Source organism: Nicotiana tabacum, chromosome 20 (genome assembly GCF_000715075.1).
Source record: "Nicotiana tabacum cultivar K326 chromosome 20, ASM71507v2, whole genome shotgun sequence".
NCBI lineage: Eukaryota > Viridiplantae > Streptophyta > Magnoliopsida > Solanales > Solanaceae > Nicotiana > Nicotiana tabacum.
In genome coordinates, this window is record NC_134099.1 from 96,724,494 (window position 1) to 96,796,582 (window position 72,089).

General features: G+C 38.3%; 4 protein-coding genes across 4 annotated transcripts; 3 read left to right on the plus strand and 1 right to left on the minus strand.

Moving 5' to 3' along the window:
* The first annotated feature begins 2,339 nt into the window (after window positions 1-2,339).
* LOC107790830 (protein JINGUBANG-like) lies at window positions 2,340-4,698 on the plus strand. Its single transcript, XM_016612793.2, has 2 exons — window positions 2,340-3,088; window positions 3,734-4,698. Exons 1-2 carry the CDS (start codon window positions 2,684-2,686, stop codon window positions 4,556-4,558), a joined length of 1,230 nt encoding a protein of 409 aa, XP_016468279.2. The 5' UTR covers window positions 2,340-2,683; the 3' UTR covers window positions 4,559-4,698.
* Window positions 4,699-4,975: 277 nt separating this feature from the next.
* LOC107790829 (xanthotoxin 5-hydroxylase CYP82C4-like) lies at window positions 4,976-8,063 on the minus strand. The gene is made up of 3 exons (XM_016612792.2): window positions 7,726-8,063; window positions 6,525-6,963; window positions 4,976-5,751 (listed from the first exon to the last, which is right to left on the minus strand). The coding sequence occupies exons 1-3, from the start codon at window positions 8,061-8,063 to the stop codon at window positions 5,122-5,124; spliced, it is 1,407 nt and encodes a 468-aa protein (XP_016468278.2). The 3' UTR covers window positions 4,976-5,121.
* A 47,525-nt stretch (window positions 8,064-55,588) lies between these two features.
* LOC107817254 (uncharacterized) lies at window positions 55,589-62,425 on the plus strand. The gene is made up of 7 exons (XM_075240894.1): window positions 55,589-55,745; window positions 56,982-57,051; window positions 57,304-57,363; window positions 58,370-58,484; window positions 60,190-60,305; window positions 60,571-60,695; window positions 61,894-62,425. Exons 1-7 carry the CDS (start codon window positions 55,669-55,671, stop codon window positions 62,015-62,017), a joined length of 687 nt encoding a protein of 228 aa, XP_075096995.1. The 5' UTR covers window positions 55,589-55,668; the 3' UTR covers window positions 62,018-62,425.
* A 517-nt stretch (window positions 62,426-62,942) lies between these two features.
* On the plus strand, window positions 62,943-64,992 carry LOC107825677 (pollen-specific leucine-rich repeat extensin-like protein 1). The gene has a single exon (XM_016652561.2). It carries the CDS (start codon window positions 63,243-63,245, stop codon window positions 64,791-64,793), a length of 1,551 nt encoding a protein of 516 aa, XP_016508047.1. The 5' UTR covers window positions 62,943-63,242; the 3' UTR covers window positions 64,794-64,992.
* Window positions 64,993-72,089: the final 7,097 nt, after the last annotated feature.

Sequence of the window (72,089 nt, forward strand, 5' to 3'; positions counted from 1 at the left end):
TGATACTTACATATTAAGTTGGGATTCCTCTGAGAAGGGTCGGTCTGTATGGGCTTGGGCCATCTAGTATCTCTAACTTTGTCAATGGCTGAGACGATACCCGAGGCATTGACGTTGAAGTTGTATTCTGACAATTTGGGTGCCTCCATCGGTCCCGAGTGCCTGTCGAACCCGGTTTTGCTCACGAGCCCTTGGGTATTTTGGCCTCGATTTACTCTTCGATCATTCCGAGGTGTATTATTCCTTGAAATGTTCCTTCTATTTTCAACGTACGGTTGATATCTTTTCTTGTTGAATCTTGATCCCTGGTCTGTGTCCCTCGAAGGCTTGGCTGCAAATCTGTTAGGATGAACTGAGCCCGAGGGGGCTCCCAACTGGTCGTCCTCGACCCTAATTTTTGATTGGTAACGATTGTGCACATCTGACCATGTCACAACAGGATATTCAATCAAGTTCTGCTTCAGCTGTCGAGATGCAATCGAGCTTCTTTCATTCAAACCTTGCATAAAGTCCTAAACTGCCCAGTCATCGGAGACCGGTGGTAATTCCATCCTTTCCATTTGAAACCGGGACACGAACTCCCTTAGCATCTTTTCATCCCTTTGTTTTATTTTGAAAACGTCCGATTTTCTTGTGGCCACCTTTATAGCCCTGGCATGTGCTTTCACGAAGGCGTCCGCCAACATAGCAAATGAATCTATTGAGTTAGGAGCTAGGTTATGATACCATGTCATAGCTCCTTTTGATAGTGTTTTCCCAAACTTTTTCAATAATACTGACTCGATTTCATCGTCATTCAAGTCATTTATTTGATTCCACAAGTATATGAAGTAATATGTTCGTTAAGGTCAGTTGTTTCGTTGTATTTTTGTATATCGGGCATGCAAAATTTCTTGGTAATGGGCATCAGAGCCGCACTTGGGGGGAAAGGTTTTTGTATGAATTTCTTGGTATCTAGACCTTTCAAAACTGGAGGTGCTCTCGGCATTTGGTCTACCCGGGAGTTATAAGTTTTCACCTTTTTATCGTTGTCTTCTATCTTCTTTTCTCCTGACTTGATTCTTTTAGTCAGTTCCTCGAGCATTTTCATGATTGTGGGGTCAGTCCCCGAGACACTTTCGTCGGGCCTTCTTAGTGCTGGCTCGTGCCGGGCTTTTACTGGTTTGGCGGTGTTAGGAGTTCTGTTTTGACTCTAAAGCTAAGCGATGACGACTTGCTGAGCTTGCAGTATCTCGAATATCACTTGGAGGGTGACTCCTCCTTCTTCCATCCCTCGTGTTTCCTGGCCTCCTGCTCGGGCTTCCCTGTGTGCGTTCCTTGCAGGGTCTGTGCCTGCGTCCGTATTTAGAGCGTTGTGCGAGCTAATATCAACTGGCTCCACGTTTGGCACTCCCTCAAGGTTTATGGGTGGTACACCGACTCCTATACCGCTGTTTTCTCCAAGACCTTCGTCCTCGTGAATAGGTGCATTCTATGTGCTAGACATGATTAAGCCTGAAATTAAAGAATCTTTGACAAGAAAAAGTGTGAAGAATAACGTGTGTTATCAGAAAACTAACACTAAAACAATCACCGTTATCTTTAGCCCCACAGTGGGCGCCAAACTGTTTACCTCGAAAAATAGGGGTAACAATTAAATGTAATTTGTGGTTTTAAAGATATGTGATTTATTCTAATACTAGTGAATATACCAGTAATATTAAGTTTAAATAAGAAGAATTGATGAACCAAATCAGTGTTGCTATAACAATGAGGACCTCGAGCTTGACTTTCTTGGGGGCCTCGAGGTCAGCTAAGAACAATGGAGTATGAATAATAAAGTAAAAGCAATAAAGCTGAAGAACACTTGTTGAGCATGTTAAACAAGAAAAGCAGAGTAGAATATTCTATTGCAGTGAATAATGTGAGATGCTGCTTACAAAATGATTAGGGTCCCCTTTATATAGGAGGAGAAAACCCCAATATAATACATTCCTAATTGAAATAAGAATTCTATTAGTACAAGTGTATAATAACCTAGTACGGATCTGTACCATTTCGTACAAATCTTATCCTTTAATTTATGTCATGATCCACGTGTCCTTGAGAAATTTTCGCTCTTCTTGAGTACCCTCGAGAATGTACTGCCCTCGATGTAGGTTGTGTCAGGCCCTCGATCTGCTTCCTCGAGGTGTGTATCCTTCAGCCGGGTTCGACCTCCACTTCGAGTCGCCCGAACTCAGACTCATAGCCCAATTTAAGACTTCAAAATCGAGCTCCTTGGTTTTGACCATACACAATAGCATTGTTTGTGAATTTTTATTTTTTATAGTATGGCATTATCTGTCCCTTCTTTACCATTCCGATATTATACAAGTGAAAACCATTCTCTCCTCTCCCGCCTCCCACCGTTTCACACTCCCTACAAAAACTCCCTTCCATTCTCTCCATTGCTTCATTTGCTTTCGATCATTTTCGTTTCTTCTCCGCTTTGCTCGATCATCTTCCCTTCTTTCCTTCTTTCTTCTCATTTTAACTTGAAAATTTTATTCCTTTTTCTTTATGGTGGAAGAACTAGAATGATATACTAGCTACAACCAAAAAAGGCCATCCACCATAATTATATTCTCTAATAATTAAGACTAGACTTTTGCTTTTTAAATTCGACAAAAAAAAAAAAAAAAAAAAAAAGTTTGATCCTAACATGTTTTCTGCTATAAATGATGAAGATTTCAGCGTACGGAAAAAGAGGTTCTCTGCTTATGATCGTCTCAGTTGTGAAGGTTCTCCTATGAAAATGTCCCCTTGGAACCAAAGTTGTCATATTAACAATCCCAATTTGGACAAATTTGACGAGGATGTTTCCCACAATTATAACTCCAAAATTTGCCTCATTGGTTCACTTGTTCGAGAAGAGGGCCATATATATTCTTTGGCTACTAAAAATGATCTTCTTTACACGGGTTCCGACAGCAAAAATATACGTGTATGGAAGAATATGAAGGAATTCTCGGCTTTCAAATCCAATAGTGGTCTTGTTAAAGCCATTATTATTTCAGGAGATAAGATTTTCACTGGTCATCAAGATGGAAAAGTTCGAGTTTGGAAGGTAAATTGTTGAATTGTGGGACCATCTTCTATAAAAGCTTTAGCTATATGTTAGAGAGAATAATTTTTTATCTGTATTAGTATAATTAACACATCCTTTTTATGCGGGCCTGATTATTTTAATGGGCCAAGCATGTAATTTTTTCTTTTGATCATGGGTGGGTGAAGTTGAGAATTGAACATGAATTTGACCAGTCTAAAAGCTTAAATAGTTGAACTGGACACATTTTTGTCTATTAAAGGAGTTTAATTTCTATATGTTAACATTGTCAGGACCATTTAAAAGATAACTTCAACTAATCGTTTATAATAAGTGCAACAAAAAAAAGGGCAGCCCGGTGCACTAAGCTTTCGCGATGTGCGGGGTCCGGGGAGGGGTCGTACCACAAGGGTCTATTGTACGCAGCCTTACCCTGCATTTCTGCAAAAGGCTGTTTTCACGGTTCGAACTCGTGACCTCCTGGTCACATAGCTGTAATTTTACAAATTACGCCAAGGCACCCCTTCCATAACAAGTGAAATTAGTAACCTAGATAATGAGACAGATTATCTTATAATAAGTTAAAATACACATATAGTATGTAAGTTTTGACCACTATGAGTGTATAAGTTACATCCTTTACTTAATTGTGTTACATCTCAACAGGTACAACCTAATAATCGTAGCAGTTACAAACCTGCTGGAACTTTGCCAACATTCTTTGACATTTTCAAGGCTTCAATTAGGCCAAGCAACTACTTCATGTCAGCCAAACATAACAGAGCTTCCATTTGGATAAAGCATTGGGATGCCATTTCTTGTTTAAGCATGGACCATAACCATGGCCTTCTTTACTCTGCTTCATGGGACAGAACATTTAAGGTTTGGAAAGCTGACAATTCAAAATGTCTTGAATCTGTCAAAGCACATGAAGATGCAGTGAATTCTGTAGTTGCTAGTGTTGATGGCATAGTTTACACAGGGTCAGCTGATGGAACTGTCAAAGTTTGGCAAAGGGAATTTTCAGGAAAAATTATGAGACATGTTTTGGTACATACCCTTTTGAATCAAGAATGTGCAGTGACTGCATTAACAGTTAACAAGTCTGGTTCAGTTGTATACTGTGGATCATCAGATGGGGTTGTGAATTTTTGGGACAAAGAGAAAAATTTGACACATGGGGGTGTACTCAAGGGTCATAAGTTGGCTGTTTTGTGTCTTGAATCAGCAGCAAATCTTGTTTTTAGTGGATCAGCAGATAAAACAATATTTGTTTGGAGAAAAGAAGGGTCAGTTCATACATGTTTGTCTGTGTTGACAGGTCATAATGGACCAGTGAAATGTTTGGCAGTGGAAGAGGATAAAGAGTCAACAAGAAATGACCAAAAATGGGTGCTTTATAGTGGGAGTCTTGATAAATCTGTTAAGGTTTGGAGTGTTTCAGAAATGGCACCTATTATGCAGAATGGGCATGAGGATCATGTCCAATAGGATTTAATTCCTACTTTTTTTAAGTGTTGAAATGTTTTCTGTTACACTCCTTGCAAAGAGAGAAGAATACTAAAGAAGGGGTTATTATGTAATGGTAAGAGATATATAATTAAATGGTTTGTAAATTTGTTGGCCATTGATTTCTATATAAAATTAATTTTGGTAAATAATGGATGAATAAAGCGATTACTTTTCCTTTTCATATGTTGCACACTAATTAGTTAAACTCTGTTTGCCAGTCTCAAGTTCGGATTAAGGAAGAGAGTTGCACTAGTTTGACAGCAAACATATTTTAATGACAAATTGTCTAAATGATCCTGAATAAAGTTGAACAAATAAAGAAATTGCAAACATTATCCAAGAGTCCTAGCCCATAGGCTACAACAATGTTGAGAAATGACATCTCCAATATTTTATTCATGTAAAAAGAAGCACAAAGTTGTATTTTATTAAGTGAAAAGGATGGACTAATCAGCCAACTTGAACAGATCCATAACCTGCTTCTATCTGTTCTTAATGAAGGAAATTAGGCAAATACGATCGAATTGACAATACGAAATGCATCAACAGCCATAAAGATTGGCACTGAGGCGCGGAGTAATGAGAACATCCAATGGTGTTGCTTTAGGTATAGTTAAACCAGGGCTCTCTGTCAAGTCAATAAGTTGATCATCTACAGGCTTAGAAAACTCGAAAGCTTGAAGAAAACGTGCCAATGTCAAATGAAGAACTTGTAGCGCCAAAGATGCACCAGGACAAGATCGTCTACCAGAACCAAACGGAATGAGCTCAAAATCTTGACCTTTTACATCAACATTTGAATTACTCATAAAAAATCTGTCTGGTTTAAAAGAATCAGGATCTTCCCAAATTCTTGGATCTCTTTGTATTTTCCATACATTTACAATTAAACGAGTTCCAGGGGTAATTTTATAACCACCAACTTCACATTCATCCATGGCTTCTCTAGGTCCTAATAGAGGACCAGCAGGGTATAAACGTAATGTTTCTTTAATAATGGCTTGAATATAGGCTAAGTTTTGTATGTCGGATTCGTCAACTTGTCTGTCTTTACCAACATGAAGATCTATTTCTTTTTGTGCTTTTCGCAATATTTGAGGATTGTTTAGGAGTAATGAAATTGCCCATGTTAGTGTTCCTGCTGTTGTGTCGCTGCCTCCAAGAATAAGCGCCTACACCAAAAAGAATGTTAAGTACAACAAATTGTAAATGCTTTGACTTTTATACAAGTGTTGAAAAAAATATTTATAATATAAGATCACATCATATTTCAAAATTAATTAAGGGTAACTGCCTGTATCAGTAAAACCAATAACTTGAAAAATCAATAAGTCAACAAATTTTCTGTGGTGGTACTGATATTGTTTTCTTTTGTTTTCTTGAGCCGAGAATCTTTCGGAAACAGCTTTTTTACTCCTTCGGAGTAGGGGTAAGGTCGGCGTACACACTATCCTCCCAAACCCCACTAATGAGATTTTACTGGGTCGTTGTTGTTGTTATGCAAAAATTCATTTATTAATATAAAGATTTAAAAAAGTTCATATTTGACACTCTATGTATTTCAATTCATGTGTTTTATTTTCTTTTTTAGTTTGTTTCATAAAAGAATGTTATCTTTGTATATTTAAAGTAAGTTTTTAATTCAACATTCTCATTTTACCCTTAATGACACTCTCCCTTATATAATTGTCATTGCATGTTTGAGATGCACAAGATTCAAAAAGTAATTTTTGATATGCTTAAATACTTGTAGTTTAAGACAAGATTCAAAATTAGTTTTCTTTATATTCTTAAATTTCATGTGTAACCAATTAAGAAGCATAAAATAAAATGGAGAAAGTATAATCTAAACCTTCAGATGAGATGGTTACAGTATAACCGCTTCTTGAAGAATCGACTTTAAGCAAGCGCAAACAAAAATAACATTGAAAATTTAAGAGCATACCAGACAAGTGGACTTGATACTTGTATCAGCATCATATTGAAAATTAGAGAGTCTCCCTTCTTGTTGAAGAGATAACATAACATCAATGAAATCTTGTGCACCTTCATTCTTAGCCTCATGACTAAATCTTGTCTTCTCACGGTGACGGTGTTCTTGTAGCCAGCCTTCAAGTATAGAATCAAGCTCTTTAGCTGTTCTTTTCATAGCCTTTTCATGCCCTTGTATATCAAACCACCCAAGAATTGGAAAAGCATCAGATGGTACAAAAATTCCAATTAAATGAAAGAATTGATTTATTGCCTTTTGACAACGTCTAGCTTCGTCATCATCACAAGTTGCTCCTGCACCAAAATAACGTTTACCAGCAACCATTCTAACAATCACGTTCAAAGTTAAATCCTCAAACCACCCTTTAAGTTCCACAAGCACCGGCCTGCAGCTGGAGGTCATGTCAATTAGCTCATATATTTTAATAACATAAGTGTTAAGTGTAAAGTTGAATTAGAGGAAATTATCCTAGGAGCAATTGAATAGAAGAAAATTGTATACAAACATTTTTTTATGTTTATTTACTAATTTCCTGTATTATTTTTATCAGTTTACGTCAAAAAGGCTATATAACGCAAAGAATATTGTGTCAATAAAATTGATTTCTACGTTGAATTGTGAATAAAATATTTGATGGATAAATAATCCAAAATGACCCATCTAAATCTTTGGTCTATATTTTAACCAAAATAAATAAATAAATAAACTCCCTCTATAATTGCATTCGTTCCTCTTTATAAAGAAAAGAACAGTTATCTTTAGTTTGAACTGGTAGTTAATGTTGGGATTTTTTAAAGGGTGTGAATGGGTAATGAATGATATATCTTTTAAATTGCACCTTTTCATTTCTCTCTCATCGCCTATAAATACAAAGGTATTGTTTCAGACTTTTCACACAAAAATTCCATAAGTTTTTGCATATTTCTAAAATCAAATATAGTCTACATAGTGCGATTTCTATAATTTAACGTGAGCAGTGAGGAAATTAGATTCTTTAAGGACACACAAAAAATTTATAGGCACGGAATATTGTTCTCCTATTCTAACTTTTGATGTACTGATTTTTCTATTCTAAAAAACAAATTAAGCTTAGAAATGTTTATAGTTGGATGAGTTGAGTTGATGTTTAGATTAGAATATTGACAAATTTTACCTGTGGCCAGAGTTGTTGTTGACCCACAATTTGTACAGCTCTTGGATCCCCATCTCCACTTCTGATACTTGAACATGCTTGAGAGTATCAAGTCTCCGATTCGAAAGAAGTTCATACATAGCAATTTTCCTCATCTCACGCCAGAAAGTGCTATAAGGTGCAAACCCAAAAACTGCATAACCATAACCCATGTGTTTAGCCGCAACAGTTGTAGGACGGCTAGCCAAAGCTTTGTCATTTAAAGTAAAACATTCTTTTGCCATTTCCCAACTGCTCACCACAAATGCTCCACGACTGCCTAATCTTAGATTAAATGCTGGACCGTAATTGTCAGCCATGGCTCCGAGTGTTCGATACAGAAGTTGTTCTGCACCGCCTAGTAAGTGAAGGTGGCCTATAATTGGCCATGCACCAGCTGGTTCAGGAGCATGATTTTTACAAGTAGCGTTTTTATCTTTGTAAACAAAATACAAGAAAATTAATACTCCAAGGAGTGGTAACAAGAAATAGATGTCCATGTATTGATATCTTTGTGAAAGACTATTTGGGGAATGAAAGAAAGGATGTTAATTAAGTTGTGAGGGAACTTTCAAATGAATTTATAGGTTTGTTTCAACAACTTTGGATGAGTTATATTGCATGAAGCATTCTCTAAACATTAACGGCATGGTACATGCATGTTTGTCCGCTACATTGACTTCAGCTTCATTGACTTTCTATAGAATTATGGAGTATATATAAATGCACACCAGGTGTAGAACTACATTGGACCGTTTAAGTGATGTATATTGCTAGCATACTACAGTAAAAATGGAAACTAAACTGTACTTGGTCGAATGAAGGAAAAGAGCTGCTATAGCAAAGCTAATATACTTTGGTATGTTGTCCTTGGACAAGGCTACGTCTTATGGACCTGTTTATGGGAAGAAAGAGTTTCACATTCAATATTGTATGCTTTTTGTGCTACATCATAATTTGACCACACTAAAGAAAATTGAGATATAAACTTTTAGAGCGCGTTTTTTTTTTTTTGGAAATGGATAAGGGCGGGAAAGGCAGTAGGTTAAGGTCTAGAGGTAGAGGTGGGGCTGACAGCGGCGAGGGTAGGGGTGGCGGTTGGGGGTGGGGGTCGGGGTTGGTGTGGGGAGGTGGAGGGTGGGGTGGGGAATAAGATGGGAAGGCCAAAAACAGTTTGAAAAATATTTTCCTTCTTTTTGGTTGGGAAGTCATTTTCATCCATTTGGAGGAAAAAGAGTTCACGAGAAAGAAAAAAAAAAGGTTCATGAGAAACATATTTTTCAAAATATTTAAGTCAATCAAACATGAAAAAATTAAAAAATATTTTTCAAAAAATATTTTCCGTCGCACCAAAAAACACCCTTAAACAACTAACTTTTGGTGCAAATTTACATATAGGGGTGTGCATTCAATTTATCGATTCGATTTTGACCCTTATCGATTATTGATTACATATGCTTATCGTTATCGTTTCAATAAGGTTTCGAATTTTTCGATTTCGATTTATCGATTTTTGGGGCTTATCGATTCGGTTATCGATTACACCAATAAGAAAATTTGCGGGATTCCACGGAAAGTATATTGCTATAAACACGCCTAACTAATATGGACAAAAATAAGCTAAAATAAGACGAACACCGTTTATAACATAAAAATTGTGTCAACAAGCACATGCAACGAAACTAAAGTAAGGGATCAAATGTATGCCACCAACACTCTAGCGGTATAAAAAAATAAAAATACATCATCACGGCTAATTCCATTTTTCATTAATTTGAACTTCATTCCCTTGAGCTTTAAATATGATCATTTCTTAAATGTGGTAGATGAAATAATAAGGTTAGGAACTTAGGGTAAAGGAAAGGGTATCATAGAATAAGGGTAAAAAAAATAGTATATCTTATCAGTTTATCGATAAACCGATAACCGAAGAGGACAAAATCGAAATCGAAATCGATAACTCGATAAGGAAAATTCCGAATCGAAATCGATAAACCGATAACAAATAATCGATTCGATTTATCGATAAACCGATTCGAATGCACACCCCTATTTACGTACTCCTAAAAGAAGAGAAAATGATAAAAAATAGTCCCTTATGTTTGGTGTAGGTTCAAAATAATCTCTTAAATATATTAGTGAGTAGTTTTGATTCTTTAAATATCAAAAGTGAGTACTGAATACTGTTTGTTTATCTGTGTTAAATATTTAATAAACTATTAGTCTGTTTGATCGAGGTTTTAAAATAAATTTATTTTTAACATTTACTTTTCTCAAAAGTGCTCAAGTGTAATTTTGTCTTAATTGTTAAGACATATTTGCCTAGCTGTTGTAAATTAGTTTGGCTAACGGGACGTAATATCATAAAGTACTGGGTGTAAGCACTTCTTTCTAGACAGCTGTCACGCTCTGATTTTTCACTGTCGGGATCGTGATTGCGCCTACTCGTGAAAACTAGGCAAGTCAATAATTATGGTTTTAACACATTAACAATTAACCCAAACAAAAATAAATAATAACTAAAGTTGAACCGATATAAGATGCGGAAGTGTTATAATAATTCAAAATACTTCAATACATGTCTACCCCAACGATCTGGTGTTACAATTCACAAATGTCTAAGAAGTTCTACAAATACTGGTTTAAAAGAATTACAATTGTTCTCGAAATGGAAAGAGACAGATAATCCAAAAATAGGGAAAAGGGGGACTCCAGGGTCTGCGGACGCCGGCAGATCTACCTTGGGTCTCCCGTGGACAGAAGGCAACAACCTCCACACTACTCACGTGGTCCAGCACCGAAATCTGCACAGAAAATACAGTATCAGTACAACCGACATCATGTACTGGTAAGTGTCGAGCCTAACCTCGGCGAAGTAGTGACGAGACTAGGACAAGACAACCATATAAACCTATACAGTTAAATCATATACGAGAAACAGTAATAATATAATTGAACAGATAAGGACGGGAAAGGGAAACATGCTAAGGAGAATATCAAATTCTGACAGTAATAAAGTAGAGAAGCAAGGTAAATATCAACTTTGAACCAACAGAAAGGATAACACAGTAACAACTGCACAGCATCATCCTTCGTGCTTTTACTCTCGTCCTTACCATAGAAACCATCAAAAATGGCACGGCATCACCCTTCGTGCTTTTACTCTCTCATAATCATGGCACGGCATTACCCTTCCTGCATTAACACTCACAGAAATATGGCACGGCATCACCCTTCGTGCATTAACACTCACTGAATATGGCATGACATCATCCTTCGTGCATTAACACTCTCTCACAATATCGTGCACAGCATGTCACGCCCCAAACCTGGGGAGGCGTGGTTGGCACCCGGTGCCGCACTGGCCCGAGCGAACCACTCTGTGACTCATGATCATTCATCCGAAACTAGAAGATACATAGGTCGAGTTAGCTGAACTCATTCTATTCATAACTACCATGGGTCCACGTAGCCACAACTCATAATGTACAACTATAAGTGGGAAAACACTGTATCGCTGAATTATTATTTTTCTTAAAACATGAATACATATGGGTCGTCAAGGCCTCTGACATACATACAAAATGAATCTCCGTCTACAAAACTTCTAAGATTATTTGACATTAAATGGGACAGGGTATCGGCCTACCCATAAGTCTGTAGCAAACCCCTGACACGATGACTCATAGACTCGGTTGCACTCCGAATAAGGTGGAGTCTTACCGATCCTTTGCTGAATGCCAATCTCGTCTACTATGAGGGCTCGTCAAACTGATTATTTATACCTGCAGGCATGAATGCAGTGTCCCCAACAAAAGGACATCAGTACGAATAATGTCCTGAGTGTGTAAGACATGCAAATCAGTATATAAAGAATATGGAAGAAATATGGATAAAGGACTCAACCTGTAAGTCTGGATAGTTCTGTAAATCATGAAATATTTATAATATCATGCATATACGTATAAATGTCATGTAATGCATAGGTCTGTACATACATAACATCATAAAGCCTCTGAGAGCATCCCATCATATCATCTCAGCCACTATGTGCAAAATCATCAGCGTATATCAGCTGATCAGGTGGTGGTGCGTATATAACGCCATAACTTTTCTCATATCACATATACATATATACATACATAACATCATAAAGCCTCCGAGGGCATCCCATCATATCATCTCAGTCACTATGTGCAAAATCATCAACGTATACCCACTGATCAGGTGGTGGCGCGTATATAACGCCATAACTTTTCCCATATATATAACGCATCTGGTCATGGGTCAATGTGCATGTATAAATGCATGAAATGCATATGAAATGCGTTAATAAAATCTCTCGGTACGTCATAAGACCATTATGCCTCTGATTAATACCATGAAATAAACTTTATCAACTTACGTATTTTCTGAAACCCATGAACAGACGATAGAATAATCAGACATATGGAAATTCAAGAACATAGGCACCTCTAATACTTTTATGAGTAGAGTCATTTATGGAAGTTATGCATTTACTTTTTTCTTCTGTATAATTTGAATCATGCCAAAAGAAAGGAGGGATGACCTTAACATACCTGAGCAAAAAGTACAAGAGGCTGGTCCTCATAGACCTGGGTGCACACCATGAATGGATCACCTCAGTTTCTTCTCCCATTTTTCCAAGAATTACCCAACTTCTTTATTTTTTTTGGTTAGTAAGAATTACCCAACTTGCTTCTCATGATACAGCTCTATTGACTGAACCAACGACTCAGCCGATTTACACATCAAGTTTGAGCCCTTAACAGACGAGGCTGTTGTTCTCATTGTCCTTCAAGAAGGTACTCGATCCACTTATAATCTTTATCCTATTTATTATTTTTTTGAGTTATCACTTTTTGTCACCTTCTTATCATGCATTTGCCATAAATTTATTTACTCTCCCAGTACCTGAGACTAGGGATGATAAAATGGTTCAAAGAAAACAGTTAACCACCCATATTATTTGTTAAAAAATGGGTTGGATAATGAACTTTTTAAAAACGGATCAAATATGGATAAGAATCATATTATCTATTTAGAAAATGGATACAATGAGTAACCAATAGATTACCAATGTTTCTAACTTTTACATTTGCAAAGTCTCAAATTGGGGGTTCCTCAAGTTAGGAAGACTAAGAATTCTCCCAAAAGTGATTATATATAGGAAACCATGGATAATATGGGTAACCCATATTATCCGTCGGTTAACCCGTTTTTTATCCGTATTAAATATGGGTCGGATCAGATAATTGATCCGTTTTTTCATTACCCGTTTTTACCCGAACCATATTCGAGCTGATCCGCCCGTTTGCCACTCCTACCTGAGACTGCAGTAAAAGCAATGGCTTATCTCAGTTAGCATCACACTATGAGTAAAGAGACGGCTACTTCACATGATAATGATATCAAGAGATTGCTCCTTTGATAAAACAACAGAAGGATGTCCTGGAATAGTTTACAGTCGAGATGAACCAAGATAGGAAAGCTGATTGTCTTAAAACTCAACTTGCTGTCAAAGGATACACGTAACTGTATGACCTTAATTACAGTCATACTTTTTATTTCGGTTGTTAAGTGTACTACTCTGTGACTGTAAAATTGTGTCCACGTCCACCTACTAAATGGTGATTAGTCATCCTAGCTTCTTACACGTGGATTAATGTCCTCACAATTAAAAATCGGAAAAGGATCATATTTATTCCTGTACTCTTTAAAAAGGGTTGTATTTGTCCTTCGTTATACATTTTTGATATATTTATCCTTACCGTTATACTTTAGGATCATATTTATCCCTGTACTTTTCAAAGAGGGTTACATTTTTCTTTCGTCATACTTTTTGACATATTTATCCTTACACTTATACTTTAGGATCATATTTGTCCCTCATCCATTAAATCCTCATGTCCCACCTTTGTTTTCCTACATGGTGCCTATGTGAATTTCTTTTTCCTCCAATTTAAATATGGTCACCTATTTAAGATAATTTAATCCGCCCACCCAATTTAAATATGGTCACCTATTTAAGATAAAGTTCTTTTTCAACTCCATATTTTTCGGATAGCAGCGACAACATATTGGCAAACAAGAACTTTGAACTCAAAATCACTAATCTGATACAGCTTACAATTATTGCAGTAACCAAATTAAATTACGAGAAATTGCACAACAATGGACTTAATGACAAAGGTCTATGCTTAAAATAGAGCACTACCAGAAGCCTAATATTGTCTAGGATGGTTTCCTCAAACATATTTTTTCTCGAAAAGAAAATATTGCTCCCTCTTCTCATTTTATATGAAAGAATTCGATTACAAGGGTCAAAACATCTAGTTTTTTTTTTGTGATTTGGGTATATAATTTTCATGTTTTTCAAAAATAAAATAAAATTACATATTTAAGAAAGTATATCTAAATAATTCAACTTTTTGGATGGCAGAGTCATGATTTTAAGTTTATGGGTTCTGATCTTGCTCATAGCTCATTTTAGTTATTAAGTTCGTAATTAAATATTTATACATATTTAATGTATTTCCTAATAGAACACAAATCTAAACAAAAGCTATAGAGTTCATTCAAACCATACCTAATACTCTAGCTCCACCCCTTATCTTCGACCTGGTTTAACATAAACCTACAATGACGAATAATATTAGAGTAATGTGAATTATCAGAATGAAGCCACTATATTTTATATATTGGCTGCCCAAAGACACAAATAAGTGCAGATAACCAAATTATGGTTTATGGTTAAACTAAATTATCTTAAATAGTTGACCGTATTTAAATTTGAGGAAAAAGAAATCCACATAGGCACCATGTAGGAAAAGAAAGGTGGGACATGAGGATTTAATGGATGAGGGGCAAATATGATCCTAAAGTATAAGTGTAACGATAAATATGTCAAAAAGTATGACGAAGGACAAATGTAACCCTCTTTGAAGAGTACAGGGACAAATATGATCCTAAAGTATAACGGTAAGGATAAATATATCAAAAAAGTATAACGAAGGACAAATATAACCATTTTTAAAGAGTACAGGGATAAATATGACCCTTTTCCGATTAAAAATTATTCCAAATTACTTAAAATACTACTAACTTTTAATACATATTATATACTTCACTATCATGGTCATGTGGTACCATATAAAATAAATACATACACTATTGTTTCAGTAAAACGTCCATGTTAAAAAAATACATATTTTCTTAACTTCTAATTTTCCTAATCTCATATAAAGAGTATAAATTTCGTACATTTAACCTTTAAAATGGTAAAAAGATAACCTTTTTTTCATGTGAGAAAATAATTTCTATCTTTATAATAAAGAAAATCTCATAAATAAAAATTACGTTAGAAGGGTACGTAAATTTCACAAATTAATATCAAATGGAGGAACAAAAAAAAACTCCCAATATTCTATTTTTATATGATACTTTTATTCTTTCTAGTCTTTAAAAAATGGTACTATCATATATGTGAAAGATTTTTAACTTGAAAGAATTTTATTTCACCTTTATATTAAATATACTTAAAATCATAAAGATATTATGACACGTTTAAAATTACAAATTCTAAGTGGAAATGTTATGATATATTTAAAATTATAAATTCTAAGTGGAGTAATACTTTTGATACATGCGAAAATATTTTTAACATCTAGTTCAATCAACTAAATTAATAAGTACTATGGAGTATCATAAAATGTAACAAAAGGTATTAGAAAAAACAATATTGATGTTACAAAACTTACGGGGTGTAACACGGCATCACCCTTCGTGCTTTACACTCTTCCTCACCCAAACAATAGAAACAATAATATTCCAGCAAGGGAATCAGCTATAACCAATCTCATTTCAATAGTTAACTTCATAAAATAAGTCTTAACTTGAGTCAATACTCAACAATGATCAAATACCAAGAAAATATCATAGGACTTGTTCAACATGGATAATCCTCAATTTAAATATGAACAGTACATGATAAGGGTCACAACAGTCACAGTATAAAACTCACTTGTATGCTCGACACCAACGTATAGATACTCGTCACCATACCTATACGTCGTACTCAACACTAACACATAGCAAATAAGGCACAACACTTATTCCTTCAAGATAAGATTAGACCAAACACTTAACTCGATTCCACGCCCAAAATCAAGCTTCAATTACCGCTTTTCCTTTGATTTTCACTTCCAAACCGCCCGAATCTATGCATAATTAACTAATTAACGCTAAATAAATGCATGAGTATAGATTTTCCAATGTTTTCCCCAAAAAGTCAAAAATCGACCCCGGGTCCGCTTGGTCAAAACTCGAAGTGCGAACCAAAACCCGATTATCCATTCACCCACGAACCCAAATATGTAATTGGTTTTGAAATCCGACCTCAATTTGAGGTCTAAATCCCAAATTTCGAAATTTCTAAATTCTACCCAAAAATACCCAATTTCCCATGAAAAACCCTAGATTTTGTGATGAAATCTTGTAAAAAGATGAAATAGATTGAAAAAAATGAGTTAGAAATCGTTTACCTATGATTTGGGGAAGAACTCTCCTTTGGAAAATCGTCTATGGGAGCTTAGAATTTGAAAATTTGATAAATGAGTTCAAAATCCCGTCCAAGTGATGTTTTGATAAGTTGCAGATGTCGCATTTGCGATAGGAGCTTCACAATTGCGAAGCTTGCAAATGCGAGACAGGCTTCGCAAATGTGAACCTGCTGCATGTCTGCTTCTGTCGCAATTGCGAACAATTTTTCACATTGGCGAAGGTTGACCCTCCCTGTTGACTTCGCAAATGCGAAGGAATGTTCGCAAATGTGAACTATTCTGGCCCAGGGCTTCTGCGCAGTTGCGATAAAGCTTTCACAATTGCCAAGCCTATGAGGCTCGTAATTGCGAAGTCTGATCTCGCAATTGCGAGATCAGAGCCTGCAACAAATACCAGATGCAACAACAATTTTTCTAAATTCAAACTCACTCTGTGGCCTATCCAAAACTCACCCGAGCCCTCGGGGCTTCAAGCCAAACATGCACACAAGTCTAAAAATATCTTACGGACTTGCTCGTGCGATCAAATCGCTAAAATAACATTTTAAACAATGAATTTAACACCAAAACTCATGAAATTCATAAGATAGTTCAAAATTTCTATTTTTTCAACCAAAGGTACGAATCACGTCATATAAATTCCGTTTCTCACCAAATTTTACAGACATGGCTTAAATACTATATCAAACCTGTATCGGATTTCGGAACTAAAATACGGGCCCAATAACAATGAGATCACAAACTATTCAATTTCTAAAAATCCTTATATTTTCCAGCAAATAATTTTCTTTAAAATTCATTTCTCGGGTTAGGGACCTTGGAATTCGATTTGGGGCATACGCCCAAGTCCCATATTTTACTACGGACCCTGCAGGACCGTAAAATCACGAGTCCAGGTCCATTTACCAAAACCATTGACTGAAGTAAACTTAATTAATTTTAAAGGCATAATTCAATATTCTTCTTAAATTTCACATAAAAGCTTACCGGAAACGTGCTTGGACTACGCACATAAATCGAGGGGGAAGAAAATAAGGTTTTCAAAGCCTCAGAACCCTGATTCGGGCTCTAAAATAGAAGATGACCCTTTGGGTCATCACATTCTCTACCTCTAAAACAACCGTTCATCCTCGAACGGACATAGAAAAGTACCTGAGTCGGAGAAAAGATGGGAATATCGGCTCCGCATATCGAACTCGGACTCCCAGGTAGCTGCCTCAGTAGGCTGACCTCTCCACTGCACACAAACTGACGGATAACTCTTCGATCTCAACTGACGAATCTGTCGGTCTAAGATAGCTACCGGCTCCTCCTCATAGGTCAAATCTCCGTCCAACTGGACAGTGCTAAAGTCTAACACATGGGATGGATCGCCATGATACTTTCGAAACATGGACACATGAAACACTAGATGCACAGCTAATAAACCCGGTGACAACGCAAGTTTGTAAGCCACCTCTCCCACTCAATCGAGGATCTCAAAAGGCCCGATAAACTTAGGGCTTAGCTTGCCCTTCTTCCCAAATCTCATCATGCCCGTCATAGGCGACACCCGAAGTAACACTCGCTCTCTGACCATGAATGCCATATCACGAACCTTACGGTCGACATAACTTTTTTTCCTAGACTAAGATGTACGAAGTCTATCCTGAATAATCTTAGCTTAATATAAGGCATCCTGTACAAATCTATACCCAACAACTGAGCCTCTCTCGGCTCAAACCATCCAACCGGCGACCAACACCGTCTACCATATAATGCCTCATAGGGAGCCATATGGATGCGCGACTAATAACTGTTGTTGTAGGCAAACTCCGCTAACGGCAAGAACTGATCCCACAAACCTCCAAAGTCAATAACACATACTCGGAGCATATCCTCCAAAATCTGAATAGTATACTTGGACTGCCCGTCCGTTTGAGGATGAATGGTGTGCTCAACTCGACCCGCGTACCCAACTTATGTTGTACTGCCCTCCAGAAATGCGAGGTAAACTACGTATCTCGGTCAGAAATGATATACACGGGCACACCATAAAGACGAACGATCTCATCGATATAAATCTCTGCCAACCGCTCAGAAGAATAGGAAACTACCACAGAAATGAATGACTTGGTCAGCCTATCCACAATGACCCATACTGCGTTGAACTTCCTTTGAGTCCGTGGGAGTCCAATAACAAAGTCCATAGTGATACGCTCCCACTTCCACTGAGGGATCTCAATCTTCTGAAGTAAACCACCATGTCTCTAATGCTCTTACTTTACCTGCTGACAATTCAAACACCGGGCTACATATGCAACAATATCCTTCTTCATTGTCTTCCACCAATAATGTTGCCGCAGGTCCTGATACATCTTGGCGGCGCCCGGATGAATAGAATACTGGGAACTATGGGCCTCCTCTAGAATCAACTCACAAAGTCTATCCACACTAGGCACACAAACATGACCCTGCATTCTCAAAACTCCATCATCTCCAACTGTAACCTACTAGGAACCACCGTGCCACACTGTTTCCTTAAGGACAAGTAAATGAGGATCATCATACTGCTGATCTCTGATACAAATCAAATAATGAAGACCGAGTGGCTGTGCAGGTAGAACACAATTGGGTTCAGAAATATCCAACCTCACGAACTAATTAGCTAAAGCCTGAACGTCCAAAGCAAGCGGTCTCTCACCGACTGGAATATACGCAAGGCTGCCCAAACTAGTTGACTTCCTATGCAAAGCATCGGCCACTACATTGTCAGGATGATACAAGATGGTGATATCATAGTCTTTCAATAGCTCCAATCACCTCCTCTGCCTCAAATTTAGCTCCTTCTGCTTGAACAGGTATTGTAAATTCTTGTGATCCGTGAACACCTCACACAACGCGCCAAGTAATGCCTCCAAAACTTCAGCGCGTGAACAATGGTTGCTAGCTCCAAATCATGAACTGGATAATTATTCTCGTGAATATTCAACTGTCGCAAAGCATATGAAATAACCTTGCCATTCTGCATCAACATCGCACCAAGTCCAATACGATATGTGTCACAATATACTAAATATGGCCCTGAACCTGTGGGCAATACCAACACAGGTGCCATAGTCAAAGCTATCTTGAGCTTCTGAAAGCTCGCCTCACACTCGTCCGACCACCTGAACTAGGTACCTTTCTAGGTTAATCTAGTCATCGGGGCTGCTATGGATGAGAACTCCTCCACAAACCGACAATAGTAGCCTGCTAAACCCAAGAAACTTCAGATCTCTGTAGCTGATGTGGGTCTAGGACAGTCCTTGACTTCCTTAATCTTCTTAGGATCCACTTGGATACCCTCTGCTGATATGACGAGATCCAGGAATGCTACTGAACTCAACCAAAACTCATATTTCGAAAACTTAGCATACAACTGGTTGTCTCTCAGTGTCTGAAGGATGAGTCGATGGTGCTGCTCATGTTCCTCTCGGCTGCGGGAGTAGATCAAGATATCATCAATAAAAACAATCACAAAGGAATCCAGATAGGGCTTGAACACTCGGTTCATCAAATCCATAAATTCTGCTCGGGCATTTGTCAACCCAAATGGCATCACTAGGAACTCATAATGTCCGTACTAAGTGCGAAAAGGTGTCTTAAGGACATCAGATGCCCTAATTCTCAACTGATGGTAGCCAGATCTCAAGTCAATCTTCGAAAATACTTTGGCACCCTAAAGCTGATCAAATAAATCATCAATCCTCGGTAATGGATACTTGTTCTTGATGGTAACTTTGTTCAACTGCCGGTAGTCTATACACATCCTCATCGACCCATCCTTCTTCTTAACAAACAACACTGGCGCACCCCAGGGCGAGATACTAGGTCTAATAAAGCCCTTATGAAGCAAGTCTTGCAACTGTTCCTTCAATTCTTTCAACTCTGGCGGGGCCATCCGATATGGCAAAATAGAAATGGGTTGAGTGCCCGGAGCCAAATCAATGCAAAAGTCAATATCCCTATCGGGTGGCATCCCCGGCAGGTTTGCAGGAAATACCTTTGGAAACTCACGAACAACTGGTATGGAATCTATGGAAGGAACCTCTGCATTGGAATCACGAACATAAGCCAAATAAGCCAAAAACCGCTTCTCGATAATACGTCGAGCCTTCATATAAGAAATGACCCTACTAGTAGAATGACCAGGAGTCCCTCTCCACTCCAATCGAGGTAACCCTGACAAAGCTAAGGTCATAGTCTTGGCGTGACAGTCAAATATGACATGATAAGGTGGCAGCCAATCCATCTCCAAGATAACATCAAAATTGACCATATCTAGAAGTAGGAGGTCTACACGAGTCTTAAGACCCCCAATAATAACCACACATGAGCGATAGACATGATCTACGATAATAGAATCACCCACCGCGTGGACACATATACAGGAGCACTCAAAGAATCACGAGGCACAATCAAATACGTAGCAAAATAAGATGACACATAGGAGTATGTAGACCCTGGATCAAATAGAACTGAAGCATCTCTACTACAAACTGAAATCGTACCTGTGATAATTGTCACATCTCCTTTTTACCCGAAAAGGGTATAAGGGAGTTTTTTCAATTAAAGTGACATTAATCAAAATGGGATTATTTTATTTATTTAGAGTCACCACTTGGGATATTTATTGTGTTATCCCAAGTCACCGGTTTATTTTAAATCTCAAATAGAGGAAAATTGACTTCATTTAAAAGTCTGCAAAACCAGAAAAATTAGGTAAGAAATTCTGTTAACCCAGGAGAAGGTGTTAGGCATTCCCGGGTTCTGTGGTTCTACCACGATCTCTTAACTATTAATAATTAGCCTAATTACACGATTTATTATATATTTAAAGCCTATTGTGTATTTTTAACCTTTTAACCGCTTTTAATTATTTTAATCATTTTTTAGGATTTATGGAATTATTTCTTGAACAAGTTATGATTGTCATACACTTGCCGTTTTGGAACACATTGCAAACCACGCTACATGAAATGCACCCGCGATTTGCGACATGTTTATTTTATTATTGTTCAAGGTTGTTATGATCGGGTCATATGAAATGCACACCCGAATTTGGGATTATGTACCATGACTATGCCACGAGAACCGTACCCATAGTCACGATAGTTAATTAATCGCGCCTAAAGCATGCTACGAATACTCGGATTTTTATAAACTAATCTTGATGGTTGTAAGCATCTAAAAGTGTCTAATGATAGAATTACCAACTAATTTTAAGTAAAGGTGTGGGTTTAATGGTTACAAGCCCAATATATAAGAGGAAACAGCCTAATTGGGCTGAACAGTGAAAGTTGTCCCAGTCGCCACTCTTAAATGACTGGGCCTATTACGAGTTATGTTCAATAAAAATCGCCCGAAACACACATTTCTCCAAGGGTAGAATTCAGTTTCTTCTAAAAAATCAGAATACAATTTGAGTTTTAATATTGATTATATATGATTTCCAATACATAAAAATGAGTTGCAATTCGAAAAGGGTAAACCCATAGCTGGGATAAGGCTGTTGGGCTTAATGCTCATACCCAATAGCCTGGGCTCAGACTCGTTTGAGGTCATTTCCCCAACTAGGCCAATCCACGAGTCTGGCCCAACTAAATCACAGAAGCAAAAGCCTAATTTTGACATTCAGCCCATGGCCTGAACTACTTCAACATTATAAATTACAATAACAAAGAGAAGTACTACTCGTTCTAACAATGATGATACTAATCACAACACCTGAATTCAAAAGAAAACCTATTTAACTATAATAAATAATGCAAAGGCTTTGGACAATCAGAAAACTACAATGTAATCCATTAATACATAAACTACTATATTAATAACTAATCTATTACATTAGAATATTATTTTTTGGAAAAGAATACATCAACTAATTCTATTACCATATCTGGAAAATTGATGGCCTAGTGAACTCTTGTCCTTTTTTTGGATATAACTGATCCAACCAAAGCTCAGTTCACCACATGGAGCCAGCAGTTTCAGCATAATAGCAATAGCCAAATTCCAGCTTTTGGCTTGGAAAACATGTTGATTTGGCCAACTAGTGACCAAATCCACAAGTTATAGCCCATAGGTAACATGACCTCAAGTAAAACACCATGTTATTCATCATATACGCAGAAGAAGAAAAGAAAACTACAGAAGCTATATATGCAGAATCAGTTTTTGATACTGTGAGATTTTAACTAAAAGAAACAACTTCAAACAAACCACTAAAGTCAACACTTCCCATTTTTAATAGAAAAGCTACAAGTATTAATGTACTAACCAAACTACTTACACTACATCAATTCAAACTTAAATTCATATAACAAAGATTAATCAGATCCATATCAATGTAATCAATAACTACATGAAAAGATACTCATTTATCACATGTAATTTGCAGCTTTTGGTCTTATAACATTCAAACAAGCAGTACATGAAGAAAGTTGAAATCAGTACCTTGAAAAATAGCAAAAACTAGCAACAAAACAAGTGAAATGCTGGCTGAAACTTAAAGATGGAGCAGCAACCAGAATCCAAATAGTAGCAGTAGGAAATCAACCCAGAAACCAAAGGATCATCACTTAGACTTCTCAAAAATCAGAGTATTAGAGAAAACCGGGTTAGAAATCTAACTAGAAAATTGATGTTTTAGCAATTAAGTTTCAGGAATTTTTTCTCTTTTTGCATTCTGAAATTTTAGGTGACTATAGGCTAATGAATTCTGTCCAGAATGAGGGAGTAACTTTTCTTTTATAGGGTATGCCAAAATCAGCATCAAAATGACATATTATACCCTAAATTCCCTAAGTGTCAGATAGTATAGCATAATTGGACAGTTATCTGTCCTTTTTTCCACCTAATTTCAGCATTTACATGCTAAGAATGGGGCAGTTGTCCCATATAACATTCTGATATTTTAACCTTTGTAAAAATCCAATTTTACCCCTCCAATTACTGATTGTTTCAATTATATCCTAAATCCTAATTTGATTTCAAAGACCTTTTTAGGACCTTCCAGAACCAACTAGGTGATCCTACATTAGCGTTCCTAGACTTGTTTCAATTGTCCTTTTATTCTGAAATGAGTTTATGCTTAAGAGTATCTAGGGCTTAATTCAAACAATTTAAACATAACTAGTAAATTAACAAGTTAAACTTAAATAAGAACACTGAATTTAAAACCTATATCTAAAACAGTAACAAACAAAACAGAATGATGATGCCAAGAAAACCTAGAGATTAACCTAATATATTTGCAAATTAATCAACTAAGCTAATAAATATTGAATATAAAACAAACAAACACAAGATAGAAATAACCAGAAGATGAAGAAAAATAGAATAGTCATGTAATTTATCAAAATCTAAAAATTAACCCTAATTAACCTAAACTTATGCAATCGAAATTAAGATTCAAGTAGTGATGAAATTCCGCATGTTTCAACTAACCTAAACAACGAATACAAACAGACAAGAAATGACCTAACGTTTACCTAAATCACGCAGGCTAAACAAGAGACTAAATCATGAAAGAAAACAAAAGATAAAAATAAACAAAAAAAAAGAAAAAGAATTACCTAAGGCTCATTTTGGGATGGACCATTCAAGAAGGCGACCAATTTTAACGGGGTAAACTGAACTTAGACGACCATTAATTAACTGTTCTTAACAAGAACAGTCGATTAATGGAAGTCTTGGGGTCAAACGACCCCAAAACTGACCAAGAATCATAAAGGAAAAAATTAGGGTTTTGGGGAGTTTAGATCTAAGATTCGAGAAATTCCAGGCTTATTTGAAAGAAGCTGTGGTGATAGACGGAAAGAGGAAGAGAAGGTGATTGTCTGGTGTTAATTTGGAAGGGTTTGGAATGTCGCCGCCGCCGTGAGGCGATTTTCGGTGAGCAGCGGACGGTGGGGATTTGAGAGATGATAGAGATGAGATATGGGGATAAATGGGGTCTGTCTCTAGGGTTTGAGGGGCTAGTCAGGACAGTTTTAATGGATTAGGTTGATTAGTTGTGAGTCGTTGGATCAAAATAATCCAACGGCTGGGATTATAGGGGGTTAAACGGTGCCATTTTGGTAATTGGGGAACCAGACCGGGTGGCCTTCAATTGGGCTGAGGCGGAATTAAGTAAAAAATAATATTTGGGCCATTGCATTTTGCTCTTTGGGGTGGCCCAATATCAGAAAACCCAAGTTGTTTATCCCCATTTCCTTTTCTTTGTTTTCTTTTTCTTTTATTTAATTTAAAAATCTTAATTAAATTAATTAAGTCCTAAATTAAATTCTAAATTAATATCACCTATAAAATTAAACTAATTATCTATTTATAATAATTACAAAATTAGTTAATCCTAAATTAATGAAGAGAAAATTACTAATTTAATATTAAAAACTAAAATATAAAAATGAACAATATTTTTTTGTGATTTTCATTTTAATAAACCTAATATGCAATGCATGAAACATTTGACATTTTTGGGGTATTTTTCATGATTTTAACAAAATTAAATGTGCACAAAAATGCAAACAATTAATAAAATCTTATAAAATTGAAAATAATTTGGAAAAAATCTATTTCTTTAATTTTGTATGAGCTTTTTTAGTAGAGCAAAAATCGCATGCTCACAGCTGCCCCTCTTTGCTCTGAAACATAAAGAGTTTTCGGGAAAAGATAAAATGAGCAATTACGAGCGATTTTTGCCCATCTGGATACTCCTTGGGAAGCATTTTTTGGGAAAAAGTCTGACCGAACCTTGTTTCGGAGGTTGCCTACATATCCTTGGCTATAAAAGAATTAGGTCAGTGTAGTTTTGGAAGTTTTGGCAGCTGGGACTACCGAGGAACTGTGATTTCACTGTTGTTGTTGTTGTTTCTGCTTGCTGAGCTCCTTATTACACTAAAATGAAAAATAAAAAACTAACTAACTAAGCCTATCAACTAAGAATTACAAGATTCCTATCTATAAACCTTCTGAAGCTTAATCTCGAGTCTTGGTTGGTTCTTCCTGCAGACTCTGATCTGAATCTTGATGCTCGTTAGCTGCGAAAGCTGGTTTATTTTTCTTTAGCTTTTCGGATCAAGGAGGGACATGCAAAGCTTGTGACTTCAATCATATCTTGAGCAGTCCACATCTTTTCTCCGCTTCTACACTTAGAGTTCACTTCTTTTCTTGTTCTTTTTTTATTTTATTTGTATTGAGACTTCTTCTTTTGATCATCTCAAACCTCGTGCCTCACGGTAAAAACCTTTTCAGCAAAACAAACAAACGAACGAAATTTTTTTGCCCCAATTTTCACTAGGAAAATTTCGTGAGTTATTGTAACAAAAATCTAACCTACTTCTTTATTGAAAGCAATAAAAATCAGGATAGTGTATCCTTGGGAAAAGAGATCAGGGAGTAGAGACCTTATATCTAAAACAAGATCAGCTAGGGGTTGGAAAACCTAAGTTGGAAAGATTACCAGGTTATACTGTCATCAACTAGGAAGTGGGACCCTATGTTGGAAAAGTCATCGGGTTATGCCGGCATCAACTAGGGAGTAGTACCCTACGTTAGAAAAGTCATCGGGTTATGCCGACATCAACTAGGGAGTGGGACAATATATTGGAAAAGTCATCGGATTATGCCGGCATCAACTAGGGAGAGGGACCCTATGTTGGAAAAGTCATCGGGTTATGCCGGCATCAACTAGGGAGTGAGATCCTATGTTGGAAAAATCATTGGGTTATGTTGGCATCAACTAGGGAGTAAGACCCTATATTGAAAAATTCATCAGGTTATGCCAGCATCAACTAGGGAGTGGGACTCTATGTTAGAAAAGTCATTGGGTTATGTCGGCATCAACTAGGGAGTGAGATTCTATGTTGGAAAAGTCGTCGGGTTATGCCGGCGGTATCAACTAGGGAGTGGGACCCTATGTTGGAAAAGTCATTGGTTTATGCCAGCATCAACTAGGGAGTGGGACCCTATATTGGAAAATCATCGGGTTATACCGGTATCAACTAGGGAGTGGGACCCTATATTGGAAAAGTCATCGCTGGAGACCCTATTTTAAGAAAATGAGTAAAAATGCAGGAAAGAATTTGGAGGAGACTTCCCTTTTGGATTGATTATTGTTGCATAGCTGTTTTCAGCCCTTGTGCAGTTTCTTTTTTGTTGTGTCTGCTTCTTGAAAGGTTGCTTTGGATTGCACTTGTTTCCTGTTTTTCAAACAAAGAATAATTTATCAGTTTGAAATGGTGGTTGGTTTTGTGGCCTTGATTGTTTCAATCATTTGATCTTGGCCCCGCCCTTTCAATAAAAATCCCCATTGTTCGCTGGCTTTCTGGAAATTTGTTTCATTTCTAAACCTGGGGATCTTGACTTTTCCCTAATTCCACATGATGATTAACCCGTGTGGGGCTTGACCTTTTTCCATATTATTTTGCCTTTATGGGCACTTAACTTTGATTTCCTTTATGGGCAAGGAAAGAAGGACATATCTGGAGTGCACGCAGACTTCAATAGACATGGCATGCTTCTTGGAATGGGTACCCGATCTGTGCAAACCATCCAACTCTCATAAACCCATCACAACCCATTCCTCAAAACCGAGAAACCTTGCTAGGACTCTATCAGTACCAATGGTTGTAAGGGATCCCATTTTCGTTCAGTGGCGTCCTTTGCGGGTTTTCACCAACTAACCTCTCTCATTTCTCTTCTCACCATCGTCTTATAGTGCTCTTTGCGAGTTTTCACTAACAAAACTCTCTCATTTTCAATTTCTCTACTTACCATCGCCCTATGGTGCCCATGTGGGTTTTCACCAATAAGACTCTCTCATTTTATTTCTCTCATTTGATTGTATCAGATCCAAGTAACCACATCCTCTAATTTTGAGCATCTTTACTGATTGATCAGAAGGACTTGAACAGGATTTGAACCATTGCCGAATCATTATAACTTCTGCCTCAGTTTCAACTTTTGGGGAAATGTGGATTTTTGTTTTGGTGTGACTGAACTCCAGAGAAAGTCTGCCTACATATCCTTTCAGAATCAAGTCAAACGTAGTTCAGGAAAATTTGTTTTTGATTTTTTTTTCAACAACATTTTCGGGTTCCAAAGAGGGTAGTCAAAGAAAGGTAACTGGCTCAAAGGGTTTGCAAAGGGTTGATAGTGTTTGGGTAGCTAGAATGAAAGCCTTTGTCATCCCAATCGGAGAATATTTGCACCGTAGAAGGGTTAAAAAGTAATACATTTTGATCGCGACCACATTGACTGTTGTTTCGAGGTCATTTCCTTCAGCGTCTCCCAAGTACAATGCCCCTTTTGGCAACAATTTTCTTATAATGTACAGACACTTCCAGTTTGGAGCGAATATTCCTTTTGCTTCCTTATGATGTGGGAGAATATGTCTCAAAATGAGTTGCCCTACTTCAAAGTTTCTAGGCCGCACTTTCTTATTGTAGGCACGGGCCATTCTTTGTTGATACAACTGCTCGTGGCAAACTGCGGCCATCCATTTTTCATCAATCATGGTTAACTATTCTAAGCGGGTATTGACCCATTCATTGTCCTCAATCTCAGCTTCAACGATGATTCAAAGAGATGGAATTTCCACTTCTGCGGGTATTACGGCTTCAGTGCCATAAGCCAATAGATAGGGTGTTGCCCCAACTGATGTGCACACGGTTGTACGATATCCCGACAATGCAAAAGGCAACTTTTCATGCCATTGTCTAGAACTTTGGATCATCTTCCTGAGGATCTTCTTGATTTTTTTGTTCATCGCTTCAACAAACCATTAGCTTTGGGCTGATAAGGGGTAGAATTCTGATGCGTGATCTTAAATTGTTCGCATACCTCCCTCATCAAATGACTGTTCAAATTTGCAGTATTGTCCATAATGATAGTCTTAGGAATACCAAAACGACAAATAATGTTAGAATGCACGAAGTCCACCACTTCTTTCTTTGTGAAGGCTTTGAGAGTGACTCTTTCAATCCACTTTGTGAAATAGTCAATGGCAATTAAGATGAACCTGTGCCCATTTGAAGTTTTTGGCTCGATTGGCCCAATACATCCATACCCCAAGCAATGAACGGCCATGGTGCTGACAAAGGATGCAATTCTGAAGGCGGTGCATGAATCAGGTCACCGTGTATCTGACACTGATGACACTTTCGGACAAAACTGAAGCAATCATTTTCCATGGTCATCTAGTAATAACCTGCCTGAAGAATTTTCTTTGCAAGGACGTATATGTTCATATAAGGTCCACACACTCCCACATGCAATTCATTCATGATTTTTCCATCCTCTTGGGCATCCACACATCTCAAAAGGTTCAGATCTGGAGTTCTTTTGTACAAGACCTCCCTGCTTAAGAAGAAACTACAGGCGAGCCTTCTAATGGTTCTCTTTTGGTCTCCACTGGCTTGCTCGGGATATTCCTTTATTTTCAAGAATCTTTTGATATCATGATACCATGGCTGAACATCCAGTTCTACTTCAACTGCATTGCAGTAACCATGTCTTTCTCGGATTTGGATTTCCAGTGGGTCAATATGGACATTGCCTGGATACGGCAGCATTGAGGCCAAAGTAGCTAACGCGTCAGCTAACTCATCGTGGAATCGAAGGATGTACCTGAACTCAACATACTTGAATCGTTTGCTATGATCTTCCATATGTTGCCTGTATAGGATAAGCTTGATGTCCTGATTTCCTATTAACCTTGAACTTGCTGAATAATCAAGTCAAAATCTCCCATGATTAATAATTCTTCCACATCCATGTCGACTGATATATTCATACCCATAATGCAAGCTTTATACTCGGAAGTATTGTTCGTACAGAAAAATCGAAGCAGAGCTGTGGACGGATAGTGCTAACAAGTGGGCGAGATCAAAATTGCCCCAATCTCAATACCTTTTGCATTCACAGCTCTGTTGAAGAACATTTTCCAAGCATTGGTGTCTTCTAGAATTACCTCAACTGAATTTACCTCCTTGTCCGAAAAGTAAGTACTCAAGGGTTGATATTTATCATCAACAGGATTCTCAGCTAGGTGATCCACCAAGGCTTGAGCTTTCATTATTGTGCGGGTGACATAGACTATGTCAAACTTGGTAAGCAGGATTTGCCATTTTGCTAACTTCCCGGTGGGCATTGGCTTTTGGAATATATATTTCAAAGGATCCAGCCTGGTGATGAGATAGGTGGTATAAGACAACAAGTAATGCCTAAGATTCTGGGCGACCCAAGTTACGGCGCAACAAGATCTTTCCAACAAAGTGTACTTGGCTTCATAACTAGTGAACTTCTTGCTCAAATAGTATATGGCTTGTTCTCTCTTCCCGGTCACATCATGTTGCCCTAAAACACAGCCGGAAGAATTTTCCAGGACCGTAAGGTACAAAAACAAAGGTCTCCCAGTAACACTAGTGGATTCGACAGATATTCTTTGATCTTGTCGAAAGCTTCTTGACACGCATCCGTCCACCTGATTGCCGCATCTTTCTTCAATAGCTTAAATATGGGCTCACACGTGGAAATCAATTAATCCATGAATCTACTGATGTAATTCAACCTGCCCAGCAAACTCATAACCTCTTTCTTAGTTCTCGGAGGGGGAAAATCCCGAATAGACTTTATCTTTGTTGGATCTAGCTCGATGACCCTCCGACTGACTATAAACCCCAAAAGATTCCTAGATGGAACTCCGAATGCACATTTAGCTGTATTTAACTTCAAATCATACTTACGTAGATGCTCAAAGAACTTTATCAGATCCTACACATAGTCGTCCTGCGTTTTGGATTTAATGATCACATCATCCACATACACCTCAATTTCCTGGTGCATCATGTCGTGGAAGATGACAGTCATAGCTCTCATGTAAGTTGCCCCGGCGTTCTTTAAACCAAATGGCATGATCCTGTAACAGTAAGTACCCCAAGGCGTGGTGAAAGCCGTCTTTTTCGCGTCTTCTTCATCCATCAGAACCTGATAATACCCAGTATAACAATCCACGAAAGACTGTATCTCATGTTTGGCATAGTTGTCAACAAGGATGTGGATGTTTGGTAATAGAAAGTTGTCCTTGGGGATTGCTTTATTCAAATCCTGATAATCAACACATCACTCGAGTTTTCCCATCTTTCTTCGGCACTAGGACCATATTAGCCAACCATGTTGTGTATCGGATCAGACCCGCTTTTAACTGTTTGGTGACTTCTTCTTTGATCTTGTCATTGATGTCTGTTTTAAAGTTTCTCTATTTTGGTTGGACAGGGGGATAACTGGGGTAAGTTGGCAATTTGTGCACCACTAAATCAACACTCAGTCCTGGCATATCATCATAGGACCAGGTAAACACGTCTTTGAATTCGAACAAAAGTTGGATCAATGCATCCCTAGTTCTTTCATCAGCTTGAATGCTTATCATGGTTTCCTGGACCTCTTCCGAACTACCTAAATTAACTGGCTCAGTTTTGTTTAAGTTTGGCTTAGGCTTCTTCTCAAATTGTTTCAGTTCTCGGTTTATTTCCTTAAAAGCCTCATCTTCATCATATTCTGGTTCTTGACTAATTATTTCACAGTTAGACAACGTATTAAGATTTGAGCATGAAGTCCGCAAGCAAGTCATGTTATTTAAGTCCGCATTATTAGAACTGAAAATAGAGATAAGAAAAAATAACAAAAATCAGAAAGAATAAAGAAAGAGATTCATAGACGATGAAATATTGATTTCATTTCATTGAGTTTGAAGATAGAAGGGTTTACATCGGAATTTAAAAGACAATAAACTAAAAACATTCGAGTTACACCCTGAAATAACTCGGAATGTAGAAAAGATGGCAAGACTGAACTACCGAGATTCCTGCCTGAGTGGGAATAGAGTAGCCTTCCAATTTTGAAGTTTGGCATTTGGCACCATATATTACACCTCAGCAGTGCTTGAGCCTTCACCCGGCTGGACCATGTGAGCCTCATATAATATTTGCCTCATTTCCCTACAGATGTCCTCAATTTCTTCGGCCGTCAATGCCTCTTATTCTTATTCTATGTACCTTGGTTTAACAAATGTTCTGGAAAGATGCGGGACTGGCTGAGGCAGAACCCACCCATTGTTCTTACGTTTATTAGCCCATTTTACGTCGGCTTCTGTAGCTTGGAAACCGACGACAAAGAATTTCTTATTGGCAGTCAAAGTGTTGGGCTGTGTAATGCCTTGCAAAGATGCCTCGAGCCCTTTCCCGAGCTTGTAGCCATGTTTGATCATTTCACTGGCGACCATGATTGACGTGTTTGACAAGAAGGGCTGAGGACATGGGGCTTCCTCCTCATACTGGTCCACGACCACGATCTCAAAAGCTTGGTAGACTATGTGCTCGCTACCTTCCTTAGCCTCCAGACATGGGACTGACGGGTCCCTATAGATTGATTGCTCATCTTTTCCGTGGACCACGATTTCTTATTTTTCGTGTTCAAACTTAACCGTTTGGTAAAGAGTAGAGGGTACGACTCCTGCAGCATGGATCTGAGGCCTTCCTAGGAGAAAATTGTAGGAGGTGTCCATGTGCAAAACCTGAAATGTTACTTCAAAATCCACATGGCCGATGGATAGGATCAAATCAATCTCTCCTATCGTATCCCTCTTGATGCCGTCAAAAGCACGTACACAAAAATTGTTGGGTTTAATCTTTTCATCCCAATTTCCATTCTTTGTAAGGTCGAGAGAAGGCAGATGTCAACCCAGATCCGCCATCCACCATAACTCTTTTCACGTAGTATCCTTCACATTTAACGGTCAAATAAAGAGCTTTGTTATGGGCATCCCCTTTCGGAGGCAAGTCATTTCGACTGAATGAGATCCGGTTGACTTTAAAAAATCGTTCTGCCATTCTTTCCAATTGCTCAACCGTGGTCTCGACCGGAACATATGCCTCATTAAGCATCTTCAATAGCACTTTCTTATGCTCATTCGAGCTTATCAGTAGGGACAAAAGTGAGATCTGAGAGGTGGACTTTTTGAGTTGATCAATCACGGTGTAGTTCGAGGTTTTCATCTTTCGAAATAATTCCTCTGCCTTTTCAGCACTGATTGGCTTTTTAAGCGGAAAACGCTTTTGTTTGGTTTAGTTCAATTCTTCTAAGTTGAGGTACTTCCCAGATGAGTTCGTTTCATTCACCTCTCCCATGATTTCCTTTCCTTTGTACTTCACCACTGCTTTCTTGTAGTTCCAGGGGATGACAGTGGGGTCCTTCATAGGATTCTGTAGTGCGCGGCTGATAACCACGGGCTCAGTCAGCCTAGGTGAAATTATCGGCCCCCGCGCCACATAAGTCCCCTTTGGTATGTACATCTTTGGTACCTTCAGTGTAAGCTTGTTTTGCTCAAACCTTTTGGGGGGACTCAACACAAACTGTTCGTTTCTGGGGGCCCTGGGAAGATAGATAACAGTATCTTTAGGAGGTGTTGTCCCTGTCTTGGTTTCCATAACCTTTTCTATGCTTTAAGGAGTGGAGTTGATTTTCTTTTCGTCCTTAGCTTGCTTTGCTGCCGCTTTGTGTTTCTTTTTTATGTCAGCAATAACAATGATAACTTTCAAAGTTGGGTCGAACTCTTTGTCCTCATAGATCATCCCAATGACTGGCCCGTTGTTGTGAGCCGGCAATGGGTTATTAGTTACATTGGGAACTTCCTCATCCCTCAACACTACCCGCTTCTGTTCTATCAAATTTTTGACCGCCCTCTTATGGGTCCAGCAATCCTCAGTGTCGTGCCCTTATGCCCCTGAATGATAAGCACATCGGGTACCGGGTCGGTAGAAAGGTGACCTGGGTTTTGCCTGTTTGGAGGTACGGGTTGTAACAAACCTATTTGGACCAATTTTGGGAAGAGGCTGGAATATGATTCACCGATGGGTGTGAAGGTAGTTTTTTTGGGTGGCTCACGGGGATGGGCGTTATATGGATAATTATTCTGTGGAGGATGTGGATTATACGAGGTTTGGTGAGGAGGGTTGTTTCTTGGAGGTGGAGCTTGATTCTGGTTATAATATTGTTGCGGCCAAGCGTATGGCTGGGTGTTCATTACTGCATAAGGCTGAGGAGTCATAGCATAGGATGCATCTTGGTGAGGGTAGTAATGTTGCGGGGTGCTGGAAGAGGAACCAAAGTAACTTTCGGGTTGACGGGGGTTTCTTAGACTTGAGGCCATCATTGCTACTTCTTCTTTCTTTTTCCGGTTTGCTGCACCCCCCAACCTGCTCTGGATTGCTTGAGAAGTGGCTCTTATAGCCGACTGGCTCAGGATGCGACCTATTTTCAAACCATTTTCCACCATTTCCGCAATCTTTATGGCTTCTGCAAATGGCTTGCCCATAGCGGACATCATGTTCTGGAAATAATCAGTCTCTTGGGCTTGCAAGAAGACACGGACCATCTCGGTCTCATCCATTGGGGGTTTTACCTGGGCAGCTTGTTCATGCCACTTGATAGCATACTCTCGGAAGCTTTTTGAAGACTTCTTTTTGAAATTGGACAAAGAGTTTCTATCTGGAGCTATGTCCACATTGTACTGGAACTGTCTGACAAAGTCTCGGGCCAAGTCATCCCATATGTACCAGTAGGAGATGTCTTGGTCTATATACCATTCAGATGCAATTCCAGCTAAACTGTCCCCGAAGTAAGCCATCAAGAGTTCTTCTTTTCTGCCCGCCCCTCTTAACTGATTGCAATACCTTTTCAGGTAGGCTGTGAGGTCTCCATGTCTATCATATTTTTCAAATTTGGGAGTCTTGAAACCGATGGGCATATGAACATGAGGGAACATGCACAAGTTAGTGTAGGAGACACTCTTCTGACCACTCAGGCCTTGCATGTTCTTGAGACTTTGTTCTATGCTTTTCATTTTCCAAGTGATCTCTTATTTCTCAGGGTTCTTCACAGTTCTCTCTTGTTCCATGGTATATTCATACCGAGGGTGATGAGGTAGGAGTTTGGGGTAACATGAGCCGTGTCTAGTTGAAATGATGGTATTTGGAAAGTAAAAGGCTGATGGCTTGAAACCTGGCCTAGGAACTGTTGGTTGTGCCGTAGTAGAGGCTAGCGGTGCGGTGAATATGTTGGAAGACACTCCCGAAAATAATGCCTGGGGGGAACCTCAGAAGGCGTTCTGGTGAAATGGGTTGACATAGTGGGGTAGCCGAACGGGGTGGCTGGGTAAGTTATAGGGATGTTGGAGGTTCCACTTGTTCTGGGAATCAGTTCGGGAAAAATCGGGATTGCACTGGGCGATTCTCTACTGTTAGACTAAGCATCCCATATCTCCAACATGCGGAAGCGCAATATCCTGTTCTCTTCAGCAGTTGCTGACTCTGACGTCGGGATAACTGACATCAGGCTATCCTCTGAGGGGTTAAAGATTGGTAGGTGACTCTTCGATGTCATCTCAACACTCCCTTTAGATCTTGTAAAGTAAGGGTGCGAAGCCAGGTTACCACAAAACCAACTACCTAAAAATAGAACCTGGTCTCAACAGCATACACAACAAACCAGTTAGTTTGAGACATTTAACACATGGAATCGCACGTTGGAGGAATGCAATGCACCTAGATAGTAAAATGTTTTTCTACGTGTTTGCAATGGTTGCGTGTCTCATCCCGGCTTTTATTATCTCCCAGATCTTGAATCTTTTTCTTTTCATTTGCACTTTTTCATTATTTTCTCTCTTTTCTTTGCGCTTTCGCTTTTGAATTATTTCCTCTCTTTTTCTTGTGCCCTTTTTTTTCAATAATTTTCTCTCTTATTCGAATTATCTATATCTATGATCGGATCCGATGGGGATTGCCTACGTATTATGACACCGCGTGAATCAGATCACGACGTAGTTCAGGGGATAAATACGAAATAAAAGAAAGAAACATTTTTTGGGTTTTCAAATTTTCATTAAATAAAAACTTCTGATTTTCCTATATCACAAAGACTCCGACATACAGACTTAAGAACTGAAAAACTAAAACAGACTCAAAGTAGACTAAATAGACTCTAAAAGAAACTGAAATATAGATTCGAAAAGAAAATCAGGAATACATAAGTGCCTCCACTACTACTCTAGCGGCCTGCGGGACATTAGTCGGTCTCGTTGTGGGCTTGCGTGCCATATCTTCTTGGAGGCAATATAAATTGTCCATTATCTGACGAACAAAAATCATCACAGCAGCGAAGAACATGGATCTGGTCATATCCTCTCACTTATGGCATTTTATGACGACATAATCAGCAATTCCTCTAATCCTTTCTCTAATGATGCCCTTTTCTTGGAGTAGGCGTCCAATCTGCTGAGACCTGACCTCTAAAACTTGAGTGGCCGTATGGATTTGCTCTTGTAACTGTTGAATGTCTTCTTCTAATTGAGACATCAATGCATAACAATGCTCTCTTTCCGCTTTAAAGTTATTTGTTTGCTGAGCCATTTCATTCTCAGGAGTGGTTAGCTTTTTCTTTAAACTTGTTACTTCTTTGTCATACTTTCTTTTTAGCTTCTGAACAAACTTTGCCCGTTCTTCTGCATTCTTTGCCAATTTTGCCCAGGTTCTTGCCAATTCATCTTCGACTTTTTCCAAATCGCACATTTTCTGCCTAAGACCATTTATAAGTTTTTCATCTGTTCTGCTCCTCTTCGGGTTTTCAGCAGCTATCTTCATCCTTTGAATCTGGGCTCGGAGGGCTTCGTTTTCTCGAGCCAACTTTTTCTTCTTTCCTTCATCTGCAACGACTTGTAAACCGCTATCAAATTTAAGGTCTCTGATTTGCCCTTCTAATTTGCTTATTGTAGCCTTGTAGCTTTTCTCCTTTGCTAACCAATTCCATTGTTCTTGTGCCCCATCAGTGAACTGTTGTATGTGGGGTCTTTTGGTAGGTCGTTCAGGCTCTTGATGGACTCGGACCCTTTTTCCATACCAGGCTGTATAGGTAGGCTCTACCTCACCTATGGACAAATCCCGTACTCGAGTCTGTGGCTTCAGAAACCTACATTGATACCAAAACTGGCGAACCATTTCTTTTGTGAATGTAGCTTTTTGACGTAGTTCAATGACTTGTCGACTCAAATCTTCATAATGAGGGACATTTGGTACCTGACCAGTTGGCGCAGAACCCTGTGTAGAGCATATGACTGAATACTCTGAAGACCCATTAATAAAAAAAACACTCTGGCCGACATATAGATAACTTTGTTGATCGGGAGCCAACCAAATATTCACTCAATTTTTCTTGCAGTCAAAGAACTCAAATGTGTGAACCATGCCTCTGTACCTTTTGGAAACTCATGACCATCCACCCGTTTTTCATCTTCTTCAATGCAGTTAAGACCAGTCAGACCATAGTTCATGTACCTCGGACGATGGCAAAGATGTTCTTCCATCCAAAGTTGTAAAAGCATTTGCAACCCTCAAAAAACTTTCCCCCAGCTCGACAAACAGTTAAAGCTCGGTAAATTTCTGCTAGGATCATTGATATAATAGTGCCATTTGCCTTTTTTATCATGAAGTCAACCACTCCTCTGAGCCCCAACTCTATATGTACATCACTCCTCAGGCAGATTAGAGTGCCTAAGAATGCCACTACGAAGGCCAATCCCCGACGTGTTTCCCATTTGCCCTTATTCCCTTGATGACTTAAACCGGTATTCAGAGCCTTAAAACTGTGGGAATCCCCATAACGCAGGTATAGGAAGTAAAATGTGCAAAATCCTTCAGCCAAATTTCCATCTTTGACTTCCCGACTAATACTCAGAAGATCTAGAAACTTGTGAGGGGTTACCGCTCTTGATGCCACTGGGTATCGGCTCCTTAGATTCCCATTAAGTCCAGCATAACCTTCTATCTCCTCAAGTGTAGAGGTTAACTCAAAATCAGAGAAATGGAACACATTGTGCGCCGGGTCCCAAAACGGTATCAAAGCTTCAATTATGTCTACCATTGGTTTAATCTTCAAGAGAGCAGTGAGCCTGTCTAAAGCTTTTATCGCAGAACCTCTACTGACCTCCCCCAGGTCATTCCACCACATATGGAGTCCTATCGAGATTTCCTCTACAACTTTGAAAGGTACATTTTCAATAGTGCTCATCCTACATATTTATTTAAAGTGATCGGTTAAAAACCCATGATTTATTTTGACCCAAAAGGAAGATTATTATTTTTGAAAAATTGAAACTCAAAACAAACCACCTTTTCAAATACGGCCCTTCAGCACTTCAGGAAGGAAGATTTTAGGGTTGTGTTCGCTAATTGGCCAAACATTCGGAAAAAGACCATAGGTGGCTATTCTTGCAAAAATAGCCTTCCGGCGCCCCGTCGGGACATTTCTGGCTATTTAGACAAAAACGGCATCACCTAACTTTATTTATGACAAAAATGACAACATTTCAAATTTTGGGGTTAATTTTGCAAAAATGAGGTTGGGCCCGATGAGGGTTGCCTACGTATCCCACATCCGGTGAGAATCAAACCTACGTAGTTTGGGAAGTTTTGACGCAACAGAAAAACATGAAATATTTTGAAATAATTTTCCCTTCTTTTCTTTTTCTTTTTCTCTTTTTTTTCCAAAATTTCGGTAGAGTTTCGGTATATTTTGGCCACCAGATTTTTTCAAATGCGAGTAATTATCTCTCTCATACCTCAATTTGATTTTTTCAACTTTTCTCACTTATTCTAGAAACCGGTCAACATGCAATCCGAAGCAAATAAGTGTACACGTAGCAAATAAAATGCATCAGGATGGTCTTTTGATTTTGGGTGCAACTGTCCTAGACGGACCCAACCCGTGTGTTTAGTCCCCCAAGTCAAATGCATATGATGGAAACAAGCGTTCCTACTAGGTATCCGACATGAGGTTATGTTATTCTAGGTTTAAAAACCTGGGTATATTTGTTCTAGACCTGGCTTACCTGAACGGACAGTTCGAGCCGAGGAGGGGCTGCGTACCGAGAATACAGAAGTTTCACCGGCTTTGCAACTTGTCCGAACCTCATTCTAAAATTGGGATATGACTCTAACACAAAAGAAGTCACACGAAGTGCACACTTTCCAGATGATTTAGAAGACTCAAAGAGAAGAGGGGTTCGTAACAATTTATAAACAGTCCAAACAATATCAAAGTTGTAAAAAACGGCATTTAGCACATTAGGCTCAAGCATATAAAATCAGATAATAAGTAAAACCAACTATAACAGTTATTCTAAGCTCGAATTCTTGAACCCTGAACCAAAAGTTCTGGGTTATGATCCTCAGTAGAGTCGTCGGAGCTATCGCACCTCTTTTTTACCCGAAAATAGGTATAAGGGAGTTTTTCCAAATAAAGTGACATTAATCAAAATGGGATTATTTTATTTATTTAGATCACCACTTGGGATATTTATTATGGTGTCCCAAGTCACCGGTTAATTTTAAATCCCAAATCGAGGAAAATTGACTTCATTTAAAAGTCTGCAAAACCAGAAAAACTAGGTAAGGAATTCTGTTAAACTGGGAGAAGGTGTTAGGCATTCCCGGATTCCGTAGTTCTACCACGATCGCTTTACTATTAATAATTAGCCTAATTACCCGATTTATTACATATTTAAATCCTATTGTGCATTTTTAACCTTTTAACCGCTTTTAATTATTTTAATCGCTTTTTAGGATTTATGGAATTATTTCTTGAATAAGTTACAATTGTCGTACACTTGCTGTTTTGGAACACATTACAAACCACGCTACATGAAATGCACCTGCAATTTGTGACATGTTTATTTTATTATTGTTCAAGGTTGTTATGATCGGGTCATATGAAATGCACACTCGAATTTGGAATTATGTACCATGACTATGCCACGGGAACCGTACCCATTAATCGCGCCTAAAGCATGCTACGAATATTCGGATTTTTCTAAACTAATCTTGATGGTTGTAAGCATCTAAAAGTGTCTAATGATAGAATTACCAACTAAATTTAAGGAAAGGTGTGGGTTTAATGGTTACAAGCCCAAGATATAAGAGGAAACACCCCAATTGGGCTGAATAGCGAAAGCTGGCACAGTCGCCACTCTTAAATGACTGGGCCTATTACGAGTTGTGTTCAATAAAAATCGCCCGAAACACACATTTCTCCAAGGCTAGAATTCAGTTCTTTCTAAAAAAATCAGAATACAATTTGAGTTTTAACATTAATTATATATGATTTTCAATACATAAAAATGAGTTACAATTCGAAAAGGGCAAACCCATAGCTGGGATCAGACTGTTGGGCTTAATGCCCAAACCCAATGGCCTGGGCTCAAACTCGTTTGAGGTCATTTCCCCAACTGGGCCAATCCACGAGTCTGCCCCAACTAAATCACAGAGGCAAAAGCCTAATTTTGACATTCAACCCATGGCCTAAACTACTTCAACATTATAAATTACAATAACAAAGAGAAGTACTACTGATTCTAACATTGATGATACTAATCACAACACCTAAATTCATAAAAAACCTATTTAACTATAATAAATAATGCAAAGGTTTTTGACAATCAGAAAACTACTTTGTAATCTATTAATACGTAAACTACTATATTAACAACTAATCTATTACATCAGAATTCTATTTTTTGAAAAAGAATACATCAACTAGTTCTATTACAATATCTGGAAAATTGACAGCCTAGTGAACTCTTGTCCTTTTTTGGATATAAGTGATCTAACCAAAGCTCAGTTCACCACATAGAGCCACCAATTTCAGCATAATAGCAACAACCAAATTCCAGCTTTTGGCTTGGAAAACATGCTGATTTGGACAACTAGTGACCAAATCCACAAGTTATAGCCCATAGGCAACATGACCTTAAGTAAAACACCATGTTATTCATCACATACGCAGAAGAAGAAAAGAAAACTACAGCAACTATGTATGCAGAATTAGTTTTTGATACTGTGAGATTTTAACTAAAAGAAACAACTTCAAACAAACCACTAAAGTCAACACTTCCTATTTTTAATAGAAAAGCTACAAGTATTAATGTATTAACCAAACTACTTACACTAGATCAATTCAAACTTAAACTCACACAACAAAGATTAATCAGATCCATATCGATGTAATCAACAACTACATGAAAAAATACTCATTTATCACATGTAATTTGTAGCTTTTGGTCTTATAACATTCAAACAAGCAGTACATGAAGAAAGTTGAAATCAGTACCTTGAAAAACAACAAAAACGAGCAGCAAAATAAGTGCAATGCTGGCTGAAACTTAAAGATGGAGCAGCAACCAGAATCCAAATAGTAGCAGTAGGAAATCAACCCAGAAACCAAAGGATCAGCACTTAGACTTATCAAAAATCAGAGTATTAGAGAAAACCAACTCAGAAATCTAACTAGAAAATTGATGTTTTAGCAATTAAGTTTCAGGAATTTTTTCTCTTTTTGCATTCTGAAATTTTAGGTGACTATAGGCTAATGAATTCTGTCCAGAATGAGAGAGTAACTTTTCTTTTATAGGGTATGCCAAAAACAGCATCAAAATAGCATATTCTACCCTAAATTTCCTAAGTGTCAGATAGTACATCACATTTGGAGAGTTGTCTCTCTTTTTTCCCACCTAATGTCAACATTTATATGCTAAGAATAGGGCAGTTGTCCCATACTAGAACATTCTGATTTTTAACCTTTGTAAAAATTCAATTTTACCCCTTCAATTACTGATTATTTCAATTATATCCTAAATAATGATCCTAATTTGATTTCAAAGACCCTTTTAGGACCTTCCAGAACCAACTAGGTGATCCTACATTAAAGTTCCTAGACTTGTTTCAATTGTACTTTTAATTTTGAAATGAGTTTTAAGCTTAAGGGTATCTAGGGCTTAATTTAAACAATTTAAACCTAACTAGTAAATTAACAAGTTAACCTTAAACAAGAACTCTGAATTTAAAACCTATATCTAAAACAGTAACAAACAAAACAGAATTATGAGGCCAAGAAAACCTAGAGATTAACCTAATCAATTTGCAAATTAATCAGCTAAGCTAATAAATACTGAATATAAAACAAACAAACACAAGATAGAAACAACCAGAAGATTGAGAAAAACAGAACAGTCATGTAATTTATCAAAACCTAAAAATTAACCATAATTAACCTAAACTTATGCAATCGAAATTAAGCTTCAAGTTGTGATGAAATTCAACATGTTTCAACTAACCTAAACAACAAATACAAACAGACGAAATCAAACAGACAATTAAAGACCTAACGTTTACCTAAATCACGCAAGCTAAGCAAGAGACTGAATCATGAAAGAAAACAAAAGATAAAAAAAAGGAAAAGGAATTACCTAAGGTTCATTTTGGGATGAACCAGTCAAGAAGGCGACCAATTTTAATGGGGTAAACTGAACTTAGCCGACCATTAATCAACTGTTCTTAACAAGAACAGACGATTAATGGAAGTCTTGGGTTCAAACGACCCAAAACTGACCAAGAATCATAAAGGAAAAAATTAGAGTTTTGGGGATTTTAGATCTAAGATTCGACAAAATTACAGGCTTATTTGAAAGAAGCCGTGGTGATAGACGGAAAGAGGAAGAGAAGCTGATTGTCTGGTATTAATTTGGAAGGGTTTGGAACGTCGCCATCGCCGTGAGGCGATTTTCGGTGGGCGGCAGACAGTGGGGATTTGAGAAACGATAGGGATGAAAGATGGGGGAGAATGGGTTCTGTCTCTAGGGTTTGGGGGGCTGGTTAGGACAGTTTTAAGGGATTAAGTTGATCAGTTGCTAGCCGTTGGATCAAAATGATCCAACAACTGGGATTATAGGGGGTTAAACGGTGTCGTTTTGGTAAAGGAGGAACCGGATCGGGTGGCCTTTAATTGGGCTGAGGCGGAATTAGGTAAAAATTAATATTTGGGCCATTGCATTTTGTTCTTTGGGGTGGCCCAAGTTTATCCCCATTTCCTTTTATTTGTTTTCTCTTTCTTTTCTTTAATTTAAAAAACCTAATTAAATTAATTAAGTCCTAAATTAATATCACCTATAAAATCAAACTAATTATCTATTAATAATAATTACAAATTAGTTAATCCTAAATTAATGAAGAGAAAATTACTAACCTAATATTAAAAGCTAAAATGTAAAAATGAATAATATTTTTTGTGATTTTCATTTTAATAAAGCAATTAATTAACTAATTAATCTTATAATATAAACACAAAACCTAATATGTAATGCATGAAACGTTTGACATTTTTGGGGCATTTTTTATAATTTTAACAAAATTAAGCGTGCACAAAAATGCAAACAAATAAAATCCTATAAAATTGAAAACAATTTGGAAAATATCTATTTCTTTAATTTTGTAGGAGCATTTTTAGTAGGGCAAAACTCACATGCTCACAATAAGGGCATCAGATGCCTCAACCTCAGGCCTGGCTGGGAAAGCATAACATTGGGGTTGGGGCCCACCACTCTAAACTACATCCTTGGGATGGCCTCCTGCTGGCTGGCCTCCACCTCTAGCGACCTAACCTCTACCTCTAATACCTCGACCTTTACCTCTAGCTGCCTGACCCCTATCTCTAGCTGGCTGAGCGGGAGGTGGAACACCCAGTGTCGGAACCACGACACGAGAACTCTGATGCTGAGAACTGCTCGATGCTCGAGGAAAAAACCTAGCAATGTACCTCGGATCGCCACAAGTATAACAAGTCCTCGGCTGCTGGGACTGCTGACCCTGAAACTAACCCTGACGGCCTGAGTAACCACCCTAAAAACTCTAGAGCGGAGGTGCACTAATAGGAGCTGGTGGGCATTGTATGGTAGCTAATCAGAATACTGCATATGAGAACCACGGCCACCTGAAGCACCGTGAGAAGCCTGAAGTGCTGAATGGAACAGCCTGGGAGGATGGCCCCTACCAAAAGAATCCCAACCTCCAAACGAGGCACCACTGAACCTACCAGAATGACGAGGACTCTTGTCAGACCCCTGACCACTCCCCTAAGCTAGAACTACCTCAACTCGCCGGGCCACATTGGCCGCATCCTGAAAAGAAATCTCGCTACCTGTCTCCTTAGCCATCTGCAATCTGATAGGCTAAGCGAGTCCCTTAATGAACCTCCTCCTCCTCCTCCTCTCTCTCTCTCTCTCTCTCTCTCTCTCTCTTGGTTAGGAGTATAAGAAGAGCATGACGATCCAACAAACCTAGTCTCGTACTGAGTGACAGTCATAGAACCCTGCTAAAGATGCTCGAACCGCCTACGGTAGTCCTCTCTCTAAGTAACAGGAAGAAACTTCTCGAGAAATAGCTTAGAGAATTGGTCCCAAGTCAATGCAGGTGACCCAGCTATTCTAGTCAAGACAAAATCATTTCACCATCTCTTGGCGGACCCTATCATCTGGAATATAGCAAAGTCGACTCCATTGGTCTCTACTATCCCCATGTTCCGCAACACCTTATGGCAGCGGTCAAGATAATCTTGGGGGTTCTCAGAAGCCGCCCCACTATAATGAACCGGGAAAAGCTTGGTGAACTTATCCAACCTCAACAAGGCCTCAGAAGACATAGATGATCCACCAGCGGCCTGAGCCGCAACAAGTGGCTAAGCTGCTCCTACTAGCTGAGCTGGTGGAGTTTGGAACTGGGGAGCCATCTGCTTCAGAGTGCGAGTAGCAGGAGTCTATGCTCCTCTCCCATCCCAAGAGACGGCTGGTGCTACAAAAAGTATGCCTGCATGAGTGACACTTTCCATAAGACCCACTAGACGGACCAAAGCATCCTAAAGTACCAGGGTAGCGATGAACCCCTTTGGAACCTGAGCTGGCCCTGTTGGAACGGTCTGGGCCGGAACCTCATCCTCAAACTCTAGCTGAGGCTTTGCTGCTGGTGCTGCTGCTCGAGGTCTAGGCTGAGCCCTGCCCCTACCTCGGCCCCTAGCACGGCCTCGGCCTCGTCCTCTACCCCTCATAGGAGCTGCCACTAGGGCTCGGGCTGCTGATCAGCGGATAAAGCGATACGTGTTCTCGCCAGCTGCGAAAGAACAGAGTAGAAATTCAATTAGCATTGAGAAGTCAAATCGCACGACAGAGACGAATAGATGTGAAGTTATTCCTAAACTCTGTAGCCTTTGGGAGATAAGTACAGATGTCTCTGTACCGATCCCTCAGACTCTACCTAGTTTGTTTGAAAATTGTGAGACCCAAGCAACCTAGTGCTTTGATACCAACTTGTCATGACCTTGAAATCCCACCCTTGGGACCATGATGGCGCCCACCTCTGAAAGCTATGCAAGCCAACAATTACGGTTTTAGCACATTAACAATTAACCCAAACAGAAATAAATAATAACTAAAGCTAAATAGATATAAGATATGGAAGTGTTATAACAGTTTAAATTATTCCAATACATGTCTACCCCACCGATCTAGTATCACAATTCACAAACGTCTAAGAGGTTCTACAAATACTGGTTTAAAAGAATTACAACTGTTCTCGAAATAGAAAGAGACAGATAATCCAAAAATAGGGAAAAAGGGGACTCCAGGGTCTGCAGACACCGACAGATCTACCTTAGGTCTCCCCCGGACTGAAGGCAACAACCTCCATACTACTCATGTGGCCCCACACCGAAATCTGCACAGAAAGTGCATAGTGCAGTATCAGTACAACCGACACTATGTAGTGGTAAGTGTCGAGCCTAACCTCGGCGAAGTGGTGACGAGGCTAGGATACGACAACCATATAAACCTATGTAGTTAAACCATATACGAGAAACAGTAATAATAGAATTGAACTGATAAGGACGGGAAAGGGAAACATGCTGAGGGGAATATCATATTCTGACAGTAATAAAGTAGAGAAGCAAGGTAAATATCAACTTTGAACCAAAAAGGATAACACAGTAACAAGTGCACGGCATCACCCTTCGTGCTTTTACTCTCGTCCTCACCATAGAAATCATAAAAAACAACATGGCATCAACCATCATGCTTTTACTCTCTCATAATCATGGCACGACATCACCCTTCATGCATTAACACTCACAGAAATATGTCACGGCATCACCCTTCGTGCATTAATACTCACTGAATATGGCACGACATCACCCTTCGTGCATTAACACTCTCTCACAATATCGTAGACGTCATCACCCTTCATGCTTTACACTCTTCCTCACCCAAATAATAGAAACAATAACATCCCGGCAAGGGAATCAGTTATAACCAATCTTGTTTCAATAGTTAACTTCACAAAATAAGTCTCAACTTGAGTCAATACTCAACAATGATCAGATACCAAGAAAATATCATAGGACTTGTTTAACATGAATAATCCTCAATTTAAACATAAACAGTACATGATAAGGGTCACAACAGTCACAGTATAAGACTCACTTGCATGCTCGACACCAATGTATAGATACTTGTCACCACACCTATACGTCGTACTCAATACTAACATGTCGCAAATAAGACACAATGCATATTCCCTCAAGCTAAGGTTAGACCAAACATTTACCTCAATTCCACGGCTAAAATTAAGCCTCAGTTACCGCTTTTCCTTTGATTTCCACTTCCAAACCGCCGGAATCTTTGCATAATTAACTAATTAACATCAATTAATGCTAAATAAACCAATTCTAATACATGAGTATAGATTTCCCAATATTTTCCCCAAAAATTCAAAGACTGACCCCGGACCCGCTTGGTCAAAAATCGAAGCTCGAACCAAAACCCGACTACTCATTCACCCACGAACCCAAATATGCAATTGGTTTTGAAATCCGACCTCAATTTGAGGTCTAAATCCCCAAATTTCGAAATTTCTAAATTCTACCCAAAAACACCCAATTTCCCATGAAAAACCCTAGATTTTGTGATGAAATATTGTAAAAAGATGAAATAGGTTGAAGAAAATGAGTTAAAAATCGTTTACCTATGATTTGGGGAAGAACCCTCCTTTGAAAAATCACTTATGGGAGCTTAGGGTTTGAAAATTCAAGAAATGAGTTCAAAATCCCGTCCAAGTGGTGTTTTGATCAATTGCAGATGTCGCATTTGTGACAGGAGCTTCGTAATTGCGAAGCGCGTAAGTGCAAGATAGGTTTCGCAAATGCGAACCTGCTGCATGTCTGCTTCTGTCGCAATTGCGAACAATTTGTCGCAATTGCGAAGGTTGACCCTCCCCGTTGACTTCGCAAATGCAAACTATGTTGGCCCAGGGCTTCTTCGCAATTGCGATAAAGCCCTCGCAATTGTGAAGTCTGATATCCAATTGCGAGATCAGAGCCTGCAATAAATACCAGATGCAACAATAATTTTTCTAAGTCCAAACTCATTCTGTGGCCTATCCAAAACTCACCCGAGCCCTCGGGGATCCAACCCAAACATGCACACAAGTCTAGAATTATCTTACAGACTTGTTCGCACGATCAAATCGCTAAAATAATATCTTAAACAATGAATTTAACATGAAATTTATAAGATAGTTCAAAATTTCTATTTTCTCAACCAAGGGTCCGAATCACGTCATATAAACTCCATTTCTCACCAAATTTCACAGACACGGGTTAAATACCATATCAAACCTATACCGGGATCCGGAACCAAAATACGAGCCCGATACTAACGAGATCACACACTATTCCATTTGTAAAAATCCTTATATTTTCCAGCAAATAATTTTCTTCAAAAATTCATCTCTCGGACTAGAGGCCTCGGAATTCGATTTCGGGCATACGCCCAAGTCCTATTTTTTTCTACAGACCCTGTGGGACCATCAAATCACGGGTCCGGGTCCGTTTACCAAAAATATTGACCGAAGTCAACTTTAATTAATTTTAAAGGCAAAATTCAATATTCTTCTTAAATTTCACATAAAAGCTTTCCGGGGGAGCGGGGGTGGGGCAGGATGTAGGGCAGGGGTTAGGTGGTGGGTCGGGAGGCAAGGGAGGTAAAGGGAACAAATGTGCCTATAGGTTAAGAATCGGGTCATGGAACGTAGGTACATTGACGGGTAAGTCTATAGAGTTGGCAAAGATTCTCTAAAAGAGGAGGGTCAATATAGCGTGTGTCTAGGAGACAAGGTGGATAGGGTCGAGGGCGAAGGATGCGGACGGGTATAAACTTTGGTACTTAGGGGTCGAGAGAGGTAAGAATGGAGTGGGTATCTTGGTGGATAGGGAACTTAGAGAGTCTGTGGTCGAAGTTAGAAGAGTGAATGATAGATTGATAGTTATTAAGTTGGTGGTTGGTGAGTACACCCTAAATGTTATTAGCGCCTATGCGCCGCATGTGGGCCTAGATGAGGAGGTTAAACGACGCTTCTGGGAGGGGATAGATGAGATTGTGCGCCAGGTTCCGCCTGCCGAGATACTATTCATAGGAGGGGACTTCAATGGTCATATTGGGGCGACTGCAGGTGGTTATGGCGAGGTGCATAAAGGCTTTGGTTTTGGGGAGAGGAACGGTGAAGGTACTATGCTGTTGGACTTCGCTAAGGCTTTCGGGTTGGTGATTGCGAACTCTAGATTTCCGAAGAGGAATGAGCATTTGGTTACTTTTCAGAATGCGGTAACGAAGACTCAAATTGACTATCTCCTCCTCAGGAGGTGTGGCAGTGGGCTGTACAAGGATTGCAAGGTGATTCTGCATGAGACACTCATGACGCAGTATAGACTATTGGTGATAGACGTTGGTATTAGGTTAAAGAGGAGGACACGGACTACTCGGGGAACACCGAGAATCAGGTGGGGAGCCTTGACTAAGGATAAAGCCCAAGAGTTGGAGTGTCGGCTGTCGGCTATGGGTGCTTGGAGAAGCAGTGGGGACGCAAACACTATGTGGTCAGCAACATCAGACTGTATAAGGGCGTCTGCGAGAGAGGTGTTAGGGGTCTCGACCGGTGTCTCTAGTGGGCATAAAGGAGACTGGTGGTGGGATGAATTTGTCCAAGGTAAAGTGGAAGCGAAGAATACAACATACATGAAGCTAGTGGGGAGCATAGGTGAGGAGGAGAGGCGAGCGTGCATGGAGAGATATAAGGTAGCTAGGAAGGAAGCTAAACTGTCAGTCACAGAGGCTAAGACTGCGGCTTATGGTCGTCTGTACGAGGAACTAGGGGAAAAGGGCGGGGAGAAGAAATTATTCCGGCTGGCCAAGTTGAGATAGAGGAAGGCTCGGGATTTGGACCAAGTGAGATGCATCAAGGACGAAGATGGTAGGATACTGATGGAAGATGCCCAAATTAAGAGGAGATGGTAAACTTACTTCCATAAACTTCTGAATGAAAAAGGGGATCGGGATATTGTGCTAGGTGAATTAGAGCATTTCGAGGGTCACCGTGACTTCGGGAACTATAGGCGTATCGAGGTTGAGGAGTTTCTGGGGGATATGCGTAAGATGAGTAGGGGTAGAGCAACCGGGCCAGACGAGATTCCGGTGGAATTTTGGAAGTGTGTAGGGAGAGCAGGTTTGGAGTGGTTGACTAGGTTGTTTAATGTTATTTTTAAGGTGAAAAGGATGCCGGATGAGTGGAGGTGGAGTATGACGGTTCCATTGTATAATAACAAAGGTGATATCCAAAGTTTTAACAATTATAGGGGTATTAAATTACTGAGTCATACCATGAAAGTATGAGAGAGAGTCATTGAAGCGAGGGTGAGGAGGACCGTGTCTATATCCGACAACCAGTTCGGGTTTATGTCGGGTCATTCTACCACAGAAGCTATACACCTTGTTAGGAGGTTGGTGGAACTATACATAGAGAGAAAGAAGGATCTGCACATGGTCTTTATTGACCTAGAGAAAGTGTATGACAAGGTTCCTAGAGAAGTTCTCTGGAGATGCTTGGAGACAAAAGGTGTGTCGATTCCCTATATTATGGCGATTAGGGACATGTATGATGGGGACAAGACTCAGGTTAGGATAGTAGGAGGTGACTCTGAGCATTTTCCGGTTGAAATGGGGTTACATTAAGGCTCTGCGCTCAGTCCGTTCTTATTCGCCCTGATGATGGATGCATTAACAAACCATATTCAAGGGGAGGTGCCATGGTGCATGCTATTTGCTGATGACATAGTTCTGATTGATGAGTCACGAGCCGGTGTTAACGGGAGACTAGAAGTTTGGAGACAGACTCTTGAGTCTAAAGGTTTCAAGCTGAGCAGAACGAAGACGGAATACCTGGAGTGTAAGTTCAGCACTGAGCCGGGGGAAGTAGGTGTGGATGTGAGGCTTGAATCACAGGTTATCCCAAGTAGAGGCAGCTTCAAGTACCTTGGTTCGGTTATCCACGGGGGAGGGGAGATCGATGAGGATGTCGCACACCGTATTAGGGTAAGATGGAAGAAGTGGAGGTTAACATCTGGAGTTTTGTGTGACAAGAGAGTGCCAACGATACTCAAAGGTAAGTTCTATAAAGCGGTGGTTAGACTGGCGATGATGTATGGGGTTGAGTGTTGGCCTTCTAAGAACTCACATATCCAAAAGATGAAAGTAGCAGAAATGAGGATGTTGAGGTGGATGTACGGGCACACTAAGATGGACAAGATTAGAAATGATGATATTCGGGAGAAGGTGCACGTGGCTCCCATTAATGACAAGATGCGGGAAGCGAGGCTCAGATGGTTCGGACATGTACAGAGGAGAAGCCCAGATGCTCCAGTAAGGAGGTGTGAGCGACTGGTTGTGGAGGGCATGAGAAGAGGTAGAGGGCGGCCTAAGAAGTATTGGGGAGAAGTGATCAGGCAGGATATGGCGAGGCTTCAGAATTCCGAGGACATGACACTTGATAGGAAGTTATGAAGGTTGAGTATTACGGTTGTAGGCTAGGAGGTAGCTGAGTCTTGCGTTACCTTGTACTGTTGTGAGCCTAGTCTGGTAGGGTTTTTGTCTGAAATAGCTAGAGGCGTTGCAGTGTCTTACTATTTTCTCTTTTCGGTGCAGGACTTATTTACTAGCCATCATTTTTGTTTTGCATTTTTCATTCTGCATTTTATGTTCCTATTTTTCCTATGATCTCTGTGGTGAAACTAATATTCTCTCCTTTTTGTTTTTCTTATTATCTTGAGCCAAAGATCTTCCGGAAACAGCCTCTCTACTCCTTGTCACACCTCCTTTTACCTGCGCCCACAGAGGCGTAGGGGGAGTTTTTCCAATTAAAGGACAATCAAAACGGGATTTATTTATTTAATTCAGAGTCGCCACTTGGGAATTTAAGGTGTCCCAAATCACCGGTTTAATCCCAAATCGAGGAAAAGAATAACTTTGTATTACAGTCCACAAACCAGAAATCCGGATAAGGAATTCTGTTAACCCGGGAGAAGGTGTTAGGCATTCCCGAGTTCCGTGGTTCTAGCACGGTCGCTCAACTATCATATTCGGCTTATTTATCTGATTTTTATACATGTTGAACCTGTGTGCAAATTTTACTTTTACTGCTTTTATTATTATTATTTTTAACGAGAATTGCAACGTCATGAAAACACATCTCGAACCACGTTACATCAACGCACCCGTGGTTATTGACACATTTTTGACTCCGTTGAGATTTGGATTTGGGTCACATAAATGTGCACCCGAGTTTAAGAAAGTAAATTATTAAAAGCGCGCCTAAAGTGGCTAGCACGTTATTATTTTGGGGAAAACCGTAAAATTTGCTAAACGGCCCGTCCCGAAATCTAAATATTTTAATATATACATTTAACGAGGGCCCCGCGATCTTTGTTTTTTTTATTTGGCGAGGCTCGTCTCATTTTATTATTAAAGGAAAACCTAAAGTAAACTACGATTTTCTATTTTGTTTTATTGTCTCTAAATAATAATAAAAAAATACTTAGTTAATTTATGAACTACTATATTTAAAAAAAACTACGTGTTAAAGAAAATGCCCAATTTTGGGGCCTTTGATCAAAGCATCGGGCTAGCAAGCATATTAGTGGCCTAAAGGGAGGTGGGCTTGTTACCAAATTTGAATGATCCATACAATTGGGCAATGGTGTAGCCCAGACTGCTCATATTAACTTAAACGATCCTGAATGAAGTTTCTAAGCCCCTAATTTAATACCAATTCACTAATTCATTACCTATTGTAATTAAAACGAATTAATAATGCACTGAAAGCAGGTAAGCAACTCGCAAAATGACTTTGTATTTCCAAAACATGCAATTGATACTCCAACTCTGTTTTTTAACTACGGATCAGCCAACGTCTTATGCCACTGCCATACTAACATCTAGTTCGACATTTACATGACTACTATTACCAATTTGAACAACGGCCATTAATGCAAGCACAATATCACAGGTTCCAAAAATAGAATGCTAACTCCAGTTATTTTCTAGCTTTAAGTGTTTAAACTGAACAAACACACTAAACTAACTATAGCTAATGCCTATAGTCAATGCTTTAACCAAATTCCAATACTATTTACATTTTTACACTTTCCTTTTCCTTTCAATTGATGTAGTACTTTCCTGAATTAGCAATTGGCATAAAAAACTGATATTCAGAACTAGTCGAACATAATCCAACGATCCAGTAATCTAACAGTCACAGTCCATATTAATTTAACAGTCCAACAAGCTCATTTTTAACTACGGGAATCAGTTACCAGATGCTAACATGTTTCAGTATGAACTATATTAAAAAAAATCTCTCATACAACTCCATTTCAGTCCACTTACTACATACTAACAGGGATCTACCTATCATCAGTGACTGAAGAATTTAAATACACAAATCATATAGAAACAAAGCAAAATTTCAACCCTTCACGTATATTCAAACTTCATGTTTTCAGCTTACAAACGCCAAAGTTACAGCTGTGTACCTGGAAGTTGAAATACGGGTAAGAAGGAAAGGAGGTCAGCTACAGGAGATAACAGTAACATCAGCAGGTTGACAACCAACAACAACAAACAGAGCCGAGTTCAAGACCAAACCACAGTCAAAATGCCCAGGAAGAAAGAAGCTTAACTAAGACACTAAATCTACTAGAAATTAGACTAGACAGTCATAGAACACCTTTCAGCAATCAGATAATACCCAGCAACCCTCAAATAAATCACCAAATACCTTCAAGTGCCCTGGACACCCAAGTACAGAACAGAAACAGAGAGATTTTAACTATTTCTGCTCTTAAAATCAATATAACAGTGTGAGCTGATTGTCTAAAGCACTCTCTCAAAACTCTTGAGGTTTCAAAGTGTGGAAGAATTCAACTTTAAAAGCTTTTTAGAAAACTGATCATCAAACTCTCAACACTCTGTTTTTGTATTCAAATTTTGAACTCTTTAACTCTCTCCTTTTAGATTGCTTTTTCAATCCCCCTTTTCTGTCCTAAGTCCCTCCACTTATACCCAAACACTGACCTTGCCAGCTCTCAAGAGCACTCAGGCAGAATTAAGAAACTAATTCTGCCCATGATCTTCTTTAGAACTCCACTAGAGTATGTTTTTTTCCATTATCCCTTGTCTTTTCCTTATTTAATGTTCAAGCAGGTATGGGCAACATATTTTAATCAATCCCTTTTAAGCCTCCCCATACCATTATGTTTTGTTCCCCATTAGCACTAAACAAATGCATTAGTTTAATGTTACATTAGCACTTACTGGACAGAACACTTAAACCAACCATTTTTAAACTTTTAAGTCCCAAATTATCCCCTGAAACCCCTGTGATTACTATCCTACCCCAATCCTTTAAACCTGTATGAAACCTCAGCTATAGCCAATTTAAGCCTATCAATTGACTAATTAGATACATGAAACTAACTCCCAATTAGGACAATTCAACAAGGTTAAATTCATATCAGAACAAACTTACCAGAACAAACAAATAGATTCGAATCATTAAACTTAATCATCAGTTGTACTCAAATCAAATCCAACAGCATTTCAACCAAGATGGGGACTCAATGATTCAGGACAATAGTCAGACTGGGCTATTAAGGTCAAGAAATTGATTCACATAGATGCATGAGAGTAAGCTATCTATATTGGGAACAAATATAACTCTAAATTAACCTCGAAAAAAATGTTGGAACAACAAGTATACTGGCTATGAGCCCTGAGGCTGAAAATACAAAGGTCAGAAGATAAAACAAAATCCAATAACTTGAGGAGAACAACTGAACTACAGACATGAACGGGTCAATCGACGAGACCATTTAATTGATTCAACATATGCCAATCGACCAAGATGAGAAAGACTGGACCAAAAAAAGGTCTGAAAGAGGAGGATGATTAATTGATAGAAGTGATGAATTACAACTTAGCACGGATGAATTACTTGACAAAATGATGAAAACCTGAAGAAGCGACTAATTGCAACTTAACACAGACAAATAAACACAAAAAACACAAAGAAGGAGCTAATAAGAACTTACTATTCTTTTCTCGGATCTCACTAGCATGCCTTTTCGAACTTGAGTTCCAGTTAGTATTATACGTCTATTTCGTCAGAAATAGGCTTATAATACTAACTAGAACCCATTTAACCCTGACAGCTTCGAAACATTCTCGAACCGTTGAACCCTAGATCCGCCATTCGACGAGTTTTACTCGGATTCGAGCCAATTTGGCTAGGGATTAGCGACAAGGAGGTCAAGGGGATTATTGGGTGTGATTTTGGGGTTAAGTGGACAGGCTAGGGTTTGGGACGGGGATCTTCGATCGAAGATTCGAGAAGTTATAGGATGATTCGAGGGATAAGGGTTAGAGATTCGGAATGGGGAGGTCGAGGGGAATCAGTGGTGTAAAGATGGGGTCGTTTGGACCACCGGAACAGCCGTGAGGCGATTTCCGGTGGGCGGAGCACGGTGGTAAGGGTGGTGTGTGTTTTGGTTTCTGAAGAGACGAGTGGGGAGGGGGTGTTCTGAGGTAGGGGTGAGGGTTTAGGGTATATGAAATTGGCGATTTAATTTGGGCCGTTGGATAATTGGAATCCAATGGCTCAGATTAATTCATAAGACAAAACGGGGTCGTTTGGAGTAGTACTAGGGCGGTCCGGGTATTGGAGTGACGGGTCGGGGTCGGGTTGGGTCAAGGCTTTGGGACCGTTTGATCAAGTTAATTTCAACGGTCCAGATTGAAACGCCTGAAACAACGTCGTTTGGTTGAGGCTGGAGACGGGTCTGAGCTAGTTGGGCCAGTTTCGAACGGGTTTGGACGGTTTTCTGATGGGTTTGGACTGGTTTTGTGTTTGGGCTGGGGATTTTTGGCCCAGATCTTGTTTCCTCTCTTTTATTAATTCTCTCTTTTTTTTTTCTTTTCTTTTCTTCCTTTTTCTTTCAAAAATTAGGACTTAAAATCCTAAATTAAGCTATAAAAGCTCAAATTACCTTAAAATACTAATTATCTCTAAATAATAATTATCACACATAACTAATACCAAATTAAAAGAAAATCGCAAAATTTGACATTAAACACTAAAATGCAAAAATACGTTTTTTTTTTGAATTTTTCATTTTGTAAAACAGTATTTTACTAAATTAACTAAAAAATGTAAAATCAAATCCTAAGTGCATATTCTATATTTTTGTATTTTTATTAATTTAAAAAAACGAATATGCACACACAAATGCAAACAATTACAGAAAATATCACGAAAATTCACAAAATTGCACAAAAAAGAAAGATTTATTTTATTTTGAATTTTTAGGAGTGGTTCGTGTGAGGCAAAATAACGCGCTCACACTCCTTTGGGGTAGGGGTAAGGTCTGCGTACATACTACCCTCCCCAGACCCCACTTGTGGGATTTTACTAGGTCGTTGTTGTTGTTGTTGTTGCTTTCCAGGAACGCACCCGGACTGCCCAAGCAAATCGAGGAGGAAGAAAATGAGGTTTTTAAGGCCTCGTAACCCGAATTTAGGTTCTAAAACACAAGATGACCCTTTGGGTCATCACAACAGCTAGTTATGAAATTGAGATTTTTACACAAATAGGCGGTCATATTTATTGTTTATGTTTTAGCTATATAAATAGTTTAAATATTAGTTATACATAATTATACACATATAATACATAAATTATGCTTATATTATATGTACCTTCACCGGCTATCTTTAGTTTAAGCGGTTGGGTAGACGGCTATTTGGGTTAATTTTTTTCTTTTTCTAATTTGATTTCAAAGCCCATGTAAACCGTGCAGGGCCCATATCCAAAGAGAAGTGGCCCAACAAGGTGGATCGAAAAGCCCAGTTAAGAAGATTCATCCGAAGCTGGAAGACTTGTCATAAAAGAAGAGCAACTTGGTTTGAGAATTGAGATCTCCTCTACTCTACTCTTCATCGGAAGAAGGGAAGATGACGATGTTCCACTTCTTCAACTGTGCAATCCTAACTTTCGGACCTCATGCTGTCTATTACTCTGCTACCCCTTTGTACGTTCTTCTTCTTCTTAAATAGCCCAAACTTAGTTATTTTCTCAAGAATGATTTCGATCTACTTATATGCAAATTCAGTTTGGTTTTATTATTTTTTTGATTGGGTAATTTCTTTTGGGGTCTCATGTTTAGTGTTATTATATGCAATTTAGTAAACTTTATTTTCTCTTATGATTTACTGGCAGCTTGATATGCACTGTATTTAGTATTTTTTATTGTAGGAGTTAATGTTAAACAGTTTAAAAAGTTACGTTTATGGGTAATATTAATTAAATTATTAAAAAGATGTTATTTTTATATTAAACATTGTTATTGGTTATGGCTTAACATTCGTTCTTTTTCTTCATGAGTCATTGTTATCAATGCTTAAGTGTTTTTCATAGTATTTGAAGTTTTAAGTGTATTGTTAACCATGGTTAAGTGGCAAAAGTTGATGCATTTATTGGTTTGATGCATACACTAGATAAGAAATTTTTCATACCATGTGGGATAAAGGACTAGGGAAGTGGCAGGTATCTCGTGGAATTAGTCGAAACGTGCGCAAGCTGGCCCAAATACCATGGTTATCAAAAAAGGACTAGGGAGGTGCTTTGGGTTATTTTGTCTGTTAAGATTGCTATTTTCTTTTTATCTGATTAATGTTGGATCGAGCATATATATCTAGATACACTTTACTTATACAGCTAGGTCTTTTTTAGATCTTCTTTTTTTGTTTAATCTTACTACCATCTTTTGCTAATAAGAAATAAGAACCAAAGCAGAGGAATCATGGCCTTTTCTTTTGCGCATTTGTTCCTTTGATTGCTCTTAATTTTTCTAAAGATGTGCTGAGTGATGGCAATTGCATCAGGTTATCCATATTTTTTTGCTCCTTGTTTGCCAGTGTGGCGGTGTTTAGACTTTAACATTTTAATCTGATGCTTAATAGTATTCTGTCTACTCCATCACTTTCATGGGCTGCTTTCAAAATTGATCAAATTTTACTGTTGTTACGTATAATATAAATCTGTCCTTCTTGAGTGAGTTGCTATGTTCCTTTATCTATTGATTCTTTAATTTAAGAATTAAGTCATTATTTTTATCACCTTGAAGTTCAATTGTGACACATTCCATGACGTGGAAGGGAGGCCTCTAATAACCAATACCATAAGTTTGAACAGAAGTTCTTTTTACTTTTTTGTTTTTGAGAAGGAAATTTTGAACAGAGGTTGAAACTAAGGTGTTTTTATGCAGGTCCGAGTATGACACGCTGTGGACTTCAATAAGAGCTGCTGTTGTTTACCTTGTTACCTCACTAGTAAAGGTCAATAACTACTACTCGATTGTGCCATGACTATGGATTCATTGCCTACTTTTGCTAAATGGAATTAGCTCTCTCCATCAAGAACATGAAAAAGAGAAACTGAGAGATGAATTGAGTTTTAAGCTCTAAGTACCAATTCAACCAGAAACAATGTCAAAGAATATGAACTTAGTTTGCTGGATCATTCTATTTTTGTTTATTTTATTCCTTTTGGTATTCCCATTGAGCTCATTTAGCTTCTTTTCTTTTCAGCTAGTTTGTCTAGCAACATTTCTTAATGTATCCGAAAGCGACAGTTTTGATCCATATCAGGTAATGTATTATCCCCCTTTTAATATGTTTCCATTATCATAATGACTATCATCTTATTTTTGGCCGTTTTACTCGTCTTGGTGTCAAGGATCAATTTGTATATTTCATGTTTCTTCTATAATGGATAGTCATAGCTTCAGTAAAATAGGATTGCTGGCCTTTATCACACCCCAGCCCCCTCTTATTTTTTTTATTTTTCCCTTAAACTCATCTTGGCGGAAGGGCGCGGCGAAAGCTTCCTGTCTGAATGAGAAACCTGCAGCTTATAAACTTTCTGATCACGTCTATTTGTCCATTTTGATTAAGATTGATAGGAACCCATGGCTTTTGGTTTGGTTCTTCAACAGCTAATAATAAACACAATTGAATTTAACTGTCTATAGACGACCCATATTTCAAGACTTGTTTAAGTGTAGGTTTGCTTATAGACTGGCTTGAAGTACTTCTGAGTCTTCTTTTTCTTCAACCATCCTTTTCCCCAACCATTTGATTTATCCATCTAGCAAAGTTGGACGACCTGAGAAATTGGAACTTGGTTAGAAACACTCAATTAGAACCCACAAAGCCGCCCCTTCCAATTTTCTCTTTTCATTGTTTCAACATGGTAGGAGGAATGTTTCTTTGGTTTTTTTCCCTAGGAATTTGGATTCGTGCTAAGCACAAGGAATAACCGAAACAAACGGGAAATCAAAGCATTATGGCTGGTCAGTTGAAACTAATGAAAGGAAAATTTAATCTTTTACTGTGTTAGAGAAACTTGGATAAATGATGAATCAAATGGTCAAAGGATGTTCTCTTCATGTGTTCCGCACACTAAAAGCTTTTCTATGTAGGCTGATCTTTGGTGTCATTTCTTTTTCCCTGCTAGAATAACTGATGTATAGAAAAAAAGTTAAATATTCGGGTTTATAGCTGATGGTCAAAGTAGTGATGGTTTTCTGTTAGTATTTTATTCAGAAAACGTTTTCTAATAGCTGATCTTGAAACGCACCTTTCCCTTTTGTAGGAATTGTTGAAGGCCGTATTCGGGTTTATAGATGTTGCAGGCCTATATTTTGCTTTGACACAGTTGACGCACAGAAATATTTCGCAGAATCATAAGTTTCAAGCTGTTGGACTTGGTGAGTATGATTTATTTTTTTCCTGAATTGAAATAACAGTCGGATTTTGATTACTGGGTGATTAGACCTATTTAGTCGACAAATCAGCTTTATGTCAAAATGCTGGTCTATGCGATTTGGTGAATACCTTTTTAAATTGGTTCACTGGATTCTTCAGAAGGTAAAAGAGTATTTATAAAATGGAAGGCAGATAAATGATAATAGGTGTCATCGGCTGAATTTACCACCTTATCTTATGTTAACTTCTTCTGTAATGGTTAGGGTGCTTGAAGCTTTGTGGTTAAATGAGCTACATGAGAAGATAGTATATTAATAAGTTATGGTTGATTGGTTGGTACGGTTACCTGATTCTTGAATTAGACTTTGTTCCGCGACATGAGTTCTTTAACCTGAGACCTTGGGGAGATGGGTATCTTGTCTTATAAGGATTAACAGTGTCCACCCGAACAGTTTCCTTACATGTTTTGCCAGTGAGACAGAAAACAATGTCATGAGTGTTTAGCTAGGTTGTGGATTGTGAATTTGAAGTGGGTTTCTACCAGTGTTTTTAAGAGCGAGAAGCGCAAAAAAGCGACAAGGGCTCGCCTCGCTTCAAAAGCAAAGCGCACGCTTTATTAAAGTGAAGCGCAATTCTTAAAAAACATAATGTAAACCTTGCAAAGACACAATATAAAATTATAAATAATCAAAAAGTTCAAATTGTCAAAATCAAAGCTACTAAATTACTAGAATAAACCTCTTATTCTTCTACTCTTCTTGTTCTTCTTCAAGATTGTCAAAATCTTGAATTCCTCTATTATCTTCATATTGCTCATCATCTTAGAAGAAGAAGATGAAAGAAAAAAGAAAAAAATGAGAAGAACTGAAGGAGAAAGGAGAAGAAGAAATTACCTGGACTGGAGAAATGGTCAGCAATGGTCGAGCCTCGAGGGAGAAGGGAGAAGGGGTCGAGCTCGAGCGAGAGAGAAGGGGTCAGCAATGGCGAGAACCCTAGGTTTTGTCGACGTCTCTGTTTTGTCGAAGGGGTCTGTTTTGTATAATAAAAAAACAGACCCAATTTTTTTTTTAAAGGGCCCTCTGCGCTTTTTTAACAGAAGCGATCGCTTCTCCGCTTTCCTCGCTTCGTCCATTGAAGCGTGCACTTCCCTCGGTCGAGTCGCCTCAGGCAGCTAGACACTAGTTTCTACACAAAGTATCTGAGTGTGAATAGAAATTGGACTAGTGTCTTTAATCATTGACAGATTATTACTTGTGGCAGAAGTGTGAAAACACAAACTTGAAGAGGTAAAGTCATATTGCATCATTTAAAATTTTGGTAAAAGTGCAGACATAAGTGGTCAAAGGAGTCTTATAACTGAGAATGGGAGTTCCAATCAACAGTATGGCAACTTAAGAAGGGGAAGTGTGGCAATAGTGTTTTTGTTGTTGTTGTTGTGGGACATAATTGTCTTAGTTCCATCATGGTGATCTTATTATGGTACACTGGTTTTGATGAAAAGAAAATGCTGACTGAGAGGCTTAGGATCTACCTCCATTCTGGCCCTTTAATTTTTAAATTTTATTTATTTTTGGTTAGATTAAACCGAGTAGAATTGAAACAAATTTATGTGTATATATATATATATATATAAAGAACGAATTTCTGTGCTTTTGAAATTGCTGTAAGTTTCTCACTTAGCGTTATTGTTTTTTTTTTTGTTCACAGGGTGGGCTTTTGCTGATTCTGTTCTGCATAGATTGGCTCCTCTTTGGGTGGGTGCTAGAGGATTGGAGTTCACATGGGACTACATCTTGCAAGGCCTTGAAGCTAATGCAAATTTGGTACAATTTATTCTTCCTCGTTAACTAGTTAACCTTTGCAGTGCAGCTCCTCCGACGAAATACTCAGCCCCAAAACCCCATCCCCCACCCCCCCACCCCCAAAGGAAAACAATTGGAAGAAAAGAAAGAAAAGAGAACTGTCTTCACTGTTTAAAACTTTAACATCATATATCATTAGATAATATGGAGTCATAATGAAGTTTATCATGTCCTTCCTGTCGTTTCTTGTTTTCGACTTTAACTTTGGTCTTACTTCTTCCTTCAGGTTTTCAGTATATCACTAGCAGCATTGGGTTCTCTAATGTGGCTTCGGAAAAACAAATCCAAGACATTGATCCCCATCATATATGCATGTGCTGGGATTGTGGCAACAATGCCATCCATAACCAGGTCTCTTTTCTTATTATAGTGCATTTATTCAGAATGAAACCAAATCTTAAGTAGCTGCTTCACATGAATGAAGCAGTACAAATGCTTCTACTGCTTTGAAAAGATGTGTTAGTACTAAAATATTTTCTTGTGTACAGTGATAGTGGATATGGCTGGAATATCTATTTGTAAAATGCATTATGCATAGACCTTTTTACTACCAAACCCCCCCCCCCCCCCCCCATTTAAATCTACTTTAGTTGTCTCTGTTTAATAATACAAGCCAACTCCCGTTTGGCAAATTTCATGTTTTCTTTTCGAGCCGTCATCATCTTTGTCGAAAAATTGTACTGTGTATATAGGTAAAATATTACGTTTTAGAGGTATATAACACATATTAAACACCCTTTGTCGGAAATTTTTTCACTTCTTTTAAATTTGAACACCCTTGGAAAAATTCCTAGCTTCGCCACTGCGAGCCGTATAAACTTTTAATATTCTCCAGTATCTAGTAAGTGCTCTAGCAGAACCTTTTTCAAAATTTATATTGTACTAAGAATATCACTCTTTGTGTCCCACTTAATTGAAATTGCTTGTTTAACAGTCCAGATGGATCAATTTCTGAAATGGACGGCTTGTTAACTCTTTTTTTTCTCTCTTTTACATATGGATGTCCCACCATCATATTGAATTGCCCGCAATTCGTATAGTCCTTCACCCTATGTGGCTCTTTGCACTTAAATTATAAAATTGTGGCCATTTTAGTTGTAGAACATCAGAAAATGAAGATATTTGTGAAAAACAATTTTTATGCCCGAGAAGCCAAATGACATAAAATGGGTCGGACTCGGACAGGCAGTCAGTTTGCATTGCTAAAATTAGCAATAATTTATCCAGCATTTATTTGACATGAATTTGTAAGACGAGAATCTGATCTGGAAGCAATAACTTTTTTTTTGATTTGCACCGGGTGTCCGAGTCTCTTCGAGCCCCGACTATTCCCGGGGGTGCACAGGCCCTCGGCAAGGAGTTTCCCACAAGTGCACCGCGGTTAATTCAGGTTTTACCCAGTCCGATGGCCCTCAGAAATTGTTTGCACCCAGTGGGATCTGGAAGCAATAACTTCTTTTCGAATAAAATGACTGCTTGTGTTATAGTCATCTTTTTCATGTCTGATTCAAAAAACAGACCTGCTAAGCTACTGCTGTGGTGTTTGCAGTTATCTGAGGCGAGGCTTGGGTTGGCACCTTCCAAAAGTGGTAGGCTTTGAACTGTTCAGCTCATTGCTGATTGCTTTTATCAGTTGGCAGTTGTTTGTTGCATGCCAGAGACCGTCTAACTGAGGGATTACTAAATGGCTTTTCCTCGTGGAAGTAGGCATATGGTTCTTCAGTGATGAGTATGTTCTATCCAGTAAAATTCTTTTTCAAGAAATTTCGGGGGTATTTAGACCTAAAGCTTTTCGTTGAATAACTTTATGCCCTTTACCATTCACTCTGCAAGTCAAGCTTCTTGACAGTGGAATGTCTTGCGGAAAAAATTGACACGGAGGGAATTCGTTGGTTAGCAATTTTGACGTGTACTTGGTTTATGAAGATTAGAGTATATTGAATCTTTGACATTTACATGTCTGAATGTTTAGTACATTTCTGAGCTCCACTCATAATCCATGACTGTTCCTGCACAAATGTGCTCTTGTATGGATAGAATTATCAATTCATTTTTCGCAATGTTTGTAGTATTTTGTGGCATGCAAAGCTACGTGCAACGGCAATCTGCTACTGACTAATAACTTGGTTAGTGATAGCAACAAAGGTGAAGTAGATGGTTAATAGACGACGTTATATGAAAACTTTAGGACTCATTAATTACAGGAAAAGAAAGAAATTAAAAATTCCATTGATAACCAAAAAATTATTATGTTAATACCAAATACATTTAAAGATACAGGCATTATAAACAAATTACAAAGCTTAACTCCTCAGAGACCAAAAAAATAGTAAAATTTCAATACCAAATGTATATCTAACATTAATCATTGTAGACGCAGGGTATAAAAATATTAGGAGTATTAATATTTGATCGTACATTCTTATTCCATAATATACATTTACATTAATTAGTACTAATAGCCCAAGAAAATCATGTTAATCTAAAGTATAAAACAATCCATTCAGTTTTTGTTGTTATTACTTTGAGGTGTCAACCAGCGGTCTAGAGCAATTTAAGGTTTATCTTTGCTTCCTCTTTTATTTTCTGGTCAAATGCATTGTAGTCATTACCATTGGCCTCTCATTTGTTCCCTAAATACACTCCTTTTCTTCATGCAAGTGTTTTAATGACTCAATTCAAACACTGCATTGACATAATTTGACCATAATCTGCAACCCCATCTCCCACCAAAAAAAAAAAAAAACAATCAATCGTCATTTCTCGTATGATGAAGATTTTTTATCTTTCATAATTTTCTTCTTGTTTTAGAAGCTGTCCTTTTTCCAAACCATCTTCCATAGGGCAGCCTTGGGGTTCATCCGAGGCAGCTTGTTACTCTAAAATTCTCCTCCAAAAATGCAGGTCTATCGACGTTTTTTCATTTTGTTGTTCTCTTCTATTCTGTTTTCATTCTCTGTTGCACTCTCTGACCATGAAGCATCACTTCTTGCACGACGACAACTCTCAACACTTCCTGAAAATGGTAAATTACCCGATAACTATGAATTTGAGGTCCATGTAAATTACACATTTCCGAATTCCAGGCTTAGACGTGCCTACATTGCATTAAAGGCATGGAAAGAAGCTGTATATTCTGACCCTTATAAATTCACCAACAATTGGAAAGGTCCAGATGTTTGTAAGTACAAGGGCGTGTTCTGTTCGCCAGCTTTAGATGACCCTAATGTCACTGTTGTTGCTGGCATTGATCTAAATCATGCAGATATAGCAGGCTATCTACCTGTAGAATTAGGATTATTGACAGATGCAGCTTTGTTCCATCTCAATTCCAATAGATTTTGTGGAATTATTCCAGAGAGTTTCTCTAGGCTTAGATTGATGCATGAGTTAGATCTTAGTAATAATCGTCTTGTTGGCCCTTTTCCTAAGGTTGTTCTAAACTTGCCTAACCTTAAATACTTGGATTTAAGGTTTAACAACTTTGAGGGAGAGTTGCCACCACAATTGTTTGACAAAGATCTTGATGCTTTATTCTTGAATGACAATCGATTCGTCTCCACCACACCTGAGACTATTGGAAATTCATCAGCTTCTGTTATTGTGTTTGCTAATAACAAATTCCATGGTTGTATTCCAAACAGCATCGGAAAGATGTCAAAGTTGGACGAGATTGTATTCATGAACAATGATTTAGGTGGATGTTTGCCTGTTGAAGTCGGGTTGTTAAAGAATGTAACAGTGTTTGATGTTGCTGGGAATTCATTTTCTGGGATTTTGCCAAAGACTCTTAATGATCTTTCACATGTTGAACAATTGGATCTTTCACACAATACCTTAACTGGATTCGTGCAGGAGAATCTATGTCGTCTTCCAAATTTGAAGAATTTCACGTTTTCATTCAATTACTTCAATGGCGAGGCTAAAGGTTGTGAACCACATATGAGGAAAGATGTGATTTTTGATGATACTAATAATTGTTTGCCTGATAGACCAAAACAAAAGTCTCAAAAACAGTGTCAACCTACTGTGAACAAGCCAATTGATTGTAGAAAGGCTAAATGTGGAGCATCATCATCAAAATCTCCTCCTCATAAGGAGAAGGAAAAGGAAAAGAAGCCATTGCCACCAAAACCAAAGCCTAATCATCCTACCCCTAAACCATCTCCAAAGCCTCAAGTTTACACTCCACCACCAACCCAAAAGAAGGCTTCTCCTCCTCCACGTTTGAAATCGACTCCACCGCCACCTGTTCCTCCTCCTCCTCATGTTTCCTCTCCACCACCACCCGTCCACTCTCCACCACCCGTCCACTCTCCACCACCCGTCCACTCTCAACCACCTCCTCCAAGGTTGTCTCCGCCTCCACCTTTTGAAAATGTTGTCCTTTCACCAAACATTGGTTCAATTTATGCATCACCACCTCCGCCTATCTTCCCTGGATATTAAAGTCTGTTTCTTTTCACCTCTCTAATTAATTAGTAGCGTGAATAGTACACGTAGAACTGCATCATCTATATATCTCTTGTTGTTAAGAGTATATCTTGTATACGATGATGTTTTGTCTTTTTTCCTTTTAACTGATAGGTATCATGTTGGAAGGATTGTATATGGAATTGTTGTAAGAGTTAGTTTCGTATCTTGACAATTTTGTCTATTGTTTCTAAAACAAAAACGCAAACAGACAGTCATGTTTGCACAAGAATTTAAGAATAAATAGCACTAGTACGTGTAAAGCGCATAGTCGAGACCCTTCAGAAAAATATAAAATAACAATGAATTGAGCAAGAACTTAATTTTTCTTTTTAAATATTTTTGGCGAAATATTATTGATCTGTGTCAGATTACACTTTAAATGACTGATTGACTGTTAAGAATTTCTCTACTATCGGTTACTAAAAGCAGGGGCGGTTCAACGGGGCCTAAAGCCAAACTTCAACGAGGAGCCCTAAATTTTTTCATATTTAAAAACTCATTTAATAAAATTTTATTTTAAAGTTTATTTTTCTAGATTTTTGAGATGTAAATTTTTTAATAATTTATTTATAATTGATTTCTTAACTAGGATTATATATATTTCTACTTTCTAGGATTATTATTCAATTTTTTTAGGATTTCCTGATTTTCTAAAAGATCTTTATTAAACTCTCACCAACTTCTTCTTTCTTTTTGGATTCCATTCTCTTCTAGCTCAATTATATTAGTGATTTGTTTATCTACCATAAATTCTTCCTATTTTTCTCTCTCTCTCTCTCTCTCTCTCTCTCTCTCTCTATATATATATATATATATATATATATATATATATATATATATATATATATATATATATATATATATATTAAAGGAATAAAGTTACCATATATAATTGACATTATGATTAAATATAAAAAAAATTATCTTTTGTGTTACCATGTTATCATACTTAATTCGATTAATGATCATATGGAAGTATATTAGGAACTTTTGTTATCTTAACTCAAATTATGTAAATACTACTTCACCTCTGGCAAAAAATAAAAAACTCCATATAAATATAAACTCTTTCACATTTAAAATCCTATAATTATAGTTCTTTAAAATACTATAGCTAGATTTGAATAAAGCAATTTTTTTAAAAAATAAATGTAATATATAGGGTACACGTCTATGTTTATCCAGATAGCAAAAAAGAGTTTAAAAGTTGATAAAAATTTACTTACATATACAATGAAGTAAACCCACATGCTGGAGAAAGAAACATTACAAAAATCAGTCAATATTCAACACAAGTTGTTTTTTTTCTTTTTGAAAAATGTTTGTTTGAAGAGTCAATTTATATAAGTGGACGTAAAACAAATAACAAAACTTTCGCTATATAATTGTTATCATTAATTTCTATTTAACACCTTCTAGGAATTGAAGGGTATAAGCTTGGAAACCTCTTCATTTAGCGGCAGTCAAACCAACATTGCAAGAGTATAGTATTTTTTTCATTAAAGAATATTAGTTTTGAATCATTAGATTATGTGAAAGATTTTTTTTTTTCTCGAATTCAAAAAGAGGGATATTGGTTTCTAATTGATAGTTTCTATAGCGATTTTCAAGTGTAACAAAAAGTATATTTAAAAAAATTGGTATGACGTGAAATAGTTATTTTTAAAATGTAAACAAATTATTTCGAAATGAGATTATTTTTTAAATTATAATGTCATTTTTAAAATAAAAGATAAGATATTTTTAAATTTTAGTAGAGAGTTTTTAAAATAATTATAATAGAAGTCAAATCATGGATAAAATCAAGAAACCGAAATCTTATGGATTATTACATAAATATCCGACCAGATTTATTGTTTATTTTTTATAGCTAATATACATAGATGATATACCGATTATACACAATTATACACCTATTATATATGAATTATATATAAATTACACATCCTCAAATTTTTAATTTAAGTGGTTGGGTGAGCACATGTTTAGGTTGATAAGATAAAGCCAAAAGAAAAATATGACAGAATTTCAACCAAAGACTAAAAATATAAATAAAGTTCTTATGTAGACAATTTCTATTAAAAACTCATCCTTTTACTACGAAATAAATTAATTTTGCGTAACAAAAGAAAGAAAAACATAAAAAATAATATAAAAGAAAATAAATATAGAAAAAATGTATCAAAAATCTAAAAACCAGAAATAAGAGACGACAACGAATTTCTTCTTCTGTTTCATCTTTGTTGAGCGTAAAAAAATTGGAAGCCGATCTCATCGATTTCAAATATTTTTTTCAACTCAAATACATAGATTATAAGATAAAGATATCTCAGAATATTTTTTTTATTTACATTATGTGTCATTTTAAAAAAAATCACTATTACTAACAAACTGATATGATATTTGAATTTGAATTTAATTGTAATTTAAGTAGTTTGCATTGAGTAAGCCAAGTATGGTGTTGAGAAAAAACTGCTTGGCAATTTTAAGACAATATGCAATGTTATATAATAACAATCAATTAATCTAACATTTAATGATTCAAAGAACAAAAATTTGTATATGTATAGGGTATTCAAAATTTAAAATCTGTGGATAGAGATATCGATAAACTCAAAATAGAGTCATACTGAAATAAAATTTCACCGGTCAAAGAATCATTTAAATTTTTAGATAGCCAATTAAAGTGAATTTTAAATTAAGGATAATATCTTCACTTGCATCATTATAAAAATAATCATTATTGAAATATATATAATGTTGTAGAAACTGAAATTTCAAAATAGAAATATTTTTTTAAACATAATAGCATACCAAATAAGAATTCAAGTCGTAGTAAAAGAGTCACGTCGTAGCCAAAGAATCGTTCATATTGTGCCAACCTTTATGCTTTGCTAGAGCTTGTAAGTACGAGTTATTATTTCGCTTTGTGACAAGGATTTAGAGGTGTCTGCGCATAAGGTAGCGGGACTTGAGGGGCGTATTCAAGGTTTGGAGTGGAATTGTTCGTATTAAATGAGTAGGTAGCTTCTTTGAAAAGGGAGGACGTGCGACGTCAGTCGCAACCCTATACATCCCATACTTCGGCTGATCATGTCATGCCTCGCCATTTGTATGAGTTGTGGGTTCATGCTGAAGCCCGACTTGATGTGTATAAGGCTCTTTATGCTGACGGGAGAGCGTTTGAGATGGAGCTTTGGGATGTGCGTGCCAAGGCCCGTGCAGCTCGTAAAGCATACGGGTATGACCCCATCACGCATGGCGGGGATGATATTAATTCTGGCGATGCGGACAAACTTGCCTCCGATTCTTGGTACGAGGAGGTGTATGCCACAAGGAGTGATGTGGCATAATATTCGGTTGTATTTGCTTTTGCTTCGCCATTTTTTGAGGGCATCTTTGAGCCCTTTGTAAAAACAAATACTTGTAATATATTTGTTGTAATGAAAATTGTTTTGGTCGTGTACCTCTGAGTTGTTGTTTCCTTTTTCCGATTTGTTCGATGATGACTTTTGCCGCAGTCATGCTATTCCGAATCTTTGTTGAAATGTTAAACCCGTTGTGTTGAGTTTAATTGGAATCTTTTCATTAGCAACGACCTTGGTCGTAGGAGTATTACTTTTAAGCTGGTGCCGAAGTAGTATCCCGTTGTAGTTTACCAATGTCGAACTCTTTCCTTTGATGATGGCCTTAGCCATTGGGATATTACTTTCGAGCTGGTGCCGAAGTAGTATCTCGTCGTGGTTCGAGTGAAGTCGAACTCTTTGCTTTGATGATAACCTTAGCCATTGAGATGTTACTTTCGAGCTAGTGCTGAAGTAGTATCCTGTTGTGGTTCGAGTGAAGTTGAACTCTTTGCTTTGACGATGGCCTTAGCCATTGGGATGTTACTTTTGAGCTGGTGCCTAAGTAGTATCCCGTCGTGGTTCGAGTGAAGTTGAACTCTTTTCTTTGACGATGGCCTTAGCCATTGGGATGTTACTTTCAAGCTGGTGCCGAAGTAGTATCCCGTCGTGGTTCGAGTGAAGTCAAACTCTTTTCTTTGACGATGGCCTTAGTCATTGGGATGTTACTTTCGAGCTGGTGCCGAAGTAGTATCTCGTCGTGAGGGTGTCATTCTATTTTATTCGCTAGAGTGTCGTATATGCCGGTTTTATTCATACATTGGAAACGCATGTTGATTTCGTGTACATAGAGTGATTTTATTCATATGTCGGAGATACATGTCGACTTCGTTCGTACAATGGCGGTACATATCGATTTCGTACATATAATGAAGATTCTTTATATCTAATCCCTTCATTGCTCGGCCTGGATATGTTATCAGTAGGTGGGGCAATGAACAATACTTCGAACCTCAAGACATCCCCCTTATCTCCTCATTGAAAACCTCCCCAAGAAAACCCGATTGAGACAAAACCCGGGTGAGGGAAAAGAGTACGACTTGGGTGGCGTCTCTTTTCAGAAGTGGAAGTACTTGAGGTGGGCGACATTCCAGTTATTTTGTAGTAGTTTTCCTTCCATTGTTTCTAATTGGAACGCTCCTTTGCTTGCTGCTGCTGTGATTTTATATGGTCCGTCCCAGTTTGTTCCCAATTTTCCTTCATTCGGGTTTTCCGCTGCTTGTGTTTTGGTTTTTAGAACGTAGTCCCTGACTCTGAGTGGTCGTACTTTGGCCTTCTTATTATAGTACCTTTCTGCTTGTTTTTTTTGGGCTATCATCCTTATGTGTGCCATATCCCTCCGTTCTTCTACCTCATCCAGGTCTTGTAATCTGCTTTCGTCGTTTCTTGGTCCACTCTCATTGGAGTATCTCAGGCTAGGTTCCCCAACTTCAACGGGAATAACTGCATCAGTGCTGTAGACCAGTGAATACGACGTCTCGACCGTGCTGGTTTTCAGCATTGTGCGGTAGGCCCATAACACCTCTGGTAGCAGTTCTGGCCATAACCCTTTGCCGTCCTCGAGCTTTTTCTTTAATATGTTTCAATATTATTTTATTGGATGATTCCGCTTGACCGTTGCTGGCAGGGTGATATGGCGTGTAGAGTATCCGCTTGATGTGCCATTTTTTTGAAGAACTCAATCATCTTTTTCCCGATGAACTGGGGTCCATTGTCACAACTGATTTCTTTGGGGATGCCGAAGCGACATATGATGTTTTTCCATATGAACACGATGACTTCTTGTTCGTGTATTTGAACAAACGCACCTACTTCCACCTATTTGGAAAAGTAATCAGTTAAAACCAAAAGGTATCTTACCTCGCCTTGCTAGGAGTGGTCCGACGATATCCATCCTTCATTTTATAAACGGCCATGGAGAAGTGACGGAATGCAAGAGTTCCCCCACCCGGTGTATCATAAGGGCGTATTTCTGGCATTGCTCACATTTCTTGACGTAATCCGCGACCTCTTTTTTCATAGTGGGCCAGTAGTATCCTGCACGAATAAGACATCTAACGAGGGTACGGTTGCCTGTATGGGCATTGCAGTGGCCTTCGTATACCTCTTCGAGCACACGCCTTGTCTGATTTAGACTAAGGCATTTGGCCAAAAGACCGTCGAACGTCCTTTTGTAAAGGTCGTGGTTTATGAGGCTATACCTGGCCACTTATATTCAGAGCTTTTTGGCTTTTTTTTATCTTGTGGGAGTGCTCCTTCCTACAAATATGATATGACGCGATTGCGCCAGTCCCAAGTTAAATTTATAGAATGTACCTCGACTTGGGTTATTAATGAGTGGAGGAGGGTGACCACGTTCACCTTGGCGATATTTTTAGTCGCTGCTGCCAACTTGGCGAGACCGTCTGCTTTGATGTTTTGTGCTCGTGGTATTTGGTCGAGTTGGTATTCGTCGAATTCTAGCAGCAGCTTGTGGATTTTGGTTTGGTATTTCTGCAACCTCTGCTCCTTAACCTGGAAAGTCCCAATAACTTGGTTTACGGCAAGTTGAGCAGCGGAGGATGACTCGTCGAGCGCCGTACGTGAGGGCCAACTTCAGTCCTGCGATTACGGCCTCATATTCGGCCACGTTGTTAGTCATTTTAGGGTATCGCATAGATTGGCGAATTACTTCGCCCGTTGGGACTTTGAGTACAATTCCCATTCCGAATCTCGATGTGTTGGACGCGCTGTCGGTGTAGAGGACCTAGAGGTTGGGTCGTTCAGGTGAAGTGCGAAGCACTTCTTGCTCGACTTCGGGCAATATTTCTATATTGAAGTTGGCGATGAAATCGGCGAGCACTTGCGACTTTATTGCAGTTCGCGGTTGATATGTTATATCGTGCTCGCTCAATTCTATGGTCCATTTGGCCAACCTACCTGATAATTCAGGTTTGTGCAGGATGCTCCTGAGAGGAAAGGTTGTCATTATCTTTATGGGGTGGCTCTGAAAATATGGTCTAAGCTTTCGTGAAGCTATGACTAATGCTAGAGCCAGTTATTCAAGGTGGGGGTACCTCGTTTCGACGTCGATTAAGGTTTTGCTGATATAGTAAATTGGAGATTGCATACCTTTATTTTCTCAGACTAGAACTGCACTTACCGCGACTTTGGAGACAGCTAGGTAGACTAGGAGGCACTCACCTGGGTCTGCCTTGGCGAGTAAGGGTGGCGAGGATAAGTATGCTTTTGTTTTTCTTAGGGCGTCGACACATTCTGAATTACACTGAAGTCTGTTGTCCTTCCTTAATACATTAAAAAATTTATGACATCTATCTGATGACCGTGAGAAGAACCTCGACAGGGCGACTATCTGTTCTGTCAATTTTTGTACCTGTTTTTTGCTGGTCAATGTTTCAGGTATTCCTTCGATGGCCTTAATATGATCTTGGTTGACCTTGATGCCTCTTTGTGATACCAAGAAACCGAGAAACTTACCCAAGGTTACGCCGAAGGTGCATTTTTCGGGGTTTAGTTTCATGTTGTATCGTCTCAATATGTCGAAGGCTTCCTTCAGATGATCGATATGATCTTCTTTCCTTTTTGACTTAACCAACATGTCGTCGATGTAGACTTCCATTGTTCTACCGAGTTGGCCTTTGAACATCTTGGTGACCAACCTCTGGTACGTCGCCCCAACATTCTTTTGTCTGAACGGCATGGCCTTATAGCAATATGTTCCTTGGTGAGCGATGAAAGTGGTTTTCTCCTAGTCTTCTTCTTCCATGAGGGTGTTGTAACCTGAGTAGGCATCTAAGAATCTTAGCAACTCGTGTCCTGCTGTTGTGTCGATGAGCAAGTCAATGTGTGGCAATGGAAATGAGTC

Excerpts from the sequence above, each read along its gene's own strand:
- LOC107790830 (XM_016612793.2), top strand. The coding sequence starts at position 2,684 with ATGTTTTCTGCTATAAATGATGAAGATTTCAGCGTACGGAAAAAGAGG. Across the intron at positions 3,089-3,733 it reads GAAAAGTTCGAGTTTGGAAG|GTACAACCTAATAATCGTAG; the intron begins GTAAATTGTTGA and ends ACATCTCAACAG.
- LOC107790829 (XM_016612792.2), bottom strand. The coding sequence starts at position 8,063 with ATGGCTGACAATTACGGTCCAGCATTTAATCTAAGATTAGGCAGTCGT. Across the intron at positions 6,964-7,725 it reads AACAACAACTCTGGCCACAG|CTGCAGGCCGGTGCTTGTGG; the intron begins GTAAAATTTGTC and ends CATGACCTCCAG. Across the intron at positions 5,752-6,524 it reads GTATCAAGTCCACTTGTCTG|GCGCTTATTCTTGGAGGCAG; the intron begins GTATGCTCTTAA and ends TTTTTGGTGTAG.
- LOC107825677 (XM_016652561.2), top strand. The coding sequence starts at position 63,243 with ATGCAGGTCTATCGACGTTTTTTCATTTTGTTGTTCTCTTCTATTCTG.
- LOC107817254 (XM_075240894.1), top strand. The coding sequence starts at position 55,669 with ATGACGATGTTCCACTTCTTCAACTGTGCAATCCTAACTTTCGGACCT. Across the intron at positions 55,746-56,981 it reads TATTACTCTGCTACCCCTTT|GTCCGAGTATGACACGCTGT; the intron begins GTACGTTCTTCT and ends GTTTTTATGCAG. Across the intron at positions 57,052-57,303 it reads TTGTTACCTCACTAGTAAAG|CTAGTTTGTCTAGCAACATT; the intron begins GTCAATAACTAC and ends TTTTCTTTTCAG.